Source organism: Pinus tabuliformis, chromosome Q (genome assembly GCF_031772625.1).
Source record: "Pinus tabuliformis cultivar Carrire ecotype Pingquan chromosome Q, CPIR1, whole genome shotgun sequence".
NCBI lineage: Eukaryota > Viridiplantae > Streptophyta > Pinopsida > Pinales > Pinaceae > Pinus > Pinus tabuliformis.
The window spans coordinates 608970777-609042865 of NC_142296.1; positions in this window are offsets into that span (position 1 = coordinate 608970777).

Sequence of the window (72089 nt, forward strand, 5' to 3'; positions counted from 1 at the left end):
CTAGTCAAGATGGATCCCCGAACAGTGATCAACTAGAGGCCGAGTCTATCACCGAATATATATGAAGAAATGGAAGCATATGCAGAGGTCAAGGCAGAATTTCACAATGTGTCTATCCGCGAGAGACAAGATCTGAAGAAAACATGGTACGCGTTACCCTACCTGGTGAGTGAGGTAGATGTGCAGGAGGTCATTTGGAAATGGCCAAGGGAATGGCTGCACCCCTCATATATCGATGCGGTACAAGAAATTCTAGGGAATATTCCTTCACGTAGACCACAACAACGCAAAAGAAAAAGGAGGCTAAGTAAGCTGCAGCTCGAGAGAAAGTTGCGCATTAGAAGAAGGAAGTTGTTGCCAAGGCAGCTACTGAGAAAGAGCGAGTGGCTAAGGAGACTACTATTGAAGTTGAGGAGTCTACTTCTCAGCACACCGAGGACTAGGAGGAGTCTGATGTTGAAGGAGGTGGGGACGCAGAGTAGGGCACCCCCTTTAGAGTATAGAAGCACTCCAAGGAGACAACTTTAGTACCTAGGAAGAAGCAAAAGTCTGATAGGAACACACATGTCGATCCAATGGTCCTCACTAAGGGGGACTTGGATGAAATCAGAGATAAGGTCTGCGACAGCACAAAAAAACTGTGGACACAGTTTGAGCAGAAGTACCAGCAAGTGCTGGGCAATGTGCAGAAGGATCTGCGCGATATGCAGATCCAAAAAGGAAGGCTGTAAGTAAGCGTTGGCCAGGTGAGCGGGATTTAGACTAGCAAGTAGCAAGTGAGCATGATTGTGTTGGATATAGATCAAACTTTAGACCTCAGAGTCATTCAATAGTTAGATGGGGCCCTGCGTACCCAGTGAGAGGAAGTAAACACTCGGCAGTTACAGCTCAAGTATCTGGGTGTCAATCTCGTGGAACTCCCTATCCACACCCTCCATGAACTGTACCAAGGAGTATCCGATGAACTAAGGGTTAGAGGGAAGCACGCACTGCCGATGATCAGCAAGGCCAAGACAAAAAAGGAGCAGATATTCATAGAAAAGGTGTAGGCACTGAAGGAGAAGGAAGAAATGGCCATGCACAACTAGAATTTGGAAGCAGGAATTACACAGGCATGTAATACACTGCCAGAGCTCAACATTCCCACAGAGATAGAGTCAACAAAGAATATTTAGAATTTGGTTGTAGCGGTCTAAGAATCAAAGGAAGAAATCGACCGAGTACGATTCGAACTTCAGCTGTAGATTTTATAATTGTACTTAAAATCGTAGCCAACCACTCCACCAGAAGTCCGGGAGAAGCAATCAAAGAAGGCATGGCCACATTTGACACAACAGTTAAGGACTGCAAAAAATTATTCAAGCAGGCCATCGAACTTTGGACATCTCTGCAGGAGGACCCCACTCTGTAGAAGATCAGTACTGATATTAGGGAGAAGCAACAACAATTTGATGAAATGAGGTCGACTCCTCGCACTTTGGTGCCGATCCAATGCTTCTCATGACTACATGAAGGAAAACAACTGCATGTATAGATTGAAGAGCTGCACCATAAAGAGGCCATATTAAGGGCTAGAACACAGTCATGGATAGAGGAAGCAAGGCATCTTACTCTATTAGTTCAAGACAAGTTGAAGACCATCCAGCAGACATAAAGAACAATGGGCCTCGCAGTGGAAGGCCCTACTACAAAGAAGCTGGTCGAAGAAGTACATTAGGTCACAGTGCAGGGTACAGCGGATTTGCAGGTTCTAAAAGATGGAATTTTGTGAACTCCAAAATAATATTGCAATGCTAGTTGAGTGACTCTAGGGCAAGTCACCCAATTTGTGTTGGGGGCCTGTTGGGATAGGGTCACTGGGGGTTAAGTTTTGGTCAAATTTTGGGTTAATTTTTGTATAAAATGTAAAGTCTCCATGAAATATGGAAGCGGAGCGTGAAGATAGTATGAGTCAAAGGGGCTTTAGTCCCTTAGGTGGGTAAGTGATAGGAAGGTTTTGAGACCCGCCCATGGTCCACGGACCATGGTATTGTAAGTGAAATTCTATATATAGATGAGTCATAATGATTCTAGGAAAGAAACTAAGATACAAGATCATTGTTTTGGGCAAGAAGCTAAGGTAGGAAAGGTCTGTTTCATGTACTTAGGCGAAAGGGGAAGGATCCTATAGCTGAGTGCGTGGAGACCTTGGTAAGTCCAAAAACTGAGTGCGCGGGCCCCTGTAGTTGAGTGCGCAGGGAAAAGAAGCCTACACTTGAACAATTATACTTAATAAAGACAATTTTGAGCCAATTATGATGCATTTGTGTATTATTTCTTATTTTTGCAAGTATCTGTAATTTCTCTCTATGTTAAACTTTATATGAATTAATGCTTATCTGGTGCACAAAAGTAGTATATTAGTAATATTTATGCATGTTATGAATAATTAAGAACCTTCATGGAGATCTGGAAGTTGTTTAAGTAAACTTATTGTAACCATTTGTTTTAGAAGGGTTAGGGTTCGCGAAGGTATATCTAGGCCCTCGAAACCACGGGAGCCTATCACATTGACCTTTGGATGCAGAAACCTGGTTTTGTCATCCCCCAATACTGCTTCGGGTGAGACTTCATCCTGTGCTACGCATGTTGTTTCTGAAAGGGCCAGCAGTTAGGGTTTTCTTGGTTGGTGTGGATAATGTTGAACCTAGGTCAAACCCAATCAAGCCAAAAAGGCAACTTCAATGCAGCTTCAATGTTTAAATAGTTAACTAATCAATCAACCTAAATTAACTCAAGCATGCACAAAATTCGAGTTATCCAAATGAGATTGGAGTTCAAGGGCATTGTACTATCAAGGGTAGAATATTCAAAATTGTACAATTCATGCATGCAATCAAAGGAAGGCCTAAAGGTATTGTGCAATTATCATTAAGTAAATTCCTATTTAATAGGGGATAATTCCTTATTGAATAGTGCAAGGAAATAGGAGCTTAGAGGCTTGGAAATTTGGCTAATTATTGGCCAAAGGCAGTCAGTCAGGTAGAGGATAGAAAATATGTGTGGATGTTGAGCTCAAGGTTGAGAAAAATATATTGTATTCATCCAAATTCCTTGATCAATACAATACATATAGTAGGGGCTTTAAGAAGTTTCTTCCCCCTAGATATATCTCTGACTATGTGTGTTGAATCTTGTCTCATGTTTATGTTGTGATTTCTCGATCGATTAAATTGTTTTTCACTGATGAGCAGAGTAGATTCAAGTCTTTCATTTTAGCATATTATATAAGTAGTTTGAATCTACAAGGAATTTCTACAGGATAGACAAACAATGGTTTTTCTACTAGTATTAATTATAGGAAAAACACTTTGGGATAGATTTTCATTTGGGTAAATTTTTTATCTCATGGGATTATAAGAAACAAATAGTTGTCCCAACATTTTCCATAGAAGTAGAGTATTTAGCAACTATTGTAGCAGCATGACATGTAATATGGATAATACATATTTTGAAATACCTTTCACATGTGGAAAAGGAGCCAAATTCTATCTGTTTTTTATAGTAATTCAACAATTTCATTGTTAAATAACCATGTGTTTCACAAGAAAAGTAAGTACATTGATACTCATTATCATTTCATTCTTGATTTTTATCAACATTGGTGACAATCTCTTCAATGTTTTAGATATAGAGATCAAGTTGCAGATATATTCACCAAGCCATTGGGAAAATTATTTCTTGAGTCCAGGGGACATCAGTTAGGCATTATTGAAGCTAATGAATGTAAAAATTAAGATTAAGGGGAGGTGTTAAAAATAAGGTCTCCTATTAACTAGAGTAGTTGGACTGTTAGTTGTCAATTGGAGTTAATGTTAGAAAGATATTTTTAGGCACTATTAGTTCCAATATTTTTAGGAAATTCATGTGAATCCTAGATATCTCTAGAAGAGGTTAATCTGAGACAATTTTAGATTATTCCTATAAAATACATTTAATGATAAGTAGGGCTTTAAATCCCCATGTGATTCTAATCGGCTTGATTCCTCAATCTATTAATATATTTGTGAGTTTTATCAAACATTCACCCAATAGAATTATTAGCTTTCTCCCATGCAAATTATTACACTATATTATTCTTTTTCATGATTGAGAGTTTTCAGCCAAAGGGACCTTCGCTAAAAAAGGCACCTAGTATGAGAGAGATGTGTAATTCCTTCATGTTCAACCTCAAATTGACAGATATCCATATATATATATATATATATATATATATATATATATATATATATATATATATATATATATATATATATATATATATATATATATATATGTTGTAATTGATGCCAACACCAGTCTTTGAACACTCTTAATATTCATCTATGGATTGCTTTGATTGGAAGCTCCAATGCTAAAAAGAAGCCCTAGAAGGATGAGAAGTTATTGCAGTGTGGTTATTATTCCCCACTTTTGATGAAGAATTTGGATGAGAAGATCAATGAAATTACAAGCGAGACCATATTCATTTGATTCTCCTCATCATGTTGATATAGGTGGCACACCTCAAAACTCCTCATGATTGAGGATATATGCTTTGCCAAATTGGAGCCCCCATTATGTCGTCAAGGAGCCCAAGTTAAAAGTTAAAAGGAAACTTGATGTTTCGTTAAATATTGATAGTTATATTCAAGGAAATTTTGTACGTCTTGGGTTGATAAATTAGTTGTTCAAATGAGAAATTTTCTTTTCCAAAATCGACTGCCAAAGGGATCAAGTCAAATCTCTAAAAAGAAATTCTATTTGTGGAAACTATCGCCCATTGGAGTTCAAGTAGACTTATTAAAATAAATAAATTTATCGTTTTAAAGTTTAATATTATTCAGGTCGGCTCCATGGATTTTTGGGTTAGTCGTCCCCTATTTTTAGGCCCTTCAACTAGTATAAATGAGGGAGGCTCACTCCATTTATTTGTATAAAAAAACAATCTTTATAATATAAAAAATATTCATTGACATCTGAAGCCTGGACAAAATGTCAGATCAGAAAGAAGTCAAGTCTATGGTCACTTTTGGGCATCATTTTTTTCTATTCTCTTGTTAGATATTCATGGAACTTATTGGCTGGATAAATCGTTCTTGTAGACAAGACCGATCTCCCTAGTATCACAAGATAATCTAGCAACAAACAGACAAATAAATCTATCTTTATCTAGACATATGAAATTTACAAAATATAGACTATAGAGGTGTTACGATCCTACCTTAGATCCAACACTTGTTCTTTGTAGTCATCCCTCGATCGTCCGAAAGATTTATCCTTTAAAGACCTGCAAACACAAACAAGCAAACATCAAATAGCACCTGCATAGCAAATATAGTAAATCATGTCTATTATGGTGATCAAGGAATCCATAAAATAAGCCATAAATGAACAGGTTATTAAGAAAAACAAACTTATTTGTATTAACTTTGAAGAAGAAGAACCTTACAACCTTTTCAGCCTTGATGTTTAACAAGCTCTTCCTGGGGTCTGAAACAGGAATTTGCTTTACTTTGACAAGCCTTGCACCCCTCCAAATGAGATCTTAGAGGTATGTAATCTCTCCTCATAAAAGCTCAACTAAGAAGGACTAAGTTCCAGCAGCATTTCACCTCAAGAATGTTTAGCTTTCAACCTCCCCAATAACCAGCCCAATGCTTCATTTTATAGTGCAGAGGGAGGAGGTTACAGGTCCACCTATGAAGGGATAGAGTCCTTCTTCAAAGGGATGAGCTCATCACATCAAGGGGTTAGCTCCTTAAGGTATGGGATACATGAACCTCAAGAGAGCGAACTTGCCACCTCAAGATTCCTTCCAGAAGCTTTTAGAAATGACTGAAAGTGAGTTTTTTAGAATATACTCACACCTTTTAACTTTTACAAGGGTTCGCACCCATAACATAGAGACAGAGCGGTCAGGTGTGCAGGGGACATGACCATTAGGTGCGGGACCGCAAGTAAGACTAAGAGAAAGTGTGGAACCAGAGTTTTAAAGACTTTGAGGGCTTTCTCTTACTTTCAAGGCTTGATATGAAGAACTGAGGCTTTAGACTTGCAAAGGAGGAAAGTATGAGTGATAATGGACTCACACAGATTACAGAATGTCAAGGTGACAATTTTTAGTGCAACAGATTGCCCCCTAAAGTGCAAAGTCTGTAATAGATGAAGATAGAGTTGGTCATCTATGAAGAGTGAAGTACTTTATCATTTCAAGGATCATCCTGTGGACACCCCAGTCGGAACCTATAAAAACATTCAATGCAAAATATATATATGTGAACATATCATCGCTGAGGTAGGCATTCCCATACTCAGATCAAAACTGACTAAAAAACTGACTAAACTGTTCTGATACAGGAATGATTTTGTAATACATCAAGAGTATAGACATGTGTAGACATAGTATGGACGCAGCCATCTATTTATGAATAGTCCACTGTATAATGAATAACAAAATTCCTCGCAACCTGGATGGTAGAAACTAGATCCAGGGTCTTGATTTATGCTTCTCGAACTAGTACGATTCTATCCATGTGAATGAATGTGTCGAAGTCGAACATGGTAGAAACCACTTGATTACAAATCAATGATGTGAACTGTTAACAAGTGTGAGAGAAACCACCAGTAATGTCAATGGCCCTCAAAGTACCTAGTACAATCCATGAAATGTGAATAAATGAGTCAAAGTCGAACATGTCATGGAATCTTTCGATCGAAAGTCAATGATGCAACCTATCATCGAAGGCGAGAACACTGCCATTAGTGCATGAAACTTTCAAGGTACTGACGATTTCTAGATCAACTTCCTTGATAATGCGCTGAAGTCGATAGAAAGTGATCTGTCGTAGGCAAGCCCACAACATGAAATCACAGATCAAGTTTTGAAGAAATATATTTGCAAGGACTGACTCAGGGATGGTCAAAATGGATGACAGATATCTTGCAGATGAATGGTTTGTTTGAACTGACCTCTTGAACACATAACGACAGTGCAGATGGTTTGGTGACAATTAACCCAAAGCTAATACCCAAAAACTGGCTGAAGACTTTCAATGTGGTTTGATTAACTGTTAGGCAAAGGATTTTTCCAACCCAGGTGAACAAAAGTGTCGTGTTCAAGAGTGCTTAACGAATTTTCTATAAAACAAAGTGTAACAAACAGGTTCATTTTTCTCTCTTTTCCCCCACCATTTCTGGCAAGTACCTCTTTATTTTTGACAAGCTTGAGGAAAATAACATTTGCTTGTTTATAAGCTCATCCTTTGGATGAGTCCAACTTAGTTTAAAATTCAAACCCTAAGAAGGAGTGGTTTGTTCCTGTTTGAAATTGAACAGGTCCTTTACTGTTAAATTTTAACAAGTCCAGTATAGGAAAAACTTGGTGTTTTTCAATTTTAGGGAGTCAGAAGAAAAACTTAAGAAAACTCCATGGGTGTCCTTTTTCGTAAATTTGTGTCCCTCAAGCCCGAAAAAGTATAAAATAATACTTGAGAGAACCGCTTGACCATTATGATCAAGGAGTACTTTTCATAATTAGTGACTCCGATCTGAAAAAGTAAAAAAGTGATCAAAGACATGTCATTTCATAACTAGTATCGAACTTGAAACGACAAAAGTTTGGCGATCTTTCATGTTTATACAGTCAGAAAAGCGTTGTAAGTGGACCGCCCTTTTAATTCCGTTTAACAAGTTAAAAGGGGAAAGACTTGGCAATCTTTTCATATTTTACGAGTCAAAAAAGAGCTTAAAGAGGACTCCAATGTTTCGCTTTTTCGTAAATTTTTGAAAGAGTCCGAAAAAGTGATAAAAATATACTCTTTGTTGAAAAATGATTCATTTCTCCCGAAAAATCGAATATTCTGCACAAAAACTCAAAACATTACTCATACCTGTTTAAGATAAATAAAAATGTATTAAAAAGTTACCTTTTTAAAGTGAAAAATAAATAAATTAAAAATTCATTTATTCAAAAAATCTTATAAAAAGGGCTTTTCAAAGTTCATTTTTACCATTTGATTTCAGAGTGAGAAGTGAGAGCTTTTGGGTAAAAAACTTCCTGTGAAGATTCTGGAAAATCCGTTCGTTGGAATCGAAAACCGTCAGCTCTAGGTAATCCACATTCTCTTTATCTTGCATTTCAACCGTTTACATTTCATTTTTAGGATTTAATTTTGATATTTGGAGGAGAAATTGGTTTAGGAAATCGCTCGTGGGGGTCCGCAGGTGCAACACGCGGCCCCTTCGGACCTTGAATTTTTTCTACAAAGAAAAAATTCGTGGGTCCACACCTGTTGCTTACCATGCGTGCAGACCTGTCTATAAGCAGTGGGTGCGGACCCCACGAAATGGATTTGAAAAACCTAAATTTCTCCAATCTCGCCTAAAATTTTCCGAACAAGATTGTTCTAATATGTCTTTTTTGCATTATAGGACACTCAAAATGCTAATTTGGCGGGAACGCGAGCATGAGGATGTGGATCTTGCTGTAATAAATCATCCACCCACATTGAATGCATTGAGAGCATGCAGACTGTTTAAGTTCTGGGCCATACCTGGCATGAGGGCCCAAGTAGACCTCTTGCAATGGTTGGTAGACAGGTGGAACATACAGGACCAGTGTTTCGTGATTGGTGGCCACCGGCTCGAAATCAAGCTAGAGGACATATATTTTTTGACTGGTTTGCCCAAGAGAGGTGAATGATTATCTCTTTTCGGGACTAGGCCAGGTGGCCAGTCTGTCGCTAGTCTCCGATTGGAGTTTTGCAATGATCAAACAAAGGACAAACGAATTGATATTAAAATGATCAACCATCTTGAACTTAAGGTTATTGCATTCACTGTTACTAGGCTATGCGGGAGTGCAGCATTGCATATGGCTACTGGATCCCAGATGCAAATGGCTGTAGACTGTTATCGAGGCACCATATTCAACTAGTGCGAGGCTGTGTTGGAAAATGTGAAAGGCAAACTTACCAGAGCAAAGAACGGACAACTGAAAAAATTTGGATACGGTTTTCTCATTGTTAGCTTTGCTCTAGAGAGGATCCCTATGCTAGCCCCACAACATCTTCCTGTTGATGCTGGTCTTCCTCAAGAGCCTAGAATAATGCGTTGGGTTGCTTTGATGGCCCATCACCTTGAGGAGAGTTCAGAGGTTGTTCGATTTCCGTCTGAGTATTTTTGTTGGTTGAACAACCAACTTTTTGTGATTCAGGATTTTCCATATGCCGGGATGGATTATCTCATTGATCCAGACATGATTCTTCCACCAAGAGAGCAATGGGATGATTCAGGTAAAATCATTTTCAACACTTCCTAAGTTTTAATTAATTTTTTTTTTAAATCGTCCAAAATTGACAATTAAAATTCTTAAATGCAGATGTGGGTCCACAACGACCAGCCGCTCTCTAGTCTTATGAGAGGAGACACCCAGCTATAGCAGCACCAGCCCCACAGGACCAATCAGCAAAGATCTTGTTCAATTTGGAGAATCATCTAGAGCGCTTGACAGTAGATATTCCAGAGACTGGCATAGATGATATTCCACTTAGGTTACAGTGATATGTGATTAGGATCCCAGGACATTTTAAGAGATTCTTATGTAGGGTGGCCTGAGCAGTGGTTTCTTATTGTGATCATCATCAGGGATAGGATGACCGTTTTGTAGACTCACGACATTTTTGTCTTTTTGTATTATCATTTTTGCCGATCATAAGGTGTTTTTCAACCTATGATCGAAGGTGATGTATATTTTGACACACTTCTTCTATGCTATGATATATCATTATTACCGACTTATCTTATGTAACATGTTATTAAATGTTTTTAAATTTACTATTTTGATTATTGCAAATGTCTATTTATCATACAAGAATGTATTTAAATGTCTTGGAATATGCTGATATTCAATGTAATCAAATTCACGTTCCAAGAGACGAACTCTCAAAAATAATCTTAATAACACTGGATTTCTAATAGCATAAACCCTGTTAAGCTGTAATACAACAAGTTCAGAATCTAACCTAACAATCAAACTTCGAATCTCAAATGAGATGGATTCAGATAATAACTCAATCACTACACTATACTCTGCAATGTTATTCGTTGTTTGACCAAGGCTTACCCCATGTATAGATACTAACCCATCAGAGGGTGAATAGATAACCCAAGCTGTGGAAGAAATGTTTTGTGTACTACGACAAGCACCATTAGCAAAACCAATGTATGTTTGAAGAGGCGTCAACATCTGCGATATCAAGAGTAAAATCAAGATAAGCAGGAATAGTGACAAAAACACTCTCTAAACTAGGCATACTTTTCTAATCTAAAACACACCAGCAGTAAAGAAACTAATCTAACAAAAAATCTCCACCCAGAATTTAAGCATAATATCTCTTTAGATAAAGCCCATTTCTAGGTTTACCCAAAGAGACACCATCAAAATCTACCAATTCATAGGCCCCTTTTGCCAACTTTCGCTTAACAATATAAGGACCATGCCACATAGGTACAAATTTTCCAGCCTCTAGCTTATCGTTTGCTTGATCATATAGTAAAACTAGGTCTCCTTCTAAAAAATTACGAGGTGTAACATTTTGGTTGTACTGATCTTTTATTCGTTTTGCATGAGTCTCGTTTGCTATTGCAGTAGTGCATCGATTCTCATCTAGCTAAGCTAAGTACAAGAAACGTTTCTCCTCTTCAAAAGTGGCTGGGAGTAATTCTATGGCTAATTGTAATGACGAGATTTTGCATTCAATAGGTAACACTGCTTCCAAACCGTAGACCAGTTGAAAAGGAGTGAAACCAGTTGATGTTTTCACTGAGGTTCGATATGCCCAAAGTGCTGAAAATAACATGTTATGCCAATTTGACTTATGAATACCAATGATTCGTTGGATCATAGTGACTAAAACTTTATTGATAGCTTCAACCAGACCATTAGCCTGCGGGTAATATGGAGTAGAACTATCGTGACGCAGGCCAAGTTGATCTGTCAGTTCAGTCATCATGATGTTTCGAAAGTGACTTCCATGATCAGTAATAATAGCTTGAGGAACACCAAATCTAGCAATTATATGATTGAATACGAAAGTTGCAGTAGTCTTGCCATTTGCTGAAAATGTAGGCATCGCCTCGGCCCACTTAGTAAAATAATCTAGTGCTAAGATAATATATGCATGCCCCCCGGCCAAGTGAGGATTACATGTAATAAAGTCAATACCCCATTTTGCGAAAGGACCGACAACAATTATAGGGTGGAGTGGAGTGGCTGGAGTACGCATCTTACGATCAAGAATTTGACAATTGTGGCATTTCCAGACTGCATAGATACAATCTTTGAATAAGGATGGTTAGAAATAACCAATGCGCAATATCTTTTGGGTTGTGGCATACCCAAACATATGACCGCCACATGCTCCAGAGTGAGTCATTCAAAACGTTTTCAGCTTCTTCATGAGTTAGACAACATCGAAAAAGAGAATCCGCCCCACGACGATAGAGTGTATCACCAATAATATTGTATTGTGGGGATTGGAAACATATTTTCCGTCGCTGAGATCGTGAGATTTCAGGCTGAAAAGATTGGGTTTGGAGATAAATAATAATATCTCCATACCATGGATCAAGAGCACTGACAAGAAACAAGGATTTGTCTGCAATGTGCTCTTCCGCCACAGTTTCAGTATCAGTACGCGGGAAATCACACATCAGTTCGGCAAAAACCAAAGATTTCTTTGCCTTGGATTTTTCAAATTCCAAGTCAAATTCCTGCAAGATAACTATCCATTTGGAATACTTGCCCCCTAGTAATTGTTTGGTCAAGATATATATCATAGGGTTACAGTCAGAAATTACTGTGGTTTTGCATAATAGGATGTAGTGACGAAATCTTTGGACAGCTTGAACAGCTGCTAAGGCCAATTTCTCCACATGCGAATATTTAATCTCAGTTGGATGCAAAGTTCGACTAAGATAATAAATCACATGTTCACTATTGAATTCATCTTCTTGAACTAAAACCATCCCAATAGTGGAATGAGAAGTGGCGAGATATAAAAAGTAATCCTAGTTGTAATTGGGAGGATGCAGTAATGGTGCATGGGTCAATGTATGTTTGAGTGCATCAAAGGATCGATTAGCGATCTCATCCCAAAAGAAGGGAATGTTCTATTTTAAAAACCTGGTGAAACCTTTCATTATCTCAGCGTAGTTAGGAATGAAACGACGTAAAAAGTGTGCTTTCCCTTGCAAACTTTGGAGTTGGCGAAGAGTCGAAGGAGGAGGTAGATTGACAATAGCTTCCACCTTCGAGGGGTTGACACGAATGCCTGCCTTTGATACAATAAATCCCAGTAAGCGAACCATTTCTACACAGAATACACATTTGTGTGGATTCAGCCGAATTTGATAATGCTTACATCTCATAAAGATAGCTCGTAAATGAGTGAGATGGTCAGCTCTACGCAATGAGTGGGCAGGTAAATCATCGAGATAAGGCTGCACAATGTGCTTGATTTCATGAAATGTGTAAGACATAGCCCTTTGAAAAGTTGCTCCAGCGTTCTTCAATCCAAAAGGTAATTTGCAATAAGCAAATGTCCCCCATGGATAAATGAAAGCTTTTTTAGCTTGATCAGCAGGGAGTATGGTTATTTGATTGTAACTGAAAAAATCATCCATAAAGGAGAACATTTCACTGTCGGCACAATCATCAATAATTTGATCAATATAGGGGGTTGGATAATTGTCTTTAGGACAAGCTCGATTAATATTCCTATAGTCGATACATACTCTTTTCATTCCTTGTTTTTTGTTGACAGGAACAATATTCGATACCCAATCAGTTAAAGGAATTGAATAAATGAAACCTACGCGAAGTAATTTCTCAATTTTGGCTTTGATAGTAGCAGCTTTTCTTGGATGTATCTAACGCAAATGTTTTTGGATAGGTTTAGCATCCAGGTAAGTTTTAATTTCATGAACAACAATTGATGGATCGATTCCTGGCATTTCTTCATATGACCAGGCAAACACTTTACGGAATTCTTGAAATAGGGCTTTATAAGTTTGGATTTCATCGTCTGTATAGGAAGCACCTATATGAATGTTTTCAATAATCCCAGGCTTAACTGAAATTTCAATAGGAACCGTTCGAGAGATATTTTCCAAGTTGAAAAATCATTTTCAAAATGATCAAGCCTAGGTAAAAACGAAGATCGATGATGAAGATCTTCCCATGGTAAATCATCAACAGACAAAAGTTCATGAATCTGCTCATCAGTATGAACAGGATCAGAAAGTGTTGATGTAGCTGAGGTTTATATTGAAAGTGATTCCCCATGGACCACATTCATTGGATCCGTTTCGGTTGAATAAGAATAAAAAAAAAACTGTAGAACCTGATATGCAATTTCAAAGGGACTCAAAGGCATCGTGTCACCAAATGAATCCACCTCAGACTCGGAAGGTATGATCCAAGGATCATCAAAAGCAATAGTGCTCGATGAAATCATATGAATAGTTGCAATGGAAGGCGATATGTTAGGAGGAGGGAAGGAAAAAGTTCCTAGTAAACTAAAATCTTTAATCAAGCCTACTCCAACATCCTTATAAGGGATAGTTGTTTTACCGACGTGCTGAATACTATCTGAAGAGGTTGGGTCAGATGAGAAATAAGTCAGCTGGTCTATTGTAACGATCTTTCCATTATGAGGAAACTTGATAAGCTGAAAGACTGATGAAACAATAGCAGTCATAGCATAAGACCAACTGCGATCTAGGAGAAGGTTGTAATCTAGAGGGGCATCAACCACTTCCACATCTAGATTTACGATTTTGCCTTCAACCCCTATAGGTAAATCCTGCAAAATTCCAAAAGGATGGAACCCTCGGCCATCAAAAGCCTTTAGAATTGCCGGAGACTGATTGAGTGTGGGAGAGCCAAGCGATCTCCAACACTGGATCGACATAATACACGTAGAAGCTCCTTCATCAATCACAGTCTGAAAGTAAGGTCTATTTTTGACTAACACTAGAATCTGGAAAGCCATTTGATGAGGTAGGTGGGGTGTACTATTCTCTAAATCGAAGATTATTAGGTTCAAATCCTGAATGTCAACAGCTCCTATAGCAGACAATAATAATTTACGTTGTGCTGGGCACGATTGCAGCACTTCCAAAGCCGACATTGCTGAAGGGGAAATAGCCAAGTCTTCAACAATGTTATAATTCTGAGCAGCTCTCGCATGTGGATTGAAAGCTGATTTCTGAAGTATACCTTTAGCAGGTGGTTTGATTACTAAGTCAGGGTTGGGTTTCTCGATCTATAGTGGACCAGAACTAGGAGGATCTGTAGTTGATGTGTTTGAATTAGAAGATTCTGCTTCTTTACCACCAATAGGATTTTTACTACCATAATATTGCGATCGCGTCACATTCTGACATGAGACATCATCATAATGGGTTCTTCTGAGGCATTTGAGGAAGAACCAATCATATTACTATCTTGATTAGGAAAAGGATCCTTCAAGACAGCAGGCATTTGAGAACCTTTAACGATTTTCGAAACCTCTGCATGATGTGGGCAGTCTTTAGTAAAATGATCCTTGTCGCAAATGAAACAAGGATAGCGAGGTTTACTTTTTTCGTCAGTAGATTCATTTTTATCTGTTTTCTCTTTTGAGTTTTGTTTGTTTTTCTTCTTCCCTTTCTTTTTATTGCCGGTTTTTTATTTGGCCATAGATGATTCTACGACATGAATACAGGAATTTCAACAGAAGAATCTCCTGTCAGGGAATCAGGTAAAGTTATAATAGGAGAAGAATTATTTGAAGATTTCTTCTTACTTTTAGTACTAACTGAACTAATCATACCGTCAGCGGCATGATACCGTGAAGGAGCTACAGTTATTTGACCGTGTTTTAGAAGATCAACGATTTTTTCATGTAAAGTACCTGACTGCATATAGAGGAGGTCAAGGTATGGAGCCTTAGCAATGACTTGCTCTTCAGTGACAACTCTTGCCTTAGCTACATCTTCAGTGATTTTAGGTAATAATGATTTAACGAACCATTCCGCTAAAATTTGATCCAGAATGAAAACTTTCACCAAATGCCTTCTACGTCTCCATTCATGAATATGATCAGAAATATATGTGGACGTGGATTGTTTTAGTGAATTTAACAGTTCTGTGCCATTGTCATATCTGATAGGCTGAAAATGAGTTAAGAAAGAAGTGGCTAACTGACTGAAATTATAAAAAGAGCCTCGTGGTAACTCAATGTACCATTTGGCAGGAAGACCAATCAGAGTTCGTTGAAAGAGACGTAATCGAATTAAATCATCAGTAATGGAATTAGATGCACACCAGAGGTGATAAGTCATAACATGATTTAATGGATCCTCTCCTGACTTACCCTCGAATTTCGAGATATCACTGGGAAACTTATTAGGCATTGATGGCCAATACGAAAGATAGTAAATCAGATTGTTTGTAAGGCGCGACAAATCAGGTAAATCCAAAGTTGCAATAAATGGTAACTGACGGTTAGGGTCGCGAAAACCTTGGGTAGCAAGACCAGCCCCAGGAGGAGGATATCCAAGATAACCTGGAATTGGATTTGCATTAGGAATGTTATAACCTCCCGGGAAACCAGGATTAACTAGACCAAACTTGGGTTGTTGAGGCTATTGATAAGTATAGCCAAGATATGGTTGATACTGATAAACTGGGTTTTGTACAGTAGGACCGAATTGATACTGTCCCTGGTACGGTTGATAAGTAAATTACGGTTGACTTATGACCACCGTACTTGGACCAGCTTGTCCTGTAGGCATCTGGACCGAAGTCTGAACTGTAGGTCCTGACTGTGGTAAAGAGGCTTGAGGAGTTTGCACTGATACAGGGGTAGTAGAAACCGGAGCTACAGATACTCCAGAAACAGGTGTTGTAGGTTGAACAAGCTACAGTAGTTGCAGTAGTTTGAGGCGGAGTTCGAGGTGAACTAGGCCCAGGCTGCTGAACTGAACTAGGTGCAGAGGTTTGAACAGTAGGTTGGATAGGTTGTTGGGTTGGACCAGAAACCAAAGGTTGTCCAGGTTGACTTGATAACTGCACATTAGGTTGCATAGTCTGTTGAGTTTGAGATGGATCCCACACCATATTCATTCCAGGGTATGGACCCATAAAAGGTTGTGCATATGGAGGACCATAACTTGGTTGAACGTAGGGCTGATAATTAAGCGGCACATTTCTAGCTCCTTGTAAAAATGGTTGACCAGAAGGTGGTTGGAAACCTTGAGTTGGGTACTAACCTTGAGGTTGATAACCTTGAGGCACGTACTGAAACTGGGGTTGACCTTGAGGTATATATTGAAACTGGGGTTGACCTTGAGGTATGTACTGAGTCTGGGGTTGACCTTGAGGTATGTACTGTCCTGACGGTATGTATTGTCCTTGAGGTTGCCCCCCAGGCGGTAACTGACTACCTTGAGGTTGCCCCCCAGGTGGTAACTGACTACCTTGAGGTTGCCCCCCAGGTGGTAACTAACTACCTTGAGGTTGCCCTCCAGGCAGTAACTGACTACCTTGGGGTTGCCCCCCAGGTGGTAACTGACTACCTTGAGGTTGAGGGTTTGGAATACTACCAGACATCATAAGGATTTCTTCTGCATTCAACACTCTAGTTCCATTATTACCAGTTGATAACTCATGTTCGATTGGTTGAGGAGATGCTCCTGAAAAAGTACCAGTGAGTGACTGGTACCCCGAAGGAACAGAAGGACCGCCATATAAAAAAAAATTCGGTGTTTGGGAAAACATAGATGACTATCTTGACATATTCAATGAAGGATAATAACCTCTTGGTGTAGGATGAAAAGGAATTCGAGGTGGTGAAAAACTAAGACCTGGGTTTTCTAAAAAATTTGTCAATGATATGTACCAAGCGTCACTCCTAAAAGGACTGTAGAAAATTGATTCACGCTCCCTAAGTTCTATAGTTGGTTGGTTTTTGGGAAGAATTACGTCTTCGTCTGGACTGACAAGTTCTTCAATAGAAACGACGCTAGAAGGAAGATTTTGGGTAATGATATTTCCTACCCTGGGTGAACCAGGACTAGTAGAAGTTGGAGAAGCAAATCTTGAAGTTGGAGTAGCAGGTTCAATTTCAGGCTCAGAAATTTCAGGTTCTTCAGCTAATTCACTGGTAGGAGAAATACTACCAGTAACTTCGGAAAATGAAATTGGCTCTTGAATGTACTCTGTTGTTTGTATTTGATAATCAGGATGAACAATTAAAGATGACTCTCCGGCTTCTAGTGATCCAACTCTACTGTCACTAGGTGATACAAGAGCTCGTAGCCCTTCAAGCTGACTTGGTGTGTCTTGGTGTGTACTCAGTAGGTTTCCCTTGAAGTCTACAAGACTATCTCGGTAATTCAGCCACAATTAAATATTTAATTAATCACATGCAAACAAAGAAAATTTCAATAAAACCACCTAAAGTCTCTAAAGAAACAAACAATTGAATCACACACCTAAAAAAATCTAAGAGTTCAAACCACACACAAACAGTAACTTCCCGTATTAAAAACACTAGTTGGTGATGAAATCCAACATCGTAGAATTTTAATACAGAAAGGGTGGTTGGAACAGTTACCCTGACAACCTACTTAATGAAACAGACTGGCACAAGTTTCTTCACAAAACCATCTCGAGTGAAGAGAACCCCCTAGAGAGTCCAAGTGAGTCCAGTTGGCGTCTGCTCCAGGAATAGTGAGACCCGTCCTTCACCATCACCTTACGAAATAATCTTAAGTTTATGTACACTAAGGTTACCAACAGCAACAAATACAACGGGGGGAATAGTCTACGATCCGATCTACGCGCAAGGGTAGAATAACAAAGCTAAATCCCCTTGAAGGCTCCTCGACATGATCAATCTGAGGTTTACCAACAAGTGACCCCAGGCTCCTCGACAATGGTTAATCCGAGGTTTACCATTTATAATACGCACAAATCTTCTATCTTTCCCAATGAAATAGACTTGATTGTCTCAAAGGTTCGGACATGATCTCGTGATTGACTCCTTTAAGAGAAGCTTCCCAGAATGTATCAATTACAATTGGATTTATTTCCTACCGCAAGATATAGCTACTTGTTTGTTTTAACTATCTTGGAGAGTTAATTACTCCCTACTCCAAGATACTAGCCTAAGCTATATTGGTGATAAGAACCCTAAAAATAAAAAGGATTACTAGATCAATTTTAATTAAGCGTTGCTTTCATGGGTTGTTCTTTAAGTCAATAGGGATGGAAATGAAACTTTGATGGTGTGAAGACTCGACTCCAAACGCTAAAAGATGCACCTAAAATGAGAAGCAATTCATTTTTCTTTCAATGAAATTCTAGCTAAAAGAAAGAGTTCGAGAATGCAATTCTTTAAGAAACAAACATTTCTTTCAACATGAGAATGAAAAGAAAATATTTTTTTCTTTTTAAATAAGAACTAAAAACGAGACTAATAATAAATGCTCACAATAAATGCCTTTCACTTTTCAAAACTTGAAACTACAAGAAAAACAATTTTCCTTTCAAAAGAGATCTATAAGTTCTAGAAAAGCACTCAGAACTACAAAAACAAATTTTGAGATCTAAAAACTTTAAAATCTAAATAAATGAAAGCTTCAATTCTTTTTGAGGACGTTTTACTTAGTTTTTTAGTAAACTAAGGATTCATTTGTTTAGAATAACAAACCAATCAAAAAACATCCAGATATGTTTTCTTTTATAAAAATGAAATTCAAAACTTATAACAAAGCTTGTTCAAAGATTTGCAAGGAGAAAACTAAATCTATTTCTCACAAAGGAAAAATTTCACAACCAAGTCAGACTCATCAAGAAGACAAAAAGACACCAGGGTAATCTAAGGTTTCTCAAGCTTATGATCTTTGAGTCACTACAGAGACCAAGTGAAAACCACTCCAGGCATGCAAAACTTCCAGAAAATCATCTAAAACAAAAATACCATTGGAACTCACTCACAAGAGATTTTTGACAGGACAAATGCAGATCTGGGTAGACACTAAAGACCTTAAATGAAACCTAAACTTCACTGGAAGAAAACATTTTTAGTTTTTTCAAAAAATTTACAGGATCCGCAGGCTTCCAGTAGAACCAAGTGCGGTACCGCTATGTGTACTAAAGGAAAAGTGCGGAGATGCCCGCACTGTCTATAAAGAGAAAGTGCAGTCCCCTAAAAACTTCGAAAAAAAAAAAAACAATCCAGATGCTAAAAACTACCCAATCCAACATACATCAATCAAAAACTAGAAACAAAAACAAGTTTCTCAAGTCAAAACAAAACTAAAAACCGAATTCATTCCTTAGGGGAGTCGCCAATTTGTTGGCCAGATAAATCGTTCTTGCAAACAAGACCGATCTCCCTAGTATCACAAGATAATCTAGCAACAAACAGAAAAATAAATCTATCTTTCTCTAGACATATGCAATTTACAAATATAGACTATAGAGGTGTTACGATCCTACCTTAGATCCAATGCTTGTTCATTGTAGTCATCCCTCGATCGTCCGAAAGAGTTATCCTTTAAAGACCTGCAAACACAAACAAGAAAACATCAAATAGCACCTGCATAGCAAATATAGTAAATCATGTCTATTATGGTGATCAAGGAATCCATAAAATAAACCATAAATGAATAGCTTATTGAGAAAAACAAACTTATTTGTATTAACTTTGAAGAAGAAGAACCTTACAACCTTTTCAGCCTTGATGTTGAACAAGATCTTCCTGGGGTCTGAAACAGGAATTTCCTTTACATTGACAAGCCTTGCACCCCTCCAAATGAGATCTTAGAGGTATGTAATCTCTCCTCATAAAAGCTCAACTAAGAAGGACTAAGTTCTAGCAGCATTTCACCTCAAAAATATTCATCTTTCAACCTCCCCAATAACCAGCCCAATGCCTAATTTTATAGTGCAGAGGGAGGAGGTTACAGGTCCACCTATGAAGGGATAGAGTCCTTCTTCAAAGGGATGATCTCCTCACATCAAGGGGTTAGCTCCTTAAGGTATGGGATGCATGAACCTCAAGAGAGTGAACTTGCCACCTCAAGATTCCTTCCAGAAGCTTCTAGAAATGACTGAAAGTGATTTTTTTAGAATATACTCGCGCCTTTTAACTTTTACAGGGGTTCACACCCATAACATAGAGACAGAGCAGCCAGGTGTGCAGGGGACATGATCATTAGGTGCGGGACTGCAGGTAAGACTAAGAGAAAGTGCAGAACCAGAGTTTTAAAGACTTTGAGGGCTTTCTCTTACTTTCAAGGCTTGATATGAAGAACTGACGCTTTAGACTTGCAAAGGAGGAAACTATGAGTGATAATGGACTCACACAAATTGCAGAATGTCAAGGTGACAATTGTTAGTGCAATAGGACTGTAGCAGGTATTTTTGTTGGTTTTTTTATGAGGCTTAATCAAGGCTGGCCCTGCACTAATCCTGAAGCTTAATTTTATTATCTTAAGGGCCTACTTTGAGGCACAAATTAGCCCTTTCTTTAGGTCCTTCTCGGCCTTTCTGAGGCCCCCGTATGAATCATATTCACACTATTTTTTAGGGTTCTCTTAAGGCCTATTCTAAGGCCTCTTTAGCCCCCTTTCTTTGTAGACCTCTATAGTGTTTGATCTAAGTCTTTTTGGTGGCATCTTTGTGGACATATTTTTTTATTCTTCTGAAGTAGGGTATATCTCAGTTAAAATTGGAGGACATTATTGTGATATCCCTCTACAGTTTTTTTGGATTAGAGAGGATATTAAGACAAATTTCGAAGGAAAATTTTAAGATTGACCTGAGGCTCATTTAAGGCTCTATTCTGGGCTCTTCTAAAAGCAATCTAGAATTATTCAAAAGCACTAATCTCAAGATTCCTAAGGCCCATATATGACCCTTCCTGTAAGATGGATTAAGGTTAGTCTAAGCCCTATTTATATGGAAACATTTCAAGATATTTGTACCAGGATCATCTTGCCTCCCTTCTTGGCCCTCCAAGGTAGATTTTCTAAGGCCTTATCTACACCTTTTGGACCTTTTCTAATGTTCGACCAATATTTATCATTTGTGCCAAGTCTGAAGGGTTTTTTGAGCTCAAATTATCTCATCATCTTGTGTAGAACATATATCTATGATGGAGAAAATTGAAGTATATCGAGGCCTTTCAAAAGTTGCATCAAGTGATCATTAAGGTCTAATCAAAGGCTTAATTTAAAGGGCTAAAAAATTCTATAAGGGAATGTTTGCTACAAAAGTCATATTTGAGTCCTATTTTGCAATCAAATCATGACTTGTTTTGAAGGACTCACTTTCATTGTATTATGAAGTAGTTACAAAAGGTTTCCTATTGACCATTGTTGAAGAATTAAGTAACTTGGACAAGGAATATCAAGAGAATATCTCTTAGGTAATTATGAAGGTTATAAGGGTGTGTTTCAAGTCCTCTTTTAAAGAAAAACTAGAGGATAAGGTTATGAGCAGATCAAAGATCCAAATTGAATCATATCAAGAAAGTGAAATTTGAAGTAGAGATGAAGATTGTTCTTGGACCAATTGAACTGATATTGAAGGAATTAGCAATACCATTGTGTTACATCATAAGTATAAAGTTTAACAACATCCCAACAGTAAACCACAATGTCATCTTATCCAGCTTTTCTCAATTTGATCCAAGATTGACAACACTAGCAACATGAGCATACTATGTTGCATGATGATTTGAGGAAGTGTTAAGCTATTGCTAATTGTTCCCTGCATCTAGAGTTTACATTGCGGAGAGTTTTCATCATTACCAGGCACTAGTAATTGAATTGTACTTCCTTGAAGATATTGTTGTTAGAAAAGTTTGGTAGAGAAAATATGATTCTATAGAACTAAGTCAATGTTGTTGTAAGTGTCTATATGTGACTGATCTTGCTAAGTGAGAATTGTCCAACTAGGATTTGATGCACTATCAAGTATATTTGTTTGTTTACAAATAACCCTTTAAATGATGCTGACCTTGATCTAAGTTACTGATACAATTACATGTACCAGGGTTTAACACTTATATTGCAAAGGTTTATTGTTTCCTTCTCTCTAGTGGTTGATATGGTTGAAGCAACTACTAGGTTTTCATCTATATGCTAATGCTATTGAAGTTTTGACAGTGCAATGCGTTGACCTAAAACTTAAATTTAATACAGATTGTTGGAAAGGTATCTGATGATTGTGCGTCTCCTAAGTGATAATTTGAGATAGCTTAAGGCTAGGAATAAGACAGACTTGTGGCACATTGGTTTATGCATGCGGGCATGAGTTAGAAATGACAACAGTGGTAGTATTGTGACAGTGATATGACAAGAACAGAGGGAGTACAACAATATTATTGATAACAGAGGCTAAGAAACATATTAAGTGTAATTTATCTTATTATTTTATTTTCTATCTTCAAGGTGGTAGGGTGGTGTAAGGTAGATATTGGAGTCTCCTTCAGGTTGGAGCATGCGAACACTTCAAGTTGGCAGGGTGGTGCTAGGGAAAGTTGGAGGTTGCAGGGTGTTGGAGCATCCTTTCAGTTGAAGCTGATCAAGTCAGGAGGTTGGGGCCTCCTTCTAGTTGGAGCTAGTAAATAACAGTGTTGGAGAATCATTTCAATTGGAGCTAATGAAACCAAGAGTTTGGAGCCTCCTTCCAGTTAGTGCTGGTAAATTAGGGTGTTAGAACATCATTTTAGTTGGAGTTGATAAATCAAGGGGTTAGAGTCTCCTTCTAGTTGTTGCTAGAGAATTTTGAAAGTTGGAGCTTCCTGTTTATGTAATATTTAAGACCTATATTAAAAGCATTTGGTGGTTTTTATCCTATAAGCATTTCCACCTAAAAATATAGTGTATTGTCTTTGATAATGTGCAGCGTTGAATGGTGTTGTTAACTTTTCATGTTATGTGATGTTGATTTATGTTTTTATTTGATGCTAGTGTTTTTTTATTTGTTTAAAGTTCAACTTTGCATTAACAGAGTGATATATTACAGAGCAAATCATTTTGTGCTACTGATCTGCCAAGAGGGAAACCAGACTAGTAGTACAAGTTTAGTATATTGAGATTACATTTTCGTTGCCGCATTTGGGCATTAGATGGACAAAAAAAATTGCCAAAATTATCAACCAACCTCATAAATACAAAGACATAAAGGCCATACTGTGATCAGTCAACGTAACAAAAACAAAATCCTATCATTTTATGAGAGGAAAAAATACTAATCTATAGCAACAATCAACTTATAAATCCAATGGAGACTACAAATTACCTTGACCCAAAGATGCTTGGAGTTGCACCATGCTTCTTAACAAGAGCTAAGAGTTGTATATTGATTGCTTTCATCTAATCCGAGCCATGATTTCCATTCCACTCGGGCTAATTGACCATTGTTATGGATGTAGCAAGCCACACCCACAGACCACGATTTTGAGAAGCATCCATTGAAGACCCCAATGCCAAAATTTTGAACCATAGAATGCCTCCTCGAGCCCAACATCTTTGAGACACCCCATCTAGTTTCAACATAGATGGAGTAGTTAGGAAGAGGAAACAATCACCATATGAGAAACTAAGGGAAACCTACAAGCTGAGGAACACTCCTAAATTCACTAAACCCCACCACTAGTAATGCAAGCCTAATATGAAAGCATTCATATTGGTGAATTAAACTAACAGACGAATGAAGAAGAGACAAAAAATCCAACAGAAGAGTTGATCCAAAACAAGAAGTCAAACTGTCTACTTGTAGCCCTAGAGATACCAAACCATTGCAGTCTGGAGGTGAGAGCCCAACGTTAAGAATAAAGAAAATCCAACCCACCACCATCTCATGAACCCGAATAAACCAAATGTTGGGCTAGCCACCGAATGCATGGCCATTGTGATAACCAATGGCATAACGATCAAACATGAGTGTGGCTAGTGTAAATTTCAAGATGACAAAGTTGTTATCTAATAACCATGGTAGGTCCATAACAAAGCACCACCTCCTCAATATACCTCCCTCGACCATGCATACTAAGAGTCGCATCTCGATATGGATACCTGCAATTAATATCCAGCAAACTTGCCATAGGGAGGCACACATCCACCTGAACCATCCAAGATTACTCTCCATTCGAGAATATACCCTAAAGCTTCTGCGTGTGGGTGAGAGTATGAAAGAGGTCGTATGATTGTATGTACCAAGTGTTGGCATCATAATTGTGATGTGTCAGTGGAATTGACACTCGTCGTGGGGGATCTTATGCTAATGTGATTTAATGCTTTGAAGATTAAAACCAACTAATTAAAGTGAAATATCGATTCACCCCCTTCTCAGTATATATGTGTGTGTGAAATCAATATATTTTATTTATGACTAATGACCATAATGAGACAGAGGTTTTATATATATATATATATATATATATATATATATATATATATATATATATATATATATATATATATATATATATATATATATAGGCACACACACTTTTGAATGTGATGATGATGTATAATTATTTCAATTTCAACTTTATATATATGTATATGTAAAAAGAAAAATTAAAAAAAAAAAATTTAATGTTAACCATAATGAAATATTTTAATAGCCAAAGAGAAAAAGTAATTGAAAGTAAAAAATTCAATTATTGATTAACAAAAAGAATAAGAGGGAGATATATAATTTATTTAATTCTTAATATAAATTAATATGTGGCATTTAAAAAAAAATATTAATAAAAAAATTCAATGTAGACTATAAATAAAATATTTGATTGTGGGGTTAAGTAATATTAATAAATAAAACATTTCAATGAGAAATGTGTTCAATGTGACATATATATTATATACAGTTGAAAAAAACTATGTATATATTATATAAAGTAATTGAAAAAAAATATTATTCTACATTTTGATATTTTTTTAAGATATATCTTTGGGTCAAATTTATTTGAAATCCAATAAAGATTCTTCGAATTGCAAGTTTAACCTATATAGTCTATACAATAGAAGTGCCCAAATTTTATTTCAAAGGATTAAATCTGTTAGATAGATAGATAGATAGATAACCTCTCTTAATGCAGGATAGGTTAGATGATCAATATAGAAAAATTTAAGGATGGAAATTTATATTAAAGTTTGGAGAATCTTATTACTCCTTAATATGTAAACTATAAAATATTTGGTGTTGTATTTGTAAAAACATTCATATTATAATGATTTTATATATAATTTCTATTTAATTTTGGCAATTTTAAAGGCATAATGATTTTATTCTATAAAACTTGGACAAATCATTTTAAAAAAAATTGGTCCTTTTTTTAGTAAAAACTATGGAAAATTAGTCCACTTGCCAATATTAGCCCCTAGAATTTTCCAAAAATTTTAAAAAAATTGCACTTTGAGAGTTTTGATTGTGGTTAAGATATATATATATATATATAAACCACAATCAAATCTCTCAAAGTGCAATTTTTTTTAAATTTTTGCATCTAAAAAAAGTCCTCAAGAAATTTGAGTCTTTTAGATGCTTACTTAATCCATTGGTAAAATACATCAATACTAATGCATAATCCATTACCACTATTACATAATATATATAATGAAGTAAATATAGCATACCAATATTACATACTAGTACAATCCCATTAAAAATATTAATGTGGTTGATATAGCCGAAGACTTTATAAATATAACAAAAAAAAATTATTGCAATAGGAAGAATGTCTTATGAATCAACTTTAACTTGAGAAAAAAAAAAAGCAATTATACATCTTATTGTAAAATGGACCATTTTGCTAAATAATTTTTTCTTATATATTAATTGCTCCAACTAATTAGAGTATGAACTTATTAGAATTGGAATAATCTCAAATCCCTAGGAAATTGGTGGGCGGGAAACCACTTGGCACGAATCTAATTTAACTCAAGAAAAAAAGGAATTACACATCTTATTCTAAAATAGACCATTATGCTAAATAAAATTTGCTTATATATTGATTTCCCCATCTAATTAGAATATGAACATATTAGAATTGAAATAATCTCAAATCCCTAGGAAATTAGTGGGAAGGGACACACATGGCACAAATATGATTTATTAAATTTATTAAAATTCAATGCAACCTAACAAACTCTGCAACACACTACAAATAAACATATAATTTATTAAATTTATTAAAATTCAATGCAACCTAACAACTCTGTAACACACTGCATATGAACATATTACAATGGGAAAAATCTCAAAACTCTAGGAAATTGGTGGGCACAGAGCACAAATATATATTTTTAAATTTATTAAAAGCCAATGCAACCTAACAAACTATGTAACACACGACAACTTTTGATAAACATTAAGATTAAGCAGACTCTAAGAATCAATCTAGATCATAAATTTTAAAAATTAAAAAAATCAACAAATCATCATCCACCTTAAGTTGAAATAAAAAACCTTGAACAAATATATAATAAAGTAAATATCACAAATAAAAAGCTGATTGTAACCATATAATAAAAATAAAACACTGAAACATAACTTCCCCATCCACCCAACCAAAATTACGAACTTGACCTCATTGATAAGAGCGCGACTAATGGAACTAGAATATCGCGCCAATGGCACATATCAGCAAAATATCTCAACCTGCAAAACTGTAAATAAGCTTTGAAACCCAATTGCGAGAACGCTCTCCACGCTACCCAAACCATTACCATATAAAAAACCATGCACTATGCTCTTGTCATGCATGCACTTGAAAACAACAACTTCGACTTTAATCGGTCAACGGAATAATTTTTGGCATGGTAGACAGCTAAAAATTCCCGAGAGTGCCTACCGTACTAAAAATAAATAAATAAAAAAGGGTAAAACTTTGCCATCGTAGAAAGCAAAAAATTCCAGAGAGTGCCTTCCTGAACTCAAAAATAAGTGTAAATCTCACCATTGAGGTCTTTCTATTTAGATGGTTCAACAACATTGTTATTTTCGTGTTATTGTCATTTTTGTGTTCATTTCAAATTCTTTGAATTTAGTAGATATGGAGCAAAATTAGTCACCAAATTTGAAGAATTAGAATTGGTAAACTATATGATAGGAAAAATAATTAGATTCAGAATTTTTCAATTTGGAGAAAACTCACCAATATACATCAAAAAAATCTATCCATATGTTTTTAAATTTACCACCAAAACTATTTGTATTATTTTTTTCAGAGAAAAAACCAGCATAGATTTATATTAAGGAAATATAAAAAACCTCCATACATATAGCTGCAGATTCAACAGATAGAGAAACCCCTTGAGATTTAGAAATGGACTCATATACATATAGTCCGAAGACTACCATATCAGAAGCTAAAATAGGTAGACCTATATATCACCTCAAAATGGCCCACAAGGCCCGAAATTGTCCCAAAACAGACCCAGAACCAAAAAAGAGATAATCCACATATCCACATATTGATTACAATATATATTACCCATAGAAAGGAACAGACAGATCGGCCGAATAGCAGAGGTCCAAAAATTGAAGAGGAGATACCAGCAAAATGAGAAGAAAAGAAGAAAACGAAGCTAAGAAGATCTTCAGGCAAATAGCTGCGCCTTGCATAGATTGGCGATCAGGCATCCTGGCAAAAAAAATCATGACAGGACTGAATTCGCTGAATAATGGCCTGAAGAGGGATCCCCGAACCATTGAAGATGTGATCATTCCGCCAAGTCCACAGAAACCAGCAAGAAATGATGAACAACGATCTCCGAGAAGAGGAATGCTTGCTCCACCAACAAAAGGCTTCCTGGACAAAAGAGAAGATGGTGAGAGGAAAACCAAACTGCAAAGACAAGACATACCAGATTTTGAGAGTCGAGGCACATTGAAAGAACATGTGCAAGTTTGATTCCCCGTCGTTTAGGCACATAGAACATCTGCTCGGCCCCTGCCATGATTTCCTCTGTAGAACCTCCCATGAAAGATTTTTATTCCAGAATAGCAGCCAAGAGAACAAAATCATTTTGAGAGGACACGCAGCCTTCCAGAAACAGGTGGGAAACTGCGGCTGAGGACTACCTTCCGTGATAGAGATGAGATCAGCATATATAGATTTTACATATGTTGACTGATTGGGATTTTTGAGGCCCCAAACCAGGGAATCTTTTGAACCCAATTGCAAGATTCCAGAGCTGCATAAACTCGTTTTTGTCATATTCCACTGGGAGAGCATGGATAGAGGGAGGTGCAGATCTTCACCCTCCTGTAAAATTTCCAGTAACAACCCAAGATCATCAATACCGAATATTTCACAAACAGAACTTAATGTGATAGATGACATACCTTGATTAACAGCGGAAGATGTAATGGCTGCCATCTCTCTGATCTGACTCCTGACTGTTCCTCTTCTTCAGAATTCGGTTTCTCTCTTCTTGCCCTCACTTCCTTCATGTGCTTCTTGATGGAGAAGAATGCAACTCTTGTGTGTGGGAGAGAGAGGACCCAATCCTTTATATATTATTTAACTCTAATCTGGTACGTCCATCATATACCAATTCAACGCTTAAGATCTAATGCTTTAATGCTTTAATGCTTAGATCGGGTCACATTAAGATTAGAAACTGCTTTAACGTTAAAAGCATTTGCTGTTTCCAATAGCAGATTTCTAACATTCTCCCACTTGACCCGACTATTCATAATATTAAGCGTTGAACATCATACTATGATAAATTGCTGAGAGTTATGGCGGTTGTGCACTATTAATTCAATGCATTCCCTTCCATATACTACAATACCAGTAATCCATCAATTCATACTCATAATTTATATAAAACAGCATAATGGTCCACATAATGTCTTATATCATAATGATTAAACATAATATCTTTATAAGACTTTCTCTTGTTTAAAATTACATAAAATACGTACTACTTCATTAAAACAAGAGACACATAATTGTATATCAGAAACACATAAAAGAGCTCAGAATGTCACACATCAATTATCATTAATACAACCAAGACCCATTCTTTGAACATGTTCCTTAAATTGTCTTGGTTGTAACCCTTTCGTCAAAGGGTCTGCAATCATAAGTTCTGTCCTGATGTGCATGATTGACATTCTTTGTTTCTGAACCTCATCTTTCACAACAAGATACTTCAGTTCTATATGTTTGGCACCTTTAGAGTACTTGTCGTTCTTTGAGAAAAAAAATACTGCTGCAGAGTTATCACAATAAATTTTCAGCGGCTTGCTAATGGTGTCGACAACCGCAAGTCCTGAAATAAAGTTCCGCAACCATAATGCATGAATTGTGGCTTCAAAACATGCCACAAATTCTGCCTTCATAGTGGATGAAGCAACGATAGTCTATTTCACACTTTTCCATGATATGGCACCTTGAGCAAACATAAACAGGTAACCAAAAGTTGATTTTCTAGTATCGATGCATCCAGCAAAATCTGAATCGCTATATCCAATCACTTTCGATTCATTGGATGAGCATGTAATCTTTCGTTGAGAGAAATTCCTTAGTCTCATGCAATATACTTAAATTATTTGCAGCAAGCAAGACGTCATCAACATAAAGGACCAGATAAATAAACTTGCTCCCACTGATCTTTCGGTATATACAGTGATCAACCGTATTTTCCTTAAAACCAAAAGATGTAATAATGGTATTGAACTTAATATACCATTGCCGGGATGCTTGTTTAAGCCCATATATTGACTTCTTAAGTTTACACACCAATTGTTCTTTACTTTCTACAGAAAAACCCTCAGGTTGATCCATATAAACATCCTCATCAAGATCTCCATTCAGAAAAGCTGTTTTCACATCCATTTGATGCAACTCCAAATCATAATGAGCTACTAATGTCTCCTTGTAATCAACACCATCTTTCTGAGTGTAACCCTTAGCAACAAGTCTAGCTTTATACCGTTCGATATTACCACTAAAGTCGTGTTTGGTTTTAAAAACCCATTTGCATCCGACTCTTTTACAGCCATGTGGTAACTCAACGAGATCCCAAACTTCATTCTGTTGCATGGATTTCAGTTCTTCTTTCATGGCATTAATCCAATCCTTTGACTCTTTACTTTCTACAGCATGTGAAAACGAAACTGGATCCTTATTGATTCCAATATCATAATCTGATTCTTGCATATAAACCACATAATCATCAGAAATAGCTGACCTACGATTTCTTTGAGGTCTTCTTAATGCTACTTGTTGTGGTTCATGCATATCAGTATTATGTAAGTCATTTCCTTCAGGAAGTACTTCTTCATTTATATGTTGTTCATTATCGTCATGCTGTTCTACAACAGCTAGAACAATATTTGGAGTAATGGTAGATGGAGGAACTATTCTAGGCAATGTAACATTTACCCTTGTTTCCTTTATTTCTACTATTTCTCTTCTAGTACTCCCACTGACTTCACCATTCTCAATGAATCTTGCATTACCAGTTTCTATAATTCTTGGACTATGATTAGGACAGTAAAACACGTACCCTTTAGATTTCTCAGGGTATCCTAAAAAATACCCACTGATCGTTCGAGAATCTAATTTCTTTTCATGTGGATTATAAATTCTCGCTTCCGCTGGGCAACCCCAAACATGCAGGTGTCTTAAGCTAGGTTTCCTGTTAGTCCATAACTCAAAAGGAGTCTTTTGAACAGCTTTACTAGGAACCCTATTCAACAAATAATTGGCGGTTTTGAGAGCATACGACCACAAATTCTTAGGTAGTGTAGAATCTGACATCATACTCCTAATCATATCCATTAACGTCCTATTGCGCCTTTCTGCTACACCATTTTGCTGTGGTGTACCTGGCATTGTGTATTGCGCACATATGCCATGACTTTCGAGGAATTTTGCAAATGGACCTGGACACTGGCCTGACTCATTATATTTACCATAATATTCACCACCTCTATCAGACCTTATGATTTTCACCTTTCGATCTAATTGCCTCTCAACTTCCTTTACAAACGTCTCAAGGACATTCACAGATTGAGATTTTTCATGAAGCAAATAGACATAACCATAACGGGAAAAATCGTCAATGAAAGTGATGAAATACTTTTCTCCATTAAAGGCTGAAGTGTCCATAGGTCCGCAAATATCAGTGTGTATTATTTCAAGAAGCTGGCTGCTTCTAGTGGCTCCTTTCTTATTATGTTTGGTTTGTTTACCTTTAATACAATCCACACATAATTCTAGATCACTAAAGTCCAAATTTGACAAAATTTCATTACTTACTAATCTCATCATTCTTTCTTTGGATATATGACCTAGTCGTTTATGCCACAAGAAAGCAGAATTTTCATTCAACCTGCTACGTTTACATCCAACATTATTTACTACATTCAACAAGGAATTCGCATAAGTGTCATTCAGTTTCAATTTATATAAACCATCAATTAGAATACCAGAACCAACATTATCAGTATTCTTATATAAATCAAAACAGCCAGATCCAAACATACATCTAAAACTAGAATTATCCAACTTACTTACGGAAATAAGGTTTCTAGATAATGAAGGTACATAAAGGGTACTGTATAAGTCTAATACATATCCACTTTCTAGAATTAGACGATAAGTCCCAATGCCTTCAATTGAAGATTTCATTCCGTTTCCCATAAAGAGAAAACGATCTTCATTTGGATTTATATTAGACATAATAGTATAATATAGCACTCCTTTGGGTAGATACTATCTTATACTTAACATAATTAAATACCAAAACATAAGTAGGTAATAAATATATTCAATTAAATAGAACTGACATCTTTGGATGATCAATATTTATTTAATCAAAATATCTATCAAACCTCATCATGTCAACTAGTTATAGAACAAGACTTTCCTTTGGGTAAGTTCTCAGGTTCTATCATTAGTGACGCCAGTTCTTAATTGGTATTATTATAACTGGCAATTTCTATCAATAATCATTATGTCACTTATGCACTAAATGATTATTTTGATTTTGACCACTTTGGTGATTAACAAAATCATAAATCTCATGTGCATAAATAATTTATAACATATACCTTATGCAAAACAACATTCTGATTTTGACCACTTTGGTGATTAACAAAATCATGTGTGCATAAATAAAACAACATTCTGATTTTGACCACTTTGGTGATTAACAAAATCATGTGTGCATAAATAATTTATAACACATACCTTGTGCAAAACAATCATTCATAGAGCAATTACTTTTATGCCCAAATTTCAAACAATTATTTTGTACCAGTAAACTTTAATCGTGCAAAGCCAAAATAGTAAATAGAATTATCCTAGACAACTATAGTTGTCCAGGTCCTTCCTCCATCTGAAGTGCTTTTCCCAAAACAAAGTAGCCAACAACATCTTTTAAGCGTCAATTTGATTGCCAAAATAAACGAACTTTTGAAATCTAACCATGTGCAATAGGAAAGGAAAATTAATGCAGTGCAAGGTAAAGGTGAATTTAGTGAAGACATCCTTGCTGGCTAGAAAGGAACTTAATAGTTTCACTACATCCATCATTGAATGCCAACAACAATCTAGACCTCTGGAACTAAATCAAATATGTTATCGCATTAGAAGATGGTTGCATTATGCTTGCACCAAACTGTTAGTGTTACCATAAAAACAATTTTGACTCGAGTCATCAGCAGCGTTATGTGCGAGTCTAATGATTCCACGGATCAAAACTCTGCTTGAGGGAAAACTGAAGTGTGATGACAAGGGCGGAGACAAGGGTCTCACGGGCCGTCACTGGCTCACCTTCTCCATGTGAGGGCGCCCATACTAACCCGGATTACCCGTCACTGGCTTACCTTCTCCATGTGAGGGCGCCCATACTAACCCGGATTACCGTGTGATGGCGTTCATACTCAGCCCGCTTCCCGAGACATCGTTGAGCATATCAAAATTTAAATCATTATACAGAGATGATCACTTTATATTGGACATTCAGTTGAGCAAGGACCATTTTTCACATTTTGGACATATTTAATGTTAATACAGGTACTGTCCGTTGAATACATTCATAATACGCTATATATGCAACAAGCATACGCATACGGTGTATCGGTTACGGTAGGGAACAGATTGGGCTTGACTCCAGTGCATATTGCAGCCAGTCATGTTCAAGCATTACAGGTTTTCACATGTCGATTTTTTTAAGTTTTCCATTCCATTAACGGACTAAGTAATTAACGTGATGTATAATTTCTTCGATCTTTTAACTTTTCATATTAAATAATTCTAGACACATTCGGTTGGGATTTCAATTCATTTTAATACACCCTTTTAAAGATCTCCGACTTAATGAGATCGAACCTACGATTTCTCTAAGCATGTAAAGCAGACAGGTTAACTAACCGTATATTTGCATCACAAGATGCTTTAGGTTTACTTGATGGATCAATTAAAGCAGATAAGGGCACATGCAAAGGAGGCGTTGGCTTTTTTATGAGGATCTCCTTTTAAAAAATGAGGCGATCGAATCTTGACTTGATTAACATCATGAGAGAACAGATCAATTGCAATCATAGGAAATATTCAGTTATTGATTAGGGCTCTGATACCAAATGTAAAATTTCCAGTAACAACCCAAGATCATCAATACCGAATATTTCACAAACAGAACTTAATGTGATAGATGACATACCTTGATTAACAGCGGAAGATGTAATGGCTGCCATCTCTCTGATCTGACTCCTGACTGTTCCTCTTCTTCAGAATTCGGTTTCTCTCTTCTTGCCCTCACTTCCTTCATGTGCTTCTAGATGGAGAAGAATGCAACTCTTGTGTGTGGGAGAGAGAGGACCCAATCCTTTATATATTATTTAACTCTAATCTAGTACGTCCATCATATACCAATTCAACGCTTAAGATCTAATGCTTTAATGCTTTAATGCTTTAATGCTTAGATCGGGTCACATTAAGATTAGAAACCGCTTTAACGTTAAAAGCATTTGCTGTTTCCAATAGCAGATTTCTAACACCTCCTTCCAAACCAAATCCCTACCATTCCTTTATCAGCTTATCCCAGGTAAAGCAGCCCAGCCTATAAAGGGTGTGGAGCAGCCGCTGAGGAAAAGAGAGCTCCCGGGCACCTGTTATAGTATCATAACCAATAAGAATACTGGCCCCTGTTATAGTATCATAAGTAAGGGTGCATGTTTCTTTGGCTCACTCGGGATGACTGCTCTCTCTCTGGTTTATGAGGAATATAAATATAAGCCGCAATCCATTGATATGTTTTTTGAAGTTTAGACAAAGAAAAAACCAGTTTTTGATCTTCCTATCCTCAGCTTTTATGTCCGAACCTATATCATTTTTGTATGGTAAAACTAATAGATCTTTAAGATAATTAGGCCGAATCGAAAAATAAACCAATATTCCAATTTTTTTGGAGCGATTAGTCCGAATTCGGTAACTATGAAGCAAAGTTTGTGATTGACTTTGCTCCATGCCTATTAAATAACTGAAAATAACCTTATTACAAATTCTCTATATTTGATTAGCGCAAGGAAAATTTTGAAATAGTTAAATAAAAAAAATAATAATAATAAAAGATATTTAAGAAAGTATTTTAAAAATATAACTAGGTAATAAAAAAGTAATAATAAAAATAGTATTTAAAAAAATATACATAAGCAAAAACATCTGATACAGTAAGCTTGGTGAGCTGATTCGACAATGAACTTCAACAGCACACAAATATAGTCGTCTTTTCCTTGTTCATTTGCACTTTTGATTAATCAACAAAACGCTCTTAGCTGTTACGTTCTTCACAACCTTGTCTGGCTCTTTTTACTTTTGGTAGTTAAGATTTCCCACTTCCTGCAGGTTGTGTTCATCATTTTCAGAAGCCATCTCAAACTTGGGTTGGCCATATCACAAGATTTTGCAGAGCGTACTTTGCCTCGTTTTGAGAAAAACAAGGAAAACTATTTTTGCATGCATAGAGGTCAAACACACTTAGAGCTTTACAAAAAAACATTTTATTACTAGAATCAAATAAATAGTATTTGCAAAAGAACATTTTATTACAGATCAAATAAATAGTGTTTGTAAGTATTTATATTTTAATTGTTAATTTGGAAAATAGGATGGAATCTCTCTAATAACAAAGAGTTCCATTGTTGTTTGACCTAGTTGTTGTCTTGCAAATTCCTATATATTCCCAAAATTTATAATCTAAATAACTTAAACAAAAAATATACAATCAATCTAGATAAGTTCAGCAGATCTCAACCTGATTCCAGAATAATAATGTAAATAATGACTATTCCAACATGCTTGCAGACTAACAATTCTGCAATGCTTGGATAATAATGTAAATAATGACTATTCCAGGATGCTTGCAGACTAACAATTCTGCAATGCTGGCATGCTTTTGGTTAAATGAGTTAAGAATCTGCATTCAATCTGGATAAGTTCAATCGATCTCAACCTGCTTCTAGGATAATAATGTAAATAATGACTATTCCAGCATGTTTGCACACTAATAATTCTGCAATGCTGGCATGTTTTTCGTTAAAAAATGTAGATCTGAAATTTAGAAGTATAATATATAAATCAATATTATTATATAAATAACAAAAATTATATATTAATATAATATTTAGTTTTATGTTTATATTAATTTTTTTTATCTTTATTTATAATTAAATTATCAATGTAAATGTAAATGGAAAATTAGTGAAAACAATGTTTCTATTTAATTAAAGTATAATATATATTTTTATTTAATTTTGCATTTTTTAATTAAATATATTAAGTAAAAAAATATACAATTAATATATTTATAACTAGTGTATCTTTAATATTACTTAATAAAATATACCATTATTATATTTTTAATAGTCTATTTTTAATATTACTTAATTAAATTGTCAATATAATTGGAAATTGGTGAAAACAATATCTCATACTTTAATTTCATTTTTAATTAAATACTTTAATTTTATTTTTAATTAAATATATATTTCTTTAATAAGGAAAAAAATTGTGATGGTTTATATGGTTTTAATCTTTCCCTAATAAATTAGTTTGTTTAAGACCATTAGTTATGCTCACTTCATAATTAGTTGTCAGTATCAAATTTTTGGTTAGCTCTTAAATAAACAATCTAATATTTTTTTCCTATTTAAGATTATTAGATAGAAATCTTAATATTAATATTTTTATTAAATATAAAATTTAAATTTTCAAATTTTTGAAAATAATATTATAAATATGTTATTTTGATTATTTAAAAAAATATTATTGTGCTTATTAAAAGAAAGTGATAAAATATTATAATACATAAATTTAATGTTTATAAGTGTGTTACATGTTGTGAGTTTTTAGGTTAGTTATTTTTAGTAAATCAAATTCATTTATGTTGGATCTAGTAGATGATCTATTCTTATATATGTAACTATTGTTTGATCCATAAAAATATAGTGAAATTTGTGTTTTCTCTCTTGTTTTTTAGTTAGAATTAGAGCTTGTTCTAACTTAAATCCCTCATGGGAGGGTTAGGAAGATGTGAGAACCATGATAATTGATCCTCCGTGAATAAATAGGTGTGTGAGAGTAGATAGATTGTTGTTTGAGTGATTATTGTGTGTGACTTATTGCTTGTAAGTGACTAGCTTGTCCATATATTTGTGCTATTATGAGTTATGCATGACTGAATTTTATAGGAGAGATATGAGTTGAAAATAAATGTTAGGTTGTTGTGACGTGTTCTAGGAGAAACATAGATCATTGTGGAGAACAATGTGTAGAGGAAGCATTTTTTTACAAAAGTTGGTTTATTATTCGTTGGAGAAACTCATAAGAGAATGGTTCATGTTCATCTAATGGTTGGAGAGGTGGTGCATATAGTCCCAGTGTCATAGAACTGATAGGCTTGATCCCATATCTGAGTTGAACGTATGTCTAGGATCCAAGAGTGGTTGTTCTATGTGGAAAGATTATTATTATTATTATTATTATTATTATTAAAGCATGAAAATATCAAATGAATAATCATTCAACAAACAGAGTAACATAATTAATCTAATAGCTCTAGAAGCCTTGTGAACACAATGTTGATTTCATTATGAATTTAGTCTATTATAAGTCAGTAGCCTCGATTATAGGTCATTTTTTGTCTGTTTGTGAAGAAGGTTTGGTGGTTCTTGATATAAGTTGGAAGCCCCGGTTGCAAGAACATCAGTTCTTATGTAAGTTATATGGTTGACTTTTTAACACATTTAGTATCTAGATTTTCTTCCTAGAAACTAACACATAAATGAGAGCTAAGTATATGACAAATAGAGGTATGTCCATAGAATGATTCAGTTACTTGACAACTTTTCTTCTATAAGATCAGAAGCTAAGTATGTCAATATTATCTATTCTATAAGTATTTCAATGATGGTTAGAAGTGGTTTTCTCTTAAATGGGTTAAGTGGTAAACTCAAAGTTGTGGTGGAGAAAGAATGTAGTCTGTGAGATGCGAGAGTAGGTAAAACTATTAATGATGACCAGATTAGACAAAGATCAGTGTTGTCATTACAATATTGTAACTTGTGATTTTAATATTTGTAATGTAAGGAATGACTTAGAATTAACACTTAAAAGCACGTTACAATTTGTTAATTGTTGTAAGTTTCTAGATTAATTATTTTTATAAAATCATATCCACTTATATTAAATCTAGTTGGTAATCTATTCTCATATATATAACTATTGTCTCATCAATAGAAATATAATGAAATTTATATTTAGTGTATAGCTATATTTTCTTCCTATTTTTTAAGTGTAATTTCTTTTAAATAAAATATCATAATTACATATTTTTATAAAATTTTATAAATAAATATATTCATAAGAATTTAAATTTAACCTATAAGTGAAATTAAAAAGGTGAAAATATATATATATATATATATATATATATTCAATGAATCAATCAATGTTATAAATAAATATATTTTTACCTTAAAAAAATAACATATTTTCACTTTTAAAAAATGTTTAAATATTTTATCACTATACAATATTTTAAATAAATTTATTTCCATCTTTAAACAATACATTCTATCTATATTATAAATATTTTATCATTATACAATGTTTTAAATAAATTTATTTCCATCTTTAAAGAGTGCATTTGATAAATGCTCTCATTTTAGAGAAAGTGGAAATTACAAGGGAGAAGTCTCAAAAGTGAGGAGCTAAAAGATGTGTTGACATTTGATATTTGCTAATATTCATTTAAAAAGTGTCTTCTCCCTTACTGTTTTGGCCAAGGATTTCTCCTCTTTTAATGGCAAGATCTCAAAGGCCGTCAATTTCATTATCTTCAAGACCTACATCGACATTCAAAGCTTCAACAACAATTAAGGGTTTAATCTCACAATTTCCCGGGACTTCCCCACTTATGACATCTATGCGGGAGCTAGGAGCAGACATGGTGTGGCCATCATACGGAAGGGTTCTTGCAAAATGTTTGTTGAAAATCCTGAATCAGAAACCTACAAGGTAAATGGACAAGGTGAGAAAGTTTGTAATGTGTTTGAAAAAATTCACAAGTCAGATGGGGAAGGAATCATGGATAATTCTCTTCAAAAATTCCCAATTTTTGTTCTATCTCTGTTTGGAAAATCCCTCTGCATCCTCGTCAATGAATATGATCTTGTATTCAGGATGAAAAATAAAATTAAAGAGTTGACATGAATTCAGGTGGTTGAGGTTCATTTACAGAGGATGGTGGCTTAAGATGAATCAAGTACTCAAAGATTATGGCATTATGAAGGATGCCTCTATCTCTCTTTTTGGGTTCCTGAATGGAGGTGCCAAGGGCTGTGGGGCATGTTTGGCGTCAAAGACTCTTTCCTTCAAGGATTCCCTTAAGTCAGGACCCAACTCTCAACAGCCCCAGGAAGCACCTAGGTTGTTCCAGGTGGACATAACTTAGGATGTTCAATCATTTGAAATTTTGCACCTAGCTCTAGAGGACTACCTTCATCTTTACTCTGAGAAAGGGCTCATTTTCCACTTCAATGGCTTATGGCCACATACAACAGACCTTTATAAGTGGATACACATGGTTAGACTAAGTAGTACAAGGTTATCTTCTACTCTAAAGGTATCTTAATAGTGTTTTTCACTGAATCAAAACATTACCAGAAGGTCCTAACTGGTGGACCTTGGTTTTGGGGTAAATTTGGTGTGTTCATAATCCCTTATTTTTTGGATTTCAATCCCTCCACAACAATCATTACCAAGCTTCCAATAAGGGTCTGACTTCCTAATTTTCCTACCCATCTCTAGCACTTTTCAATTTTTGAGGGCATAGGTAACTCCTTCTGCCATTATTTTACCGTAGATACCTCCCAAGGGAAGTATGGTCTATACACCTATGGAAGAATATGTGTGGAAATTGACATTAGTAAAGGGATGTTAGATCAAATAAATTTAAAAATTGGTGATTACCATTGGACCCAATCTTTGTATTACAAGAATATTGCATTTTGGTGCCATGTTTGTCTTCAAACAGACCATTTATAGAATTCCTGCCCTCTATCAATCTCTGTCAAGAAGCAACACAACAAAACATCTAAATCTAAAAGTTAGAAACCTTGTGAACGTCCCCCTATGGAGGGCGAGACTTATTCTACTTCTGATCAAGAGGATGAGGGCACCGATGATGATATGATTCCAGGGGATCAAGATCAAAATGTCGCTACTCATAAACCTTATGAGGATTCAACTAGGATCTGAGTTCCCCCTGCAAACAAGGAATTGGTAATTAAAGATGTCTCTTTGGGTATGTTGAAGTGTGCTCATGAATATGCATCTTCTCAATCTAATAAAGAATTTCCTTCAGCTCTCAATGAAAATTTGAAAATTACCTTGGTTGATCTACCTCCTGTAGGTTGGACCAAGGTTGTGATAAAGAGAGGAAAGAAAAGTCACTTTGAAGGCAATCCCCAAGTCGGGTGATTCTGTTGAGTCTATCAAATCTAGGGTAGTTTCTTCTTTCAAGCCTATGTCAAAGTCCTTTTTGGAGGACATATGTTATCAATGTAAAACTTATCTTTATTAATAGAAATCTTTTGTATTGGCTTACAAAAAAAAATCATATTCAAATTATACGAAATATAATTTATTTAAAATGTGTTGATACATTGAAAAAAATATATATATTATTTAAAAATTATAATTTTTAATTAATTACATAAAAATTGTGAAAAGTTCAAATGCAATATAATATTTAAAACAAGGGTAGATTAAATGGTTGGTAAATGTGGATAGACATCAATCTACAATAAACTTTAAAACACTTCATCATACAACTCAAGTAGCTAAAATTAAAAATAATAAATATTAACTTATAACTTTATTTAAAATTATAATTATTCTTATTAATGATTAAAAAACGTTAATATATAAGTTAAAAGCATATATACATTTTAAAAAAATATGTCACAAGATTCTTAGCCATGGAGATTCATTCCACTTTATCATCTTGATTGTTAATTTGTAATTAGGTTATGTTACAATAACATGGCTTATCAATACCACATGCCCATATAGCACATTGTTCATATCACACCTTTTTTTTTACCTTAACCAAGGCAGATCTAGATCTATCATGAGCCTCTAGAAGTGTAAACCTTCTTTTTGGAGTGTAGAATATTATTAACTATTTTCTTAATTAATGTTATTACTAACATTATTAATTATTAATTAATTTCTTAATTAATGTTATTAATAACCATATCAAAAAATAAGAATAATCTTTCTTTTAAAAATTAAAAAGATGTAAATTTCATACGGAAAATAAATTATTAAAAATAATGATTCTAAGTTTTATTTTCAAAAAATCAAGTATATATATATATCTATATATATATATATATATATATATATATATATATATATATATATATATACTTGTGAACTCCAAATAGAGCACATACATAATGACTCGTCAAAATCACAAATCACTTTTATAATGGGTGTATAATGTTTTTATTGATGCAATGAATTTAGTTAAAAAGTCAAAAATAACCATTTTGGAAGTAAATCTTAAGATGAATTTATATATACTACTAAAAATATTTTAAAATATTTTATGGAGATTAAATCTCTACCATCTACATAATAATAATTATTGGTAATTAAATTAATTTTTAAAAACTTTATTCCAAAATAAACATATCCATAATTAAATTGAATAGTTAATATATACTTATCATTATACAACTCAACTTTTAATTTCATTCAACTACAAAACTTATGAAGATAATTTTAAAAATCTAAAAACTACTATTTAATTACAAAATTTAATAATATGTCATATTACAACCATTAACCAACGCAATGATAAATTTCTTTGTCTATTTCCCTGATTACGTTGACCCTCATAATTAACTAAACCATGAAATAAATTATTTTCATGAGAACAAACCTACAAAACTTCAAACCGATGGCTATACATAAGCACAATGATAAACCTCTGTCTTTTTCTGTCCCGCAAGCCTCAACGTTTTTATGTCGACTATCATAATTAACTAAATTATTTTTATGACAACGAACCTTAAATGACAATAAAAAACGAAAACTTGTGAAGTTAAATTTGACATTGCCAACGATTCGATTTCAGCGACATTCAACTACTGCAATTCCAATATACAATTAACATAATGTTGAGGTAGACTTGATGGACTCTGCGTGAATTATTTGATTATTCTATTGGAATGTCATATGTACACAGCAATGATTTAACATATAAATTAATCAATTCTATAGAGTGAGCGATCTTCTTATGCATGAAGACTCCTACAAGTCAAATATTCAATGAAACTGTAATGTCAACTCTGTAATGAAAATTACGTAGTATTTGATTAAATTGTTGAACCTAACCTTCTTTCTTCCAAAGCGCATCACAGGTTATTTATTATCAATTGAGGTTTTATAATCTCACAAAGTCAATATATATTTTGGTGCATGTAAAATAATAAATTCACAACAATGTAATAAATGTCCATGTAGTGATCAGATAAATGCCATATCAGAGATTTATATATTTTGCTGTATGTATATTCACAACAATGTAATAAATGTCATATATACAGTGAGATAAATGTATTCGTTTAAAGAGAAAGATAAAAAAATAACATATTTTATATTGCATATAAGATAACCAATTAGAAAAATCTTATTACTGAATATATATGAGAAGATAAAATCAATTTGTCTCTTCACAGAAACCAGCTGTACTCAAAATTATATTTCCAATTTTATATGAGAAGATAAAATCAATTTGTCTATTCATAAAAACTAACTTTCCTCCAGAGGCAAAAACCGATCACGAAGAAATTAGATCATACAATCCAATCAATTTGTTTCACATACACAATCATTACAAATCTTGACTTCCCTCTAATTCTAAGTTTGTTTCCTCGTGATCCAATCCTTCTGTTGAAACAAAATTCCATAACCAATCATCAATAATTAGAAATACTGACAATAAGTTCCCTGTGACTCGTGAGTATTGAACGTGTTGAAACCCTTCTTCCTAACTCATTTAAATCCACTTAATCTAACAAGGTTAAAAACAATGGAAATAGAAAGTTAGTTAAATTTTTTGGAAATTCAGATTATAGTTATCAAGTTTCAAGATTTTAAGTGTTTCAGAGTATAGTTATCAAGTTTCAAGATTTTAAGAGTTTTTGAAGTTTTTGATTTTTGATGGTGCTGAATTTATTCTACTATCAAAAACAAGATTCAAACATTTTTACTATCAAATTAAAAAAAAAAAGAAAAAAAAAAAAAAAGAGACCAGATTCCAACAGATTTATGGCAAGAAAGTAGTTCCATTATGATTTCTTAATAATATGATAAACTTTTTATTGGAATAAGTGGTTCCATTATGATTCCTCGTTAAGAAACAACATTCAAAATTCATTAAAAAATTTTATTGTAAATAGATTTTTTTTAAGTTAATAGTTAAGAATATGTATTTCTTTGGGCTGGAGTATACCCTAAAACTGTTTTTGTGAACTGTCTTCCTAGACCATAAGGAAACAGGTCAACTTACCAAGACCTAGAGGCATTTCCTAGACCATAAGGAAACAGATCAACTTTCCAAGACCTAGAGGCATTTGGCAAGGGTGAAAGGCTGTCCCTGTACAGACCACCAGCAATTCATGTCAGGTGGAGTAGTGATGAGTCAGCCTGTATTTGCTGATAACCCCAGAGATAAATGTACAACTGAGTTGTAATAAACTTTCCGTTTTAAAAAATGCATTTCTCCATATAAAAAATTATATATATTCAAATTAATAAAAAATAAGAAAATAGAATACGTGCATTTTTATTTAAAATTGTTAAAAAAACACCAATTTGATATTAACTATGACACTCACAGATACTACACCGTTTTTGTCTCCTCAGGGAAGCTCCAATGATGGTTAGAGCTAAAGGGAGTTTGAATAGAAAATATGAACAAATGATAAAGCACACGCCATTCCCTGGAATACAAATATATCAAATAGAAAACGTATGACTCAAGCAAATTATCAAAATTAATCGTGTGTATGTTACATTGTTTATGTTCGACTATTTTTTATATTTGGCTGCGGAAATATCCAACAATATATCTCAATTTTGTCCCAGTAGACAACTGCAAGATTGTGACAAGCTTATATATTTGACAACATATCAAAAAAATTGGGTTTTGTAATGAAATGTTCCACCCTAAGTTCATCAGTCCATAACTTATTTTCTTTTCATGAATTTGGAAAACAGAAAACAGAGTTGATTTGTGTTTTTGCATTTGGTCTTTTGGATAGTTTAATTAGTATTTATATTGGTGATGACACCCTTTTACTAGCAAAACTTGCAGGCGAATCTGCTATTCGTCATGCCCCTAGTTTATCTTCCAGAGTTGCACCTTTCTAGAATTATATAAAGCTCTAATGGACTATGAATTGTATTATCTCATATTCATTTGAGGTCGGATACTGGTAACATGGTTTTATGCTTTTATGTTAGGGAAGATATGTTAATTGTTTTATTTTGGGAAAAAAATGTAATTTTTTTATGGTTGAAATTTAGAGGGTAAAATATAAAAATAAAAAAATTATATTTTAACTTAATATTTTATTTTATTTTTATATTATTTATATTTTTATTATCATTATAATTAAATTGTATATGTAATTAGAAAATTAGTAAAAACAATGTTTCTATTTTATTAAAGTGTAATGTATATTTTTGTTAATTAATTAGTATATTTGATTTTGGAAAAAATATTTGTAATTGAATATATTTTTATTAGCAATTACCGTATTTTTTTAATTAATATATTACTTATTTTGATCATTAATATATCTGCCATAGGCATGGTATTATACATTCAATTTTGCTTTGAATTGTGTATTAGTTTGTCTTTGACCAAAAACTTAGGGGGCTTATTCATAGTTCAATATTAGGAATTCAATTTTTGTTATTTTTTATTATTATTTAAATTTATTTATTTGTAAAGTGGTTGGTTGAGGTCTTATTATGGGCTTTTAGTAACTTCCTCTTAGTTACTAATTTTTTATTTTTAGATTTATTTCCTTTTTATTTAACCCTTTTTTTCTATTATTTTCATTTTCATGAATTCTATTTTTTCTCGATATTTTCAATTTAAGATAATTTATTATTATATTAAACACACATATATATAATTATTAGTTGTTTTACTTTTGTGATTAATTCTTTGTTTTGTTATCTTTTAGTTTAATTAAGCTATATTTGAGCTAAAGCTACTATTTAGTTGTTGTTTATAATGAAATTGTTACTCTAATTAGAAATTGGTGAAAACCATATCTCTACTTTATTAAAATATAAAAATTTAATATTTTTTTTTATATTTAATGTTTTTTTTGTTCACATTGGAAAAATCTATTGGTTGTTAACCGTGAATGCTACTCATCATCCATATTTAGGGAAAACCACGACATTGGAATAATCGTTGGAATAACCACTAGTGTTCCACTAGTGGTGGTGGGCGGGCTTTACTCGTGCTAGATGGCTCTGGGTCTTGGTTCATTAACTTGTTTCCTAAGTCCGAGAAAAAAGGCCTCTTAACCCAGCAGAAGCAATTTTATATGAAAGAGTGTAATTTTAATATCAATATTTTTATTAAAATTCAAATTTTAAATTTTCAAACTTTTGAAAATAATATTATAAATATGTTATTCTGATTATTTCTTAAAAAATATTTTTGTGATTATTAAAAGAAAGTGATAAAATATCATGATTTCCTTGAAATGAAATTTAATAAATATATGTGGTTATGATTATATATATATATATATATATATATATATATATATATATATATATATATATATATATCTATATCTATATCTATATCTATATCTATATCTATATCTATATCTATATAACATGTCACTAGATTTTTAACTATGGAGATTTAACCCCAATTTATTATTTAGATTCTAAATAGGTTTTGTTACAATACCATAAGCTCAAAAAATCATTACTTAATTCATATAACACTTGTTCATATATTTTTTTTAAATTAACCAACATAGATCCATCTAACTCTCCAGATAAATCAAATCCCTAGAAGTACATACCTTGTTTTTGTAGTGTAGAATATCATTAACTAATTTTCTTAATTATTGTTATTAATAATATTAATAATTGTTATTGAATTAATTTATTAATAATTAACCATATTCTAATAATTGATCTTATTCTATTCTAAAATTACTAACTTTTTATTTCAAATAGCAAATAATTCATTTTGTTTTACACATTGTTTTCTTATTAACTAAATATTTATTTATTTTTAATTTTAAAAATACATGTCAACTCCACATTGAACAAGTACAAAATCACACATCACTCCATATTGAATACCTAAAAAATCTTATATTAAGTTGTAAAATGTTTTATATAATAAATTTAATTAAAAAATAAATATAAATATAACTATTTAAAAATAAATCTTTATATACAAATATTCTGATATATTCCATAAAAATTAAACTAAAATTCTAAAAATTATATTCCAAAATAAAAATATAATTATATTATATTAAATGATTAACATGTTAATACCACTATACAACTTCACCATTAATTTTATAATTTTAATAATAATGATCGCATGATAACCTTGTCTTTTTCTCCAGCATGGACTTTTGTCCTGCAAATCTCAACGTTTTTATGTCGACTCTCATAATTAACTAAATTATTTTAATGACAACAACCCACAAACTTCAAACCGGTGGATATACATTAGCATAATGACATACCTCCTTGCCTTTTTCTCCAACATGCCCTGCAAACCTCAACGTTTTTACGTTGACCCGCATGATTAAATAAATTATTTTTATGACAACACATCTAAAAACTTCAGATGTCATGGGAAAAAGAAATCTTGCGAAGTTAAATTTGACACTGTACTAACCGTTCGATTTCGGCGACATTCAACTACCATAATTTTGCCGAGATTGAGAAATCCAAGGTTATACATATCAATTTTAATATATTATTATTATAGATCTATTTTAATCACTTAATCAATTTAGCTTGTATTCAAAGATTTTAAATCTTTTTTTAAGACTATTTGAATATTTGCTAGACCAGTTGTTAAGAAACATCTATACTAATTAAGCATACTTAATGTATAATTTTTCATTACTTAAATTGCATTACGGAATATATAAATGGACTCAACAAGTGTACGACTTAAATTGACAATTCCATCATATCTTTGTTAGATTTCAAATAAAATTGACAGAAGTATATATTTGAAAAAAAACCAAAACTATATATTTTTTTCCAATTTCTTTATATAATATATATAGTTTTTTAACCAAAATGTTTTATTTATTAATTGCATTATCTGATTAAAACAATTCTTTTCTTTTTTATTAATATCTTTTTTAAATACATGTAAAGATTATTTAACAATGTGTATTGAAATATTTTATTTATTAATCATGTTGAGTACCTTTATTAATAAAAAGATTTAAATGCTATATATTACAAGCTTTTGAATTTTTTTTTGAACTTTCAATTGCTGGTTTTTTTAACATTGAAATATCTTATTATGAACCAATTTGATATATGTGAATATTATATTCAAAGAAATTAATTAATTATGATATTAAAATAGTTATTTAAGTCTTATACTGAAATACTTTTAGAAAGTACAAGTATTATACAACTTTTTTATACTCAAAATTGAAAATATAAAAAATTTATTTTTATTTTTAATTAGTTTATTTCTATAAATTTTATTTTTGTATTTAATTAGTTTATTTCTATATAAAGTTATATAAAATTATGTCACTTGATTATTTTTCAAGGAGAGTGAAATATTTTTTACCATGTATTGCATGTTTTATAATACCTTTAATTAAAACTAACCAATCATGTATATTCATTTTTTTTTATTATAGTCCATATTTTTTTTATTTAAAGAATATTTTATTCATATTTAGAGTAGTTTAAGTAGTCAACAATTTCACTTTCAAAATATCGAATTTTTTTCCACATATTTTTGGGAAAATCCAGTTGAAATTTATCAAAATCTAGCTGTCAAATTATAAAATTTTAGATGCCTTTAGCCTTTTGAGAGTATCTATTTTTAAATTTAAAATTTAGATTGAAACATTTATAAATCAAGATTTTACAAAATAAAACAAACATATAATCATAATAAAAAAACTTGTCTTTAAAATAAAATTATAAATAACACATTTTTAAACACAAAACAATCATACAGTATCCCCATAATAGCCTCACACAATATACTCATACTACTATGGTATAGAATAAACCTCTCAAGCAATTAACATTAACTTGAGGTAGACATAATGGACTTTGCATGAAAATTTGACTATTCCATTGAAATGCCATATGTACACAGCACTGATTTAGCATATAAATTATTCAATTCTATAGTGTGTACAATATTCTTATGCATGAAAGACTCCAACAAGTCAAATCAATGAAACTATCCTGTAATGAAACTTAAGTCGTATTTGATTGAATTGTTGCAACTAACCTTCGTTCTTTCAAAGTGCATCACAACACATATACAGTGTTCTTCAAGGTTATTTATTGTCATTGCTCAATATATATTCACAATAATGTAAGGGATGTCATATATATATAGTAAGATAAATGCCCTGACTTGTCTAGTGATTTATATTCACAATAATGTAAGGGATGTCATATATATAGTAAGATAAATGCCCTGACTTGTCTAGTGATTTATATATTTTGTTATGTGTCAAACAATATAATGTTATAAAGGTTATATATATATAGATATAATAAATTTTAAAAAATAAGAGTTTGGAGTATGTTTTTAATTTTTTTTTGTTGGGTTAAGAGTTTATTTTTTAGGATTTAAGGAAATATGTTAACGCTCAAGATTTAGAGGTATTTGTTAAGAGTGAAAGTCTGCCTTTTTACTGGTCACCAGCTAATTATTCCAGATAGTGTGGTTTTCCTTAAATAACAGTGATGAGTCAGCCTGCATTCTTTGTTAGCGGTTAAAAATAATTATCTTCACTGCTGATTTAATAACTAAATTAATAATTTTTCTCACTTATAAAAAACAAATTTAAAAAATTCTTTATGTCAAAATCTATATTTCCAAAATTATATTATATAAAAAAATAAAATCACTTTATCTCTTCACAAAAACTAGCTGTATATTTCCAGTTGGTAAAATCAAATTGTCTATTCAAAGAAACTAACTTTACTCCAAAGACAAAAACCGATCACAGAGAAATTAGGTCATACAACCCAATGACTTCCCTCTTACAAATCAATCATTACAAATCTTTGACTTCCCTCTTCTTAGTAAGTTTCATCGTGATCCAATCCTTGTGTTTGAAACAAAATTCCATAACCAATCATCAATAATTAGAAATACTGACAATAAGTTCGCTGTGACTAGTGAGTATTGAATGTGTTTTCTTCCGAGCTAATTTAAATCAGTGCAGATGGTTTACGACCTTTTTTGGTAGCAGCATTTCCGTTAAATGAGGAGAAAATTTTGGATCACCTAGAATTCTTTTTATTGGACGAAAGTAATTCAAGAGAAAATTTTGGATCACCTAGATATTTTTATTGGACGAAAGTAATTTAAGAGAAAATTTTGGATCACCTAGATATTTTTTATGGGACGAAAGTAATTCCATTATGATTACTGAATAAGAAAAAAATACTAACATTCAAAATTCATTAAAATTGATGATTGAAAATTGAAATGTGTAATTTTTTTTTTATATTTGTTTATGATAAAAAAGAAAAATAAGGTTTATTTTAAATAGAAAGGGAATTTATCATAATTTAGTTGTTAAATTAGTAGTGGGAACAGTTATTACTAGTTGCTGTTAGCAAATGCAGATTGACTTATTATTGTTATTCAAAGAAAATCATGCTACTTTTACTTCACCGGTGGTCCATAAAGTGACAAGTTTTCACTCATGGGAAATGCCTTTAAACTTAAAAGTGATGCTTTTAAACTTAGGGGTTAACCCATTTCGTTGTTTCCTTATGTCAAGAAAACTTTTAACCACGAAACCAAAAACAAAAACAAACACCACAATATTTTTAAAAATGAAATAAAATTTTATATATACAAATATTAAGGATTTTTTTTTCTTTTTATATTAATATCAACTAAATTAATAATTAAAATAAAATCTGTATTTTTTAATGTAAAAAATTATATATTCGAATTTATAAAAAAATAAAACACATCTTTTATAAATTTTAAAATTAAATTATTGCAATGAAGAAAATTCATACACCAATTTGATATTGACCATGAAACTTATGGATGCTACACATTTTTTCTCTCCTCATCGTGCGTAAGATCCAATGGTGGTGGGAGCTCAAGAGAGTTTGAATAGAAAATGAGCAAATGATGAAGCACGCGACACTCCGTGCAATATAAATATATCAAATCAAATAGAAGGCGTATGACTGAAGCAAATTATCAAAACTAACTAACCCTGTGTAAGTTACATTCTTCATACTCGACTATTTTTGTATATTTGGCTGCGGAAATATCCAACAATATCATCTCTATCTCTTTTGTCCTAGCGGACAACTACAAGATGTCCATGATTGTGATAAGTATGTAGATTTTACATTGTAATGAAAATTTCCAGCTAAGCTAAGTTGATCAATCTATCATATATATTTTTTTTAATGAAGTTGAAAAGCAGAAAACAGAGTTATGTGTGTTTTTATATTTTGGTTTTGTGGTATGATGCGCTAATTAATTAGTGTAATAAATAAACTGGATATTATTATTTAAATTTATATATTTAATTAGTTCGATTAAGTTATACATGAAGTTGATGATGATAATCATGTAACTCTCACATGTTAGGTACTTAGGATAGGCGGTTACCTATCTCTAACTTCTTCCTTGAAGATTTATTCTCAAAGAAAAAGAGGGTATTGGTACTTGAGACAAAAGGAAAGACAAATGAAACAAAAGATTCAATGTTGATATGTCAAACAGGTTTATAAGCTATGTCTAATTAAGACCAGATAGTTGTGACAAATTAAAACTGTTGGTCTTATTGCATGTGAGTAACAGCTTGGGGGGAGACTAAGGCTTGAAAGAGAGTCTCAAGGTTGGGAGCAAATTCAACGTCTTATAGTCGATCTAGATCCAAACAGTCAATAGTAATTACTACCAAAATCAGATAAGTATTAACTTCTTACTGAAAGTTAAATGTATTGTTGAAATAAATATATTTATACTGTTTTGGAAGGCTCAAATGTACTGACTCAGTAAAAGCCTAATGACTACCAATAGAAGTTTATAATCTGCGTGCTAATTATCTACAAAAACTAGTAAGTCATAAAGAAAACTCAGTAAGATCTATTAATTAGAATAGCAGAGTTCTTTTAGGAGAATCTTTCTTCTAGGGTTTACAATTCTTAAATCTTTAAGGAAGTAGTAAACTTGAAAACAAGAACTCCCAGAACTATTTAGAAACTTTCCAAAACAGAGGAATCACAGCTCTGTAAAGAAATGTATAATATTACAAATAGACAAACTATTACAAAAATAGAAAATGTAGGTTCGTCAATACTTTAATTACTACGTTGCTAAGGAAATACAAGCAACGAACAATAGATTAAGTTTTGAGGCCAAACCATGCCTTTAAAGTATTCTGAACTAAAAATTGAAGAATTTGCCCTAAGAAAAAGGGAAAAACCGGAACTGTCACACGATGCAAATAATAAGTTTGCCATTCAGAAATTAGGGGAAATCAGAACCCAGAACTCCAACCCTGAATAAGCAACGGACATTTGGGTAAAAACACATCAAGACTTTGCTATGAAAATTATTAAAGATTTATAATAACCTATTACGTATGGTCTATGTTGGGACGCGAGTTGAAACCCCAACTGCTTACAGACATAAAAACTAAAATGACAAGAACGAAACATATAAACAATTTTGAAGCAAATGTAATGGAAAAGTGTTATAGACATATTTGGGCACTATAACCCCAATCACATATATCCATAAACCAAGGGCTTCCAAACCCCTAAAAGTGTTGTTTCATACCCTAAAGGAACAAGGTTAGATGATTACATCATTTCCTAGAAGTTCTCCCTGAAAAACTACTTAGAACTGTTCAAAACTGGACCATACAAACTGCTCCATGCATAGGGTGCGATACATCTCACCTATTACACACGGGGGGTGCGATGCATACTGGAAAGCCCTTCTGTAGGGTGCGATGAGTGAGAGCAGACAAATGGCAGAAGCAATTTGCTAGGTGTAAACTCAAAGAATCTTCTAAAAACTGCTCATATGACACTTGCCTCTTTGAATTCGCCTAGGGATGAGTAAGAAATCATGAAATCTCCAAGTGGAACCAAGAACTATCAGTGAAATGACACTAATAAAAACTCCAGAAGCTGACTCAATTTCCTGTAAACATCTATACATGGATCCCTCATCCTAGAGATCCAAACGTTGGAATTTTGTAATTTGCAAGGAAGTGTTGTTGGTTTCTCTTTGAAGACATTGTTGGGTGATCTTGCTTTGTATGAGGTGAAGAGGGCTTTCATGCTGGGAGGATGATGCTGGATCAGACAGCCTGGTTGTAATCCTCTCTTCTACTACTTCTATCAATAAAGCTATTTTTGTTTTCCTCCATATGCTTGTATATCTCTGAATCTTGTATTTGTATATGCATTTGTATGGTTAATGTACATCTGACCCTACATTATTTATGGTTATAGATCTCTATGCTTTGATGGTATTTTGCTGCCTTGACTCTACAGGTGTTCTTTGAAGTGGGACAAGCGAAAAAAGAGTGGCGAAAGCTCTATCAAGGGAGAGAGGAAACAAGCAAGGAGACTAGTGAAAGACTGAGGTTGGTACTCTCTGCTTCTCTCTCATCTATCTCTCATAAAGGAAAACACAAGTAACTTTAGTTTGCTTGTTTCTAAGATAGCTACCTGTCTTAGTGGGACTAGCAGCTCTGAATGGACACTAGTTTTCCCAATAACAAAATGGCAACTCCACTAGGGAGAAAATAGTTTGTTTGTTTTGTTTCTGTTGTTTGCTTTATAAATCACAAACGGAGCCTGAAGTTAAACTAGCTAGCCTTTGAATTGCTTTTGCTATGCAACTGCAAAGTAGATCAATGCTACTTCAGTCAATCTTTGGGTTGGTTTATGAACTGAACATCTAGCTTGCCAACATCCTAAGCGCCCTAGTGGTAGCTCAAATAACCTCATTAGATCAGCCCCTATACTTTGTGTTTACTGACAATCATTAGCTCAGCCTAAATCCTTGAACTTAGCTGCAAACCATGAGTGAAAACCAAGCTCAGTCTCGTCCCTAGACCATCGCATTGTCTCTTCTTGGCAATATGGATGCATTGCACCTCCCGTGTGTTACAGGTGAGATGCATCCCTGTTTCCCTGTGTTACAGGTGAAATGATTGACTAGGACTGTTTTTGCCTCCAAATTTTGGTTTTTGCTTCACTGTCTTTAGCGTTATTCAGAAGTTTTGCTGTCTATGATCAGTATATCTCTGTTGAAACCATCTTCCTTTGTATTATTCAGCCTCCATCAGAAGGAATTGTGATATTTTTTATGTATTTTTCATCATTTACAGTTCTCCTTTGCAAATAGTAGCTTAATCGAACTGTCATCTTTTGATTTGAAAGCGTCACAAGTGTCGTTTTTAGTCACGAAAAAGGGTGTCGCAAAGCATTCCTCTTTTAGATAGTCGATTACACTTTTTTTATCGTATTTGATTCGAAATTATTAGTATTTCAAGTGTTAAAAGAAATTTTAATTCAAAATCGCAAAGTGTCGTCGTAGTCTTCCTTTCGTTTTTTGAAGAGAAAATTGTTAGTACTGTCACTTTGAAAGAAAATAATTCAGATCTTTACTTAGTTTTCTTTTCGTAATTTCTCACATTAAAGAAACTAGAAAACAATACATGCATGTGCATTTGCATTTAGACTACATGTTGGAATTGATTTAGGAAAAGTGCATCTAGTGTGTTCTCTATTCTCTATGTTGAAAGAATTTCAATTCTCTTTCCTTAGTAGCTAGGATTTTCATTGCAAAAGGAAAGTAAACGACTGTTTATCATCTTAAATTGCACATTTAGGAATTGTATATCTATATCACACGGTGAACCTTAAAGGCAAACTTCTTAAGAAAGATCAACTGTAAAATAAACCTAAATGAACATAAATGCTTTGGAACCTAATGCACAACATTTAGAAGTCTAGGCTAGAGACATATTTCGGTGTCGTAAAGCCTGGTAACTATCGCTTTCATCATAGGTTGGGTGATTCCTCCTCTTTGAGATGACAAGTGCCAATACAGACTTGTGCTCCCACGTACCATCGAGTATATATTGGGATACCACAATAGGCTACATCCTTTATCCTTAGGAAGCCATGTCTGCCACCTTATCGATTGTAATGCACTGAACACAATATTCAGGAAGATTGACTATCGTACCGTAAAAAGTATTCTATAGTTTTGCGATTGGTTTGGTAATCCCTCTGTCTAGATTTCCAGAGTAGTCACTTTCGTTCCTTTTCGGACTCCCTAAAAGAAAAGGTACATCTAAGCACTTGTCACTTCAGGCTCATTAAAAATTGAAGGCGACTAGAGTCATCTTTAGTTTTTTCTCGACTCTTAAAAATTGAAAAAGCAAGTTGCATCAAAGCGTCATAAAATTCATTTAATTCGGAATAACATTTTTCCCTTTTTATTTTGAGTTGATCAAGTAATCCGTAATCATGGAAGAAAGTCAATCAAAACCATGTCATTCACGGAGACTAACTTTACGGACCTGACAATCTGCCTCTTCCACCTAGACTGATTGCAATAGAAGAGATTGTGGAGGATCTTCCATCCAGTACCCCATTACATTTTGGAACTGTGATCCACCTATATCCTTCTAATTCAGAAGTTAGTCACCCTTCATCACAAGTTCCTGTAGAATCACTAGGAAGTCTCATGGATAGACTCAATATGTCTGAACAACCATTGACATCTAGGACTGTGTCATCCGATACAACAGTAATAGAACCTCCTGCCACTACTCCAACAATGTTCGCTGGTATACCATCTGTCCCAACTAGCTCTCAACCGCTAGATGGAGTCCACCCATGGAATGTTTCAATAGTATGGTCTGTTCCCATTTGTTCATCTGAAATAATATTTGGAATTTCTTATGTTGAGTCTCAACAAATTGATCCTTCACAACAATATCAATTTGGGCAGTCCAGTCTACAAAGACCGATTTTTCCTTTGAACACTGGATTGCTGCCATATGGGGGGCAGTATGCCTTTTCATTGCTCCCTCCAGGAGAACAACCATATGAGAGTTCACAACAGAATTTAGGTCAAGCTGGAATTGCATCCAGTGGTTGGGTGCCAATACTGCCTCAGCAGCCAAGGGTTGTACATTCAATGCATCCAAATCTACCTGTGTCGAATATTCCCACTACATCGACTATTGTAACAATGTCGCAAGTACAAGTGCTGCCATTATATGTCAACCTCAAGCCTCTCAGGTCATAATACAACAACCTCTTGTCTCCACGACACAACCACAATCGCTGATTAGTGGCTCCTTAACTGAAACAACTCAGGCTCAAACAGGTACTATCACCCCTCATCTTGGTCAAACATCCAACATTGGATAACAGCAAATGGCTTCACAACCATAGCGGGTGCAATATCAACAACCGCAATTCCAGCAAGCTTACCGAGGACCTGAGTGTTATAGACATATTTGGGCACTGCAACCCCAATCACATTTTCCATAAACCAAGGGCTTCTAAACCCCTAAAAGTGTTGTTTCATACCCTAAAGGAACAAAGTCAGCTGATTACATCATCTCCCAAAAGTTCTCCATGAAAAACTACTCAGAATTGGTCAAAATAGGACCATACAGACTGCTCCATGCATAGGGTGCGATGCATCTCACCTATTACACATGGGGGGTGCGATGCATAATGGAAAGCCCTTCTGTAGGGTGAAATGAGCGAGAGCAGACAAATGGTAGAAGCAGTTTGCTAGGTGGAAACCCACAGAATCTTCTAGAAACTTCTCATATGACACTTGCCTCTCTGAATTTGCCCAGGGATGAGTAAAAGATCTGAAATATCCAAGTGGAACCAAGAACTATCAGTGAAATGACACTAATAAAAATCCCAGAAGCTTACTCACTCTCCTGTAAACATCTATATATGGATCCCTCATCCAAGAAATCCAAAGGCTGGAATTTTGTAATTTGCAAAGAAGTGGTGTTGGTTTCTCTTTGAAGACATTGTTGGGTGATCTTGCTTTGTATGCGGTAAAGAGGGCTTTCATGCTGGAAGGATGATGCTGGATCAGACAACTTGGTTTTAATTCTCTCTTCTACTATTTCTATCAATAAAGCTATTTGAGTTTTCTTCCATATGCTTATATATTTTTGAATCTTGTATTTGTATATGCATTTATATGGTTAATGTACATCTGATCCTACATTGTTTATGGTTATAGATCTCTATGCTTTGATGGTATTTCGCTGCCTTGACTCTACAAGTGTTCTTTGAAGTAGGACAAGTGAGAAAGGAGTGGTGAAAGCTCTATCAAGGGAGAGAGGAAACTAGCAAGGAGACTAGCGAAAGACTAAGGTTGGTACTCTTTGCTTCTCTCTCATATATCTCTCATAAAGAAAAACACAAGTGACTTTAGTTTGTTTCTTTCTAAGATAGCTACCCGTCTTAGTGGGACTAGCAGCTCTGAATGAACACTAGTTTTCCCGATAACAAAATGGCGACTCCACTGGGGAGCGAATAATTTGTTTGTTTTGTTACTTTTGTTTGCTTTATAAACCATAGACAGAGCCTGAAGTTAAGCCAGCTAGCCTTCGAACTACTTTTTCTATGCAACTGCAAAGTAGATCAACATTGCTTCAGTCAATCTCTGGGTTGGTTTATGAACTAAACATCTAGCTTGAAAACTTCCTAAGTGCCCTGGTGGTAGCTCAAATAATTTCATTATATTAGCCCCTATACTTTGTGTTTACTGACAATCATTAGCTCAGGCTAAATTCCTGAACTTAGTTGCAAACTGTGAGTGAAAACCAAGCACAGTCTCGTCCCTGGACCATCACACTATCTCTTCTTGGCAACCTGGATGCATCGCACCTCCTGTGTGTTGCAGGTGAGATGCACCCATGTTTCCCTGCGTTACAGGTGTGATGATTGACTAAGACTGTTTCTGCCTCCAGATTTTGGTTTTTTTTCTTCATTGTCTTTAGCTTTATTCAGTAGTTTTGCTGTCTATGATCAGTATATCTCTATTGAAACCATATTCCTTTGCATTATTCAGCCTCCATCAGAAGGAATTGTGAATTTTTCTTATGTATTTTTCATCATTTACAGTTCTCCTTTGCAAATAGTAGCTTAATCAAACTATCGTCTTTTGATTTGAAAGTGTCGCAAGTGTCGTTTTCAGTCAAGAAAAAGAGTGTTACAAAGCATTCCTCTTTTAGATAGTCGATTACACTTCTACCATTGTATTTGATTTGAATTAATAGTATTTCAAGTGTCGAAAGTAGTTTAAATTCAAAATCGCAAAGTGTCGTCTTGACCTTACTTTCATTTTTTTTGAAAAGAAAATTGTTAGTATTGTCGCTTTGAAAGAAAATATTTCAGATCTATACTTAGTTTTCTTTTTGTCATTCTCACATTAAGGAAACTGAAAAACAATACATGCATGTGCATTTGCATTAAGACTGCATGCTGAAGTTGATTTAGGAAAAGTGCATCTAGTGTGTGCTCTCTTCTCTATGTTGAAAGAATTTCATTTCTCTTTCCTTAGTAGCTATGATTTTCATAGCAAAAAGAAAATAAACGACTATTTATCATCTTAGATTGCATATTTAGGAATTGTATATCTATGTCACGCGGTAAACCTTAAAGGAAAACTTCTTAAGAAAGATCAACTGTAAAATAAATTTCAATGAACATAAAAATGCTTTGGAATTTAACGCACAACATTTAGAAGTCTAGGCTAGAGACGTATTCCGGCATCTTAAAGCCTGGTAACTATCGCTTTCATTGTAGGTTGGGTGATTCCTCCTCTTTGAGACACCAAGTGCCAATATGGACGTGTGCTCCCACGTACCGTCGAGTATATATTGGGAGACCAAAATAGGCTACATCCTTTATCCTTAGGAAGCCGTGTCTGCAACCCTACCGATCGCAATGCATTAAACACAACATTTGGAAAGATTAACTGTCGTACCATAAAAATTATTCTACAGTTTTGTGATTGGTTTGGTAATCCCTTTGTCTAGATTTCCAGAGTAGTCACTTTCTTTCCTTTTCAGACTCCTTAAAAGAAAAGGTCCATCTGAGCACTTGTCACCTCAGGCTCATTAAAAATCGAATGCAACTAGAGTCAACTTTATTTTTTTCTCAACTCTTAAAAATTGAAAAAGCAAGTTGTGTCAAAGCGTAATAAAATTTATTTTAATCGGAATAATTTCACTATTCCCTCGTTGGTCTTTAGGTTGAGAAATGGCATCTACCAATCAATGATTTCCCCTTGGAGGAAATCCTAGTCCCTTCTGTTCTTGGGGAGATGTTGGTGCTCCACATATGGCTACATTGTCCCTTCCAGGACTCACAATTGGCCTGCTAGTTTGTCTTTTCTCAACCTTTGTCGTTCAAAACACCGCAATTCCTTAGCAATCCAATCAGCAACCAGATGAAGTTGCTCCCCAACCTTCTACTTCATTTGTTTCTCCCTCTCCTTCTTCCTCTTCGCTTGGTGAAGCTAGCAACGCTAAAAACCAAGTAACTGAGAAGAAGAAGAAAGGGAATGTTATAGACATTTTTGTGCCTTGCAACCACAAGCATTAAATGTCCATAAACCAAGGGCTCCTAAGTCCCTAAAAGTGTTTTTCTAACCCCTAAAGGAACAAGGTCAACAGATTACAACTTCTCCCAGAAGTTCTCCATGAGAAACTGCTCAGAATTGGTCAAAACAGGATCATTGCAGCTGCTCCACTGGCTAAGTGCGTTGCATCTCACCTAAATACACTGTGAGGGTGCGTTGCATTTCAAAAGTCCCTTCTGTGGGGTGCGATGGGTGAGAAATGACAAATGGCAGTGTCATTCCGCGAGGTGGAGAGACAATGGAAGCTTCCAGAATCTTCTCATGTGACACTTGCCTCACTGAATTCGACCAAGGATGAGTAAGAGGCCTTCAGTCTCCAAGTGGAAGCAAGAACTATCAGAGAGAAGACACTAATCAAATCACAAGCTGACTCATTCCCCTTACAGATATCTATATATGGATCCCTCATCCCAGAGATCCAAAGGCTGGAATTTTGCATATTGTAAGGAATTGTTGTTGGTTTCTAGAGACAAACATCAGATTGTTGGGTGATCTAAGCTTTGTTTGAGGTGAAGATGGGCTTCTTTGCTAGGAGGTTGATGCTGGGTCGGAACAACTGGTTGTAACTCCTCCTGGATCTTTTCTTGTTTATCAATAAAAACTATTTGAGTTTTCCTCCATGCTTTTGTATCATTGATGCTTGTTACATTTGTATGGTCAATTTACATCTGATCCTAGATTGTTTATGAATATAGATCCATGTCTTTGTATAGTGCTATGCTTCTGTGATCTTACAGGTACTTTGTGAAGCTGGGCGTGCAAGGGAGCAGGTAGCTGAGGACTATCAAAGAAGAGAGGGATCGAATCGAAGGATTAGCGCAAGACAGAGGTTGGTCTTTCTGTTCCTCTCTATCTATAATTCATAAAGGAAAAACAAAAGTAGTTTTTCTCTATTTGTTTCTAAGGCAGCTGTCACACCTTAGTGGGATAGAGCAGTTCTATATAGACACTTTTCCCTGTAACAAAATGGCGACTCCGCTGGGGAGCTAATTAGTTTGTTTGTTTATCATTCTTTGTTGTTTGTTTCATAAACTTACAAGTAGCATTCGAACTGCATTTGCCATAACAAATGCAAAGTAGATAAATGCTACTTCAATCCATCTACTGGATTTGTTTATGATTTAAACAACTGATTCACAAACTATCTGATTTCCCTTGTGATAGCTCTTAGATCCTCCTTAGATCTACCCTTAATTATTGCATTACCGATTGCTTTTTACCAAAAACCAAGAACTGAACTGCAAACTGTGACCCGGAACCCGAACAGAGTCTCATTTCTGGCCCAGCGCAAGTACTGTTCAGAGATTCTGAATTTCAGTGCACTTCCCGAGTGGACAACTTGCGCTGCATTTCAGATTCTTTGTGTTACAAGTGCGCTGATCAGACTAGCTCTATGCAGCTGTGGCTTCTGTGCTTCATTCTTTCCAGTTCTATTCCTGTAGTTTGCTGCCTGTGATCAGTGTATGTCTGTTTGAAACTCCTTTTCCTTACTATTATTCCGCCTCCTTTGTATGAAAGAACTGTAGATGTTTTTGTGTGTTTATTGAGTCATTTACAGTTTTCCTTTGCAAAAGTAGCATAGTCGTACTGTCGTCCTTTGATTTGAATCTGTCGCAAGTGTCGATTTCGGTCGTAGGAGAAAGTTTGATTGCTGTTGATGGTCGATTATCCTGTTACTATTGCCTTTGGTCTGAATTTGTAATTTTCTAGTGTCAAAAACAAGTATTCATTTCAAAATCGTAAGGTGTCGTAATCATCTCTATTTTTGATTTCGAAAAGAAGCTTGTTTATATTTGTCACTTGAAAAGAATTTTAGATTTGTACATCAACTTTCTTTTTAGCATCCATATACTAAGAAAGTCGAAAGCAAATACATGCATGTGCATTTGCATATAGACAGTCTGTTTGGCTTGATTTAGGAAAGTGCATTTACAGTGTGCTCTTTGCTCTTTGTGAAAAGGTTCTGTCTTTCTTTTCCCTAGTAGCTAGGATTTTCATTGCATAAAAGAGATAAAAAGTTTGTTTATCATCTTTAGATTGCATTTTAGGAATTACATCTACATCTCGTGGCGAACCCGAAAGGCAAACTTCATAAGCAAGATCAACTTAAAATAAATTCAATGAATCTAACAACGCTTTGGAACTTAACACACAAAATTTAGAGGTCTAGGCTAGAGACGTATTCCAGCGTCATAAAGTCTTGTAACTGTTGTTTTCACTGATGGTTGAGTGATTCCTCCACTTTGAGACGATAAGTGCCAGTACGGACTTGTGCTCCCACGTACCGTTGAGTATATTTTGGGAGACCCCTATAGGCTTAAATCCTTTATCCATAGGAAGCCGTGTCTGCCGCCCTATCGATCGCAATTCACTGAACACAGCATTCGAGAAGATTGACTGTGGTACCGTAAAAAGTATTCTGCAGTTTTGTGATTGGTTTGGTACTCCCTCTACCTATACTTCCAAAGCAGTCCCTTTCATTCCTTTTCAGACTCCTTAACGGAAAAGGTCCATCTGAGCACTTGTCACTTCAGGCTCATTAAAAATCGAAGGAGACTAGAGTCATCTTTTGTTTTTTCTCGACTCTTAAAAACTGAAAAAACAAGTTGTGTCAAAGCGTCTAAAATTTATTTTAAACGGAATATTCATTACCCCTTTCCTACGTTGATCTTGGGTTGAGAAAATGGAGTCCACCAACCAAGGAATTCCCCTTGGAGGAAATCCTAGTCCCTTCTCCTCTTGGGGAGATGTTGGTGCACCCCATATGGCCACATTGTCACTTCCAGGAGTGACAATTGGTTTGCCTGTATGGCTCTTCTCAACCTCTGTTGTTCAGAACACCACTATTCCTGAACAATCAAGTCAGCAAATAGACGAGTCCAGAGTTACCCACCAACCTTCTACTTCCTCTAATTCTTCCTCTCCCCCTTCCTCTTCGCTTGATGGGGCTGGTAAAGCCAAAATTCAAGTACCTAAGGAGAAGAAGGAAAAGAAGAAGAAAGAGAAGAAGAAGAAGGAGCCAAAAGCGAATGGGGGCAAACGAGTGTCGTCTAACGAAAATCTACACACTGCACCGACTAGGCCTAAATCGCCATGTGTCATTTGCAAGGGAGACCACTATCACAGAGGTTGTCCTTGCATCCCTCGGATCTTAAGGGACTGGTCTCCCCGTTTGCACAACCCGGTGTCGTCAACCTCTGATGATCATGTTGAAAACACACCGTCAACTAGTGAAAGTGAAGCCACAGGACAAAAAGGAAAATATAGATTTCCTTGTAAACTGTGCGAAGGCGATCACGCCGTCCACCATTTTCCCTTCTTAGACGAAGCTAAAAGAGTTTTGGATGATCGTCCGGTTTCACCGTTACGACTTCCTCCTGGATATAAAAAACTCTTGCTGAGTACGTCACCAGTTGAAAATCTGGCTGGCCCGCTTAGGTGGTCGGCTGAAGCATCTATCATTGAAGATAAACCATCTGAATCCATACCAGACGAAAGTCAAAAGGTCGAGGCGGTAGTTGACCCAGTCTTGCCTTCAGAGGTTCCATCTTCAGATGATACAGTCACTGAAGAGAACAAGGATGACACTGTCCAAATTCTCTTCAAAATCACAGACTCCAACGAACATGGGGGCAATTTACCCGTTCCTTTACCGCATGAAGGAAGTTCATCAGAGTCGTACCTGGCCGTCTATTCGGTCCCACCTCCAAGCAACCTAGTTGTCTCCTTCGACTGGAATCAACTAGGCAGACCCCGTTTACCAACTAGTATACCATTCCGAATTTTTGTTCAAATATATAGAATGGTTATGGCTGGTACCATCATAGATAAGGGGGCTTCTGTGAGTATCCTTTCCTCAACTGCTTGGAAAGTGCTTGGTTCGCCATCGCTTTTGCCTGAGATAACAAATCTGACAGGCTTTGATAAAGGAACCAGTCGACCGTTAGGGATCCTTCCCAATGTGCTCATAACATTGAGAGGGAAAACCATTCACATGAACGTAATGGTAGTTCAAGGACCCCTGGATTACAATCTACTCCTTGGACGAGACTATATTTATTGCATGGGAGCAATTGTCTCCTCACTCTTTAGAGTAATGTGTTTTCCGCACGAAGGAAGAGTGGTCAAGCTCGTAGACCAGCTTTCATTTCCTGGATCATACAGAGCAAATAGTCATATACCATCCCTGAATGGTCTTTTCACGCAAGAAATGTCTCAATCTCCAGTCCGTCCACCCGATGAGCGCGAGTGATTCGGGGGGACATGACTGAAACCCAGGGGGCATGCACCCTGGCCTGCTTCGGCAGGAAAACTTCGGGTATAGGGTAGGTTTCCACGAGAGAATATGACTAGTCTGTACCCGCGTCCGTGATTGGAAGAGGGGGTTATTCTAGAACAAGATCCTCTTGTCAAAGTTATGTGGGTTGGCGGGCATCGCCGCTCACCTTTGTTTATTTCGATAGACATCGCCGAAGAAGTGTTTTGTTTGCGCTGTGAATAGAGCAATCTTTGGGTAGCCTGAAAGAGGTATACCCTTCCTGATAGAACAAATGTTTTGTCAGCTCGAATAGAGGGTGACCTTGAAACTCTGTTTTATACCTGGGGGCATGCAAACCTTTTGGAGTGCAAGCGAAGAACGACTATTTATTTTTTTAAATTTGTAGGTCCTCTAACCCTTTAAACTCGTAGGATTAGTTGTTTCCTAACTTGCATAAAGAAAGGATGTGGGGAAAATCTCTAAAAGTTGTCGTTTTATATGAGACATTCTTATCACACGACTGAATTAATCGAGCAGTTTTAGCACATAGTTCAAGCTCGTTAAAAAATAAACATAAGACATGAGCAAATGTTTCCACCCGCGTTTAAGCTCGTTAAAACATGAACTATTCCCCGGTAAATAACCATCGTGAATGCAGTACTTCAGCCATTAAAGCCTTGGTCGTGTTTGCACCGTCACCTCCACTTTTTCATTGGCTGATCATTCACCTCCATTTGATTGTTTACCCATTTTGAGGAACAGCTGCGAAGAGTGATTTCACTAGCCATCCTTGTGACACTCCCGTGATTGGAAAATTCCAAACCTTACCTGGAATCAGTTGCTACCCATTTTATCACTCGTTCCTCAAAAGACGAGTCTCCTTTAAGCTCTTTTCAACTGACTCGTAAAATATGAAAAGATTGCCGAGCCATTGGCCTCTCCAGCTCGTTAAAGGGACAGGAAGTGCTATCCCTCCTCTAGATTTTAATCTTTTTGGACCTGAGGGATTATTACACAAAAAGATCGAGCGCTTGTTTTGTTCGGCTCGTTAAAAGTATCGAAAATTCATCCTTTTTGTATTGTTTTATACTTTTTCGGACTTAAGGGATTAGATGACGAAAAAGGAATTTTGGAGTTACCTTTACGTTCCTTTTCAGACTCTCTAAAATTGAAAAGGACCGAGTTATCTTTGTCGTTAAACTCGTTAAAAAGATTAATAGCGACAAACTTGTCTATAGACGAGAACGAGTTTCACTATCGCTAGGCTTGTTAAAACATAGCGATGGGTTTGCCCGAAGGGAAAATTATAGAACAAGCATATGTTACCCTCCTCAAGCTTGACAAAAATAAAGAGGTACTGGTCAGCAATGACTGGGGAAAATTGGGAAGAAAACTCAAAGAAACTTTATTGGAAGCAAGTCGCTCTTGAACATGACACTTCCACTCCGTGTCCGAGTCGGGTTGGATTGTTTCATTCACCGGTCACATCACCATGGTCACGCCATACCACCCACATTTGGGGTTAATGCTACCAATCCATCACATCAGTGTCGCCGATATGTTCAAGAGAAGTCATTCAGAGAATTCACCTGTGTATCACCCACTACCATACATCATACTCCATTCTTTCATGACCACCACCCTGAACCTTATATCACCAGATCGTTTTCACCTCCATTAAAATCATTTGCTCCGTTCCGTGTCATTGATGTGGGATTCATTAAGGCCCTCCTGTGACGGATCACTTCTTGTCGACATCAGCTCATTATCCAAGAATTTGATCTAGGAACAACCCATTCAGTACTTTGAAGATCGCATGCCTCAATGGCAAGTTTCTCACTTTCGGCGACAGGTTTACATCAATGGCCTTCGAGCGAAAGATTTTGCGTGGTGTTCGACACCAAGTCCTTTATTCACACCACGTGAATTGTACTGCAGTACCTTGAGGGTCATTATCATTATCGGTGATTCCTCTCGCGCTTGTTAACAGTTTACATCATTGACTAGTAATCAAGCGATGTCTTTCCATGTTCGACTTCAGAACATTTCTCACATGGATCGACTTGTACTTCGAGTGAAGATCGGACGAGATTGAAGACCCCGGATCTAGTTTCATCCATCCGAGCTACGATATATATTCAGGGAAAATAAAGACATTAAATGTACATCATTGCTACACAGATAATCATCCACTCAAAAGGATGATGGCTCTATCAGAATCATCAGTCTACACTCAGACGATTTTCTGTCCTATGTACATGAAAATGAATTTATAAAGCTGAGCATGGGAATGCCCGCCTCAGCTAGATCATGAAAATAGTATGAAGATAATGTATTGTATTGTATCTTATTACAGGTCTCCTCCCAGCATTGAAAGAACTTCGGATCCTCATAATAAAGCATTTCACCCGACACCAAAAGGTTAATGGCCTCATACTTTAGGGGGCAACTGTTATAGACATTTTTGTGCCTTGCAACCACAAGCATGAAATGTCCATAAACCAAGGGCTCCTAAGTCCCTAAAAGTGTTGTTCTAACCCCTAAAGGAACAAGGTCAACAGATTACAACTTCTCCCAGACCATGAGAAACTGCTCAGAATTGGTCAAAACAGGATCATTGCAGCTGCTCCACTGGCTAAGTGCGTTGCATCTCACCTAAATACACTGTGAGGGTGTGTTGCATTTCAAAATTCCCTTCTGTGGGGTGTGATGGGCGAGAAATGACAAATGGCAGTGTCATTCCGCGAGGTGGAGAGACAATGGAAGCTTCCAGAATCTTCTCCCGTGACACTTGCCTCACTGAATTCGACCAAGGATGAGTAAGAGGCCTTCAGTCTCCAAGTGGAAGCAAGAACTATCAGAGAGAAGACACTAATCAAATGACAAGCTGACTCATTCCCCTTACAGATATCTATATATGGATCCATCATCCCAGAGATCTAGAGGCTGGAATTTTGCATATTGTAAGGAATTGTTGTTGGTTTCTAGAGACAAACATCAGATTATTGGGTGATCTAAGCTTTGTTTGAGGTGAAGAGGGGCTTCTTTTCTAGGAGGTTGATGCTGGGTCGGAACAACTGGTTGTAACTCCTCCTGGATCTTTTCTTGTTTATCAATAAAAACTATTTGAGTTTTCCTCCATGCTTTTGTATCATTGATGCTTGTTACATTTGTATGGTCAATTTACATCTAATCCTAGATTGTTTATGAATATAGATCCATGTCTTTGTATAGTGCTATGCTTCTGTGATCTTACAGGTACTTTGTGAAGCTGGGCATGCAAGGGAGCAGGTAGCTGAGGACTATCAAAGAAGAGAGGGATCGAATCGAAGGATTAGCGCAAGATAGAGGTTGGTCTTTCTGTTCCTCTCTATCTATAATTCATAAAGGAAAAACAAAAGTAGTTTTTCTCTGTTTGTTTCTAAGGCAACTATCACACCTTAGTGGGATAGAGCAGTTCTATATAGACACTTTTCCCTGTAACAGGGAAGGAGAAGAAAAAGAAGAATCCAACAGCAAAAGGGGGCAACCGTGCATCGTCTGGCGAAAATCCACACACTACACCTTCCAAACCTAAATCTCCACGTGTCATTTGCAAGGGAGACCACTATCATCGAGATTGTCCCTACATCCCACAGATCTTGAGGGACTAGTCTCCCTGCTTACATAATCTGGTGTCTTCAACCGCTGACAATCATGTTGAGAGCACACCATCAACTAGTGAAAACGAAGTCAATGGACAAAAAGGAAGATCCAAATTTCCTTGTAGACTGTGTGAAGGCGATCATGCCCTCCACTATTGTCCCTTCCTAGACAAAGCTAAAAGAGTCTTGGATAACTGTCTTGCGTCACCGCAGCGACTTCCTCCTGGATATAAGAAACTCTTGCCGAGTCCATCGCTAGTTGAAAATCTGACTGACACACCGTTGTTGTTGGTTGAAGCACCTATCATTGAAGATAAACCCTCTGATTCCACACCAGACCAAAGTCAACAGGTCGAGACAGCAGTCGACCCAATCTTGTCTTCAGAGGGTCCACCTTCAAATGATACTGTCACCAAAGAGAATGAGAATGACACCATTCAAATTCTCTTCATAAACACAGACTCCGATGAACATGGGGGAAATCTACCCATTCCTTTACTGTAGGAAGGAAGTTCGTCAAAGATTTATCCGGCCGTTTATTCGGTCCCACCTCCAAGCAATCTAGTTGTTTCCTTCAATTGGAATCTACTAGGAAGACCCCGCCTACCATCTAATGTACCATTTCGAATCACAGTACAAGCTTACAGAATGATCATGGTTGGTACTATTATAGATGAAGGGGCTTCTGTGAGCATCCTTTCCTCAACTGCTTGGAAAGCGCTTGTTTTGCCATCGCTTTTGCCTGAGATTCAAAATCTAACATGCTTCAACAAAGGAACCAGTTGACCATTGGGGATCCTTCCAAATTTGCCTATAACTTTGAGAAGGAAAACCGTTCATCTAAATGTGATGGTAGTCCAAGGGCCTTTAGATTACAATCTACTCCCTGGACGTGACTACATCTATAGCATAGGAGCTATCGTTTCCTCACTCTTCCGAGTGATGTGTTTTCCACATGAAGGTAGAGTGGTCCACCTAGTTGACCAACTTTCATTCCCTAGTTGAAACATAGCTATTAGTCAAATGCCATCCCTAACTAGTCTTTTTACACAAGGAATGTCTAATCAATCTCCAGTTTGCCCACCTGACGATTGCGAGTGATTCGGTGATTGTGACTGAAACCCAAGAGGCATGCGCCCTAGTCTGCTTCGGTAGGAAAACCCCAGATATAAGATAGGTTTCTGCGTAGGAATATGACTATTTTGATACCCCTGTCTATTTAGGAAAATGGATTCGGACTGGAAAAGGATTCCCTCATCAAATGTTATGTGAGTGGAAGCTCCCACCATTCACCTTTATCTATTTCGATGGACATCACCAAGGAATCATTTTGTCTACGACGCGGATGGAACAATCTTGCTAATGCAAGAACTTCCATATGGTAACCTAGAAACTCTACTTTATACCTGGGGGCATGCAAACCTTTTTGCATGCAAGTGAAAAGCGACCATTTATTTTCTTAGTTTGTAGACTCTTAACCCTTTAAACTCGTAGGTTGGTCATTCCTAGCTTACATAATGAAAGGCTCCAGGAGCAAAGTTGCGCATGGGGCAAGCTCCATAAAAAATGAACCTACTAATGAGACATCCTTATTATACGACTGGCACGAGCAGTTTTACCCAAAGTTCAAGCTTGTTAAAAAATAAACCTCGCCATGAGAAGTTTTACGCGAAGTTCAAGCTCGTTAAACAATAAACCTAGCAATAAGTAAGTGTTCCCATAGAGTTTAAGCTCATTAAAAAATGAACCCCACCTTCGGTAAATAACCTTTGCAATCGCGTAATTATCAGCTTTTGAACCTTGGTCGTGTTCTTACCATCACCTCCACTCTTTTTTAGCCGATCATATTCCTCCATTTGATTGTTTACCCTTTTGAGGAACAACTGCAATGAGTGATTCTATTAGCCACCTTCTTTACACTGCCATGATTGAAAAGTTCCAAACCTTACCTAGAACTAGTTGCTATCCAAAAACATCACTCGTTCCTCAAAACAAGAGTCTCCTTTAAGCTCTTTTCATCTAACTCGTAGAATATGAAAAGATTGCCGAGCAATTGGCCTCTCCAGCTCATTAAAGCGATCGAAAGTGCCATCCCTCCTCTAGATTTTAATCTTTTTGGACCCGAGGGATTATTACACAAAAAGATCAAGCACTTGTCTTGTTCGGCTTGTTAAAACTATCGAAAAGTCATCCCTTTCGTATTATTTTACACTTTTTTGAACTTAAGGGATTACATTACGAAAAAGGACCACTGGAGTTGCCTTTACATCTCTTTTTAGACTCTCTAAAATTGAAAAGGACAGAGTTATCTTTGTCTTTAAACTCGTTAAAACAATAGCAACAAACTTGTCCATGCACACAAAAGCAAGTTTCACTGTCACTAGGCTTGTTAAAATGTAGCGACAGGTTTGCCCAAAGGGAAAATTATAGAACAATCATATGTTATCCTCCTCAAGCTTGACAAAAATAAAGAGGTACTGGTCAGCAATGACTGGGGAAAAAGGGAAGAAAACTTGAATAGCTTCATTGGTAGTAGGTCAGTCTTGAACATGACACTTTCACTCTGTCACCATGATTGAGTCAGGTTGGGTTATTCCATTCACCGGTCATATCACCATTGGTCCACCATACCATCCATTTTTGGGGTTAACGCTACCAATCCATTTCAGTTTCGCCGATATGTTCAAGAGAAGTCGCTCAAAGAATTCACCAACCTAGCTAACGTCTCATCCGCTACAATACATTCACTCTCCATTTTTCATGACTGCCACCCTGAACCTTATATCATCAGATCGTTTTCACCTCCACAAAATCATTTTCTCCGTTCCGTGTCGTAGATGTGGGATTCATTAAGGCCCTCCTACGATGGGTCACTTCTTGTCGACATCAGCTCATTATCCAAGAAGTTCACTTAGGAACAACCCTTTCAGTACTTTGAAGCTTGCATGCCCCAATGGCAAGTTTCTCACTTTCGGCGACAAGTTTACATCAATGGCCTTCGACCGAAAGATTTTACGTGGTGTTCAACATCAACTCATGTATTCACACCACGCGAATTGTACTACAGTACCTTGAGGGTCATCATCATTATCAGTGATTCCTCTCGTGCTTGTTAACGACTTACATCATTGGTTGGTAATCAAGCGATGTCTCTCCATGTTCGACATCAGAACATCTTTTCACATGGATCGACTTGTACTTCGGGCAAAGATTGAACGAGTTTGAAGACCACGGATCTAGTTTCATCCATCTGAGTTGCGATATATTCAGGAAAATAAAGACATCAAATGTACATCATTGCTGCACAGGTAATCATCTAAGCCAAGGGATGATGGCTCTACCAGAATCATCAGTCTGCCACACAGACAATTGTCTGTCTTATGTACATGAATATGAATTTATAAAGTTGAGCATGGGAATGCCCACCTCAGCTAGATCATGAAAATATTGTGAAGATAATGTATTGTATTGTATTTTATTATAGGTCACCTTCCAGTTCGAAAAACCTCTGATCCTCATTATATAGCATTTCACCCGACATCAAAAGATTTACGACCTCATGCTTTAGGGGGCAACTGTTATAGACATATTTGGGCACTGCAACCCCAATCAAATATGTCCATAAACCAAGAGCTTCTAAACCCCTAAAATTGTTGTTTCATACCCTAAAGGAATAAGGTCAGTTGATTACATCATCTCCCAGAAGTTCTCCATGAAAAACTACTCAGAACTGGTCAAAACAGGAACATACAAACTGGTCCATGCAGAGGGTGTGATGCATATCACCTATTACACACGGGGGGTGCGATGCATACTAGAAAGCCCTTTTGTAGGGTGCAATGAGAGAGAGCAGACAAATGGCAGAAGCAATTTGCTAGGTGGAAACCTAGAGAATCTTCTAGAAACTACTCATATGACACTTACCTCTCTGAATTCGCCCAGGGATGAGTAAGAGATCTGAAATCTCCAAGTGGAACCAAGAACTATCAGTGAAATGACACTAATCAAAATCCCAGAAGTTGACTCACTCTCTTGTAAACATCTATATATGGATCCCTCATACAAGAGATCCAAAGGCTGGAATTTTTTAATTTGCAAAGAAGTATTGTTGGTTTCTCTTTGAAGACATTGTTGGGTGATCTTGCTTTGTATGAAGTGAAGAGGGCTTTCATGCTAGAAGGATGATGCTAGATCAGATAGCTGGGAATGAGTTCCTCAATGAATGTGGGAAACTACTGATTAACTTAGGTAAGATGAAAGATCTTCTCAGTTACTCCTTTACTAACCTTTCTTAATGAAGCTCACAACTTGGAATATTAGAGGCATAGGAAATAAAAGGAAACAAAGGACTCTCAGTAATAAAGTCAAAGAAGGAAAACCAGACATGATTTTTATTCAGGAGACAAAATGTTCGATGGAGAAGATTACAGAAATTCATAAGAAGTGGCTAATCAGATATGAGTATCTAGAGGTTAAGGCAAACAACTCGGCAGGGGGGATTCTCACACTGTGGGATCCACAAAAATTTGGGATCCTGGATGCTGAAGCATCCAAAAACTATCTTTCTATGGTTTTTCAACCTATAGGTGGCAAGGAAGTATACATGATCACAAATGTTTATGGACCACAAAAGCAAGTAGACAAACTCAATCTTCTCATCCCCCTTGAGAATCTCAGATCAAGACACCCCAATATGCCCTGGATTGTTGCAGGAGATTTCAATATGATAAGATCCCTCTTAGAGAAAAAGTGGGGTATTAGATAGTTAGGAAGAGATTCCTTTGCCTTCCAAAATTTTATAATGAACATGGGGCTAGTGTACACTGAAACAATAAATGGAACCTTCACCTAGAACAACAAGAGGGGAGGGGATTTTCAAGTTGCCTCCAAACTTGATAGATTTATTATTTCAGAGGACCTCCTTCTCACAGGCCCAACCATGACAGCTTCTATTCTACCCTTTGGAGGATCGGATCACTGGCCTGTACAGCTAGAAGCCACCTTTATGGGCGCACCAAGAAACAAACCTTTCACGTTTGAAAATGCATGGCTATCTCATCCTGAATTCACTAGTAATATTGGAAAATGGTGGAGTGAGGATTTGAACATTCAAGGCACTAAAATGTTCATGCTCAATCTGAGACTCAAATACATCAAATCCAAACTTAAAGAATGGAATAAAAAGGAATTTGGGGATATCTTCAAGGCCAAAAGAGAAGTTTAGCAGAAGCTCCAAGAGATCAACCAGATAAACATCACAGAGGGTTTTATCGAGGAGCAGCAAAAGCTTACTGACTCTTTGCAGGAAGAATGGGAAGAGCAATGCTTGCAAGAGGAAATTTTTTGGCAGCAGAAATCAAGGATACAGTGGATTAGGGAGGGAGAAAGGAATACAAATTTTTTTCATAAATCCACCATGGCTCACAAGGCACACAATAGAATCACCAAGCTCAAAGATTCTCAAGGGATAGAGCTTGTCTCTCACAATGATACGGAATCAATCCTTGTAAAACACTTCCTCAATATAGCAAAGGAACCTCTAGAGGACAGATCCAGGTTCATTG